The following is a 70821-nucleotide window of genomic DNA, read 5'->3' as shown; positions in this document are numbered from 1 at the left end:
ACTTTCCCAGGGGAGGCACTCTGGTGTTACACACACAGTTGACAGGGCATACATTTATCTTGACAGACCAACACTGAGTCGTTCAAAAGCAGCACCTACAAGTTGCTTACATATCCTTCATCTTTTATTGACATAGCACATGAGGTAAATCTTGCATTGGTTTTATACTGTTAGCTAAATCCATAATTGCTCTCTTTATTACCTTACATGTGGGGCACTGTCATATTTCTGGAAATAAATAGTCTATGGATGTGTCAGTACTTTATCTCTCACCTCTCAATGTGCTCTGGGAAATGCTCTGGATCTCAGTCTGCTCTGAAGACGCAGTACTGTTTACTTTGCTGCTTTTAAGGTACTCTGTGTTAAGCTTGCAACTTGTCTAGGAAATCTCATCGGTCCTGCAGGCAAGACCCCAGCAGAGAAGGATCCTTAATCACCATCTGATGATAATAGAAATGTCATCTGATGATAATAGAAATGTGCCCTTCGGACAAATGCAGTCTGTGCTGTCTATCTGTGCCTATCTTTGTGGTTCCTCTTCATGCTGTGTATTTGGGTGAAAGTGCCAGGTCAGCTGTTTACCACAATTGCCTTGCGGAAATACCCTTTCTTGTGCAGGGCTCCAGGGAACAGCACTCTGTGTCAGTAAGCTGGTGGAATGCCTCAGTTTCACAAAGCTCACTGGAACATGATTTAATGGTTCTTTTCCATCTGACATACATACTGCCTCTCTACGGAGCAGTAGCACACTTAGGGCCTTGCAGATCCATTTTCCCATATAGATGTCACAGAAAAGGAGGAGAAAGGCAGCTTGAGGTTGGCAAAAACACCAGTCCTGGAACAAGCAGCCATCTTCTTTAGGCCCTCCCAAAGTTCATGCTTCTGAACATTATCGTTAGTAATAAGAATCCCCAGGTTCCGTGTTCTGGAGATGTCAACATCTATATCATTACTGATGTAGCATTCTAACCAGGAGTCTAATGTCTGGTTTAGCAATCATGGGTTTCTCCTAGCTAGTCACAGTTTCTTTCCACACAGCATTTCATTCACTACACATAAATTTAAGCACAGCCAATGCAAAACCCACAGTCTGGTTCAGCATGCCCCTATCTATTGTGAAACGTAAAATAATTTGGGTCTGTGTATAAATGCTTGCTTTCGTGGATATACATAAAACGCACGGACTAGTCATTAAGATGGGAAAAGACTAGACAGGTAAGTGCAGTGTACCAGTTGTACTGCAGATTTCTCTTGGTATAAGACATATTTGTATTTTACACTATAGTTACAGGTATCATCACCTGCATTTCTGCTCAGAATTCCCAAGTTCAACACAAGATTCCTCAGAATTTTATTTGCATGATAAGCAATGTTTCCCCTAACACTTTTTAGAAAGACTTCACTGTGGCCTCACTTGTCTTCTCCTTTTTCTTTCCCCTGCCCCCTTCCAACGTGGTCTCTTTAGCATGCCCAAATGCTCACAACATTGGAGGCTGAAGGATAGATTCATAGGTACTGTATATCCACAGGGTCTTCAACTTCCCTGCTAAGACCTCTGGAAAATATGATGGCATTTTTCTAAGAATAATGACAGAGAAACGGTACCATCTATTGCTTGGCAGGATCTGAGACAGTTAAGGTATTTAATTCATTATGATAATACAGAATTTATCATCCTACCAATGGAGCCCCACCCAAGGAAGTATCTTACGAAGATGCATTCTAGATGTGTGAGAGATTAGCAAGTGCTAAGCAAGAACATATTCACATGTTCTTTGGTGTTTCTGCTGAAACTTCCAGCAAATATGATTGTGCTTTTCTGAGTGAGCATCTATCCATTGGTAACTGGACTGATGGTGGCAAGTATTTTCTTGACTACAGAAAGCTATCAGTCCCTGCTAATCCAAGTAGGTTTCAGGCCAGTAAGGCATTTTCTGTTCTCTCTTTGCTGAACCATCATTTCCCTGTTACTGTATTTGAATTCAAATGTAATTTTCAGGACAGAATTCAAGAAAGTTCTTAGAAATAGGAAACTTTTTTTGTTTCCTATAGTGAGCTCATGTAGTAAAAACAACTTGAAGGGACAGTTCCCTGTCTCAACTGCTAATTTCTGTAATTTGGGAGTCTCTGGATGTCTTCCTGTGTGTCACAGTGGATCGTAAGGCAGCCTTCCATGCCTGGAAAGAAGACTTTTAAAGGAGTGAGTTTCCATTTTCAAATGAGGTTTTAAAAATCCTCCATGTACAATTGCTAATACAGCCTAGTAACCATGATAAAATCTTTGGATGCCATCCAGATTCTTGAAAGCCACCTAGGTTTTGACGTGAGCACACACACACAAATATGCATACACCCTTTCTCTCCCCCCCTTAGAGTATTAGACTTCATACATTTCATCTTCACTGAAAAAAACACCTTATTATCAGGACTGGTGAGCCCTATGACATTTGGGGGTGAGAAGGGTCTTTCCAAGCATTTTGAATATTTTTTCCAACAGTTTTGATTTTCAGAAGAACGTAGAAAGCATTTTAAGACATCGACCCCAGATATCCACCCTTCCCTTACTTCAGTCTCTACATCCAAGGTACGGGGAATTACAGGGATGGAAAACAGGATTACTGATGTTCAGCCACCTGCCCTCTCCGTTCCGGCCCCCTATAACACTAGGAACAAGGAAATGAGCTTCCTTCTTCCAAGGGTACACTTCGGAGAAGGGTCAGTTCAGAAACGTGGGCCTGATCTTCATATCCATTGCGGGAACCTCATGACTGCTGTAAGAAATCAGACCAAAAAAAAATTAGAAGGGTGCTGAAAAGACAGAGAGAAATGGAGATCATGGTGTCTGGTGGCCAGAGAGAGGCCTGACACAGATTCCCCTGGGGACAAAGGAAAGAGACAATTATCTTTCTCTCTCAGTCTAGTGATGTGTCCTCTACGCTTCCTTTGTGTAGGTGAGAGGAGGCGAGGAGTAAAAAGAGAGTATTCTACCATCTAAAAGAATGCTAAGCTACGAGATTGCAGCAAGCTGTGATTGGTTTCTCTCATAGCAAAACAAACAGGGGAAGGAAGGTATCTGAATGAGAGACCTCTTCTAAAAAAACTGACTTTGTTGTGCCATTAGATTGACGTTGTTACATGGAATGAAGCTAATCAGTTTGAAAACAAATTCTGGAGATCCCAAACACTTGAGATTTGTCTCAGCTGCTCTTAAGCTATTTAATCTTTGTCCCTGGTTTCTTTCTTTGTTTTATACCCTTTTGATCTCTATCTTGGAACAAGAAAAAAAAATAGTAGTTGTACAGTAATGCCTTACAGTCTATGGCATATTCCATTTCAGGATCCTAACAAAGGGTAAATAATAAGATATATAGGAATAGTTTCAGCTCCGGGTTGCAATGGAAAAACTTTTCAGTTTCCTGTGGCAAAACTGAACAGAATAGTTCAGAAAAGAAAGAATAACAAAACATAGAGTGCTTGAGGGATCTAAGTAGGCAGTCAGCAAGATCCTTCAGTTTCCTCAGTCTGCCATGTAACTCACCCACAGAAAGAGTTTTAGGGGTTTTACAGTGACCAATAGACTCTCTACTGATGTGTTGTCCTAGACGGCAGGGTATGGCAGATAAGCTCCGGGGAACCTTGCTGTGGTGTGTGAGGGACTAAAAGAGTTGACGTATGTCAATGTCTCAAACACTGTAGCAAACTCAGGTACTGTCAGCATAGCAAGGAGTGGGTGGGCATGAGGCAGGGGGCATGCCGGAGGGCCCGCAGTCCCCTGTTCTGACAGACCCAGCCTGGTAACACACCACCTGCGGCCAGAGGTCACACAGAGTTTAGTTGAGGAGGGGGCTTGTAGCTCCTTGGAAAGCCCCTAAGAGCACCGCCCCAATAAGCCGCACATGCTCAGTAGGTGAAGAACCATCTGGAATGCCACCATATATGTCCAGAACTGTCTAGAAGGAACCCATATAAGTCTTCAGGAGGCATGGCTGTGGATGGTGATTAGACTATAAAAGACACAACTGCAAAGAGCCAGGTTGTGTGCCCGCCACCGGAGGACCCTAACCCAGAGCAGAGACTCTCGCTGGATCCAAGGGGGGTGATAGCTCTCCTTTTCTCTCACCTTGTCTCTTTTTCTCTCTGTTTTCTGATCTCATTCTGCGCACATAAGGGTAATATCGTTGTGAACGTACTGTGGTAATGTTGTTGCGAGTCTGTCGTGGTTATACAGCTACAAGTTTTGCCAAGCCACTGTCCTGCTGTTTTCTGCGAAGTTTTAAGCAAGTTTCAAGTAAATTTGTGATCTGATTGAACCTCTCCAGTAATTGTCGTTGCTCCGGATTACAGCAGAGAATCAAAAGGTTAACCTCACCCAGCCAGTGGGACAGGACATGGTGTTTCAACCCACAGCCACCTCACGGAGTTTCTCTAGATCTTTTGTGATCACCACTGCTCCAGCAGGGAATGGCAAGGGCTGCGTCCTGGCACTTCAGCTGCTCCAGTTCTTAGCCCAGCACATAATTTTGAATGTGTCTTTGTCAGCAGTTTCCACTAAGAAATTTATCTGAAGCTTGAGCACACCTTCCTTTTGGTCAGCTCCACTACAGCCATGACACCTTCAAGCAACAGAGCAAGCTTGCCCAGAGGTTTGAGGCATTTGCTTTGTTTCAAGGCTGAAACAGATCACATAGCTGACTAACCTCATCTCCTTCTGTGACAAGGTGACCCACTTAGTGGATGAGGGAAAGGCTGTAGGTGTTGTTTACCTGGACTTCCTTTGACACCATTTCCCATAGCATTCTCCTGGTGAAACTGGCTGCTCACGGCTTGGATGGGTGTACTCTTCACTGGGTAAAAAACTGTTTGGATAGCCAGGCCCATAGGGTTGTGGTGAATGGAGTTCAATCCAGTTGGCGGCCAGTCACAAGTGGTGTTCCCCAGGGCTCAGTATTGGGGCCAGTTGTGTTTAATATCTTTATCAATGATCTGGACGAGGGGATCGAGTGCACCCTCAGTAAGTTTGCAGATGACGCCGAGTTGGACGGGAGTGTTGATCTGCTTGAAGGTAGGAAGGCTCTACAGAGGGAGCTGGACAGGCTGGATCGATGGGCCAGGCCAATTGTATGAGGTTCAACAAGGCTCAGTGCAGGGTCCTGCACTTGGGTCACAACAACCCCATGCAGCGCTACAGGCCTGGGGAAGAGTGGCTGGAAAGCTGCCTGGTGGAAAAGGACCTGGGGGTGTTGGTCAACAGCCAACTGAATACGAGCCAGCAGTGTGGCCAATAGCATCCTGGCTTGTATCAGAAATAGTGTGGCCAGCAGGGCTAGGGAAGGGATTGTGCTCCTGTACTCGGCACTGGTGAGGCCACACCTCAGATGCTGTGTTCAGTTTTGGGCCCCTCAGTACAAGACAGACACTGGGGTGCTGGACCGCATCCAAAGAAGAGCAACGAAGCCGGTGAAGGGTCTAGAGCACAAGTCTTATGAGGAGCAGCTGAGGGAACTGGGGTTGTTTAGTCTGGAGAAAAGGAGGCTGAGGGGAGACCTTATCGCTCTCTACAACTACCTGAAAGGAGGTTGTAGCGAGGTGGGGGTCGGTCTCTTTTCACAAGTAACAAGCGATAGGACAAGACGAAAAGGCCTCAGGTTGTGCCAGGGGAGGTTTAGATTGCATATTAGGAAAAATTCCTTCACCGAAAGGGTTGTCAAGCATTGGACCAGGCTGTCCAGGGAAGTGGTTGAGTCACCATCCCTGGAGGTATTCAAAAGATGTGTAGACGTGGCACTTAGGGACATGGTTTAGTGGTGGACTTGGCAGTGTTAGGTTTACAGTTGGACTCAATGATCTTAAGGATCTTTTCCAACCTAAATGATTCTGTGATGATTCTATGATGGAATATTTCTGTTTTGTAAAACATGCAACTATGGTTCACTGCCGGCTTCAAGTCAATAGCAAAAATTCCACGGATTTTAGTGGAAGCGTGCTCTGATCCATGGTAATTTTTTATGTTGCTGCTAAGTATTGATGTTGGAAAGTTGTTGGGAGCTTTCCATCCAAAAGTAAGTAGGTTAATCCTGTAATTAATGTTAAGAACTACATTTTGCTAGTTGTTAATCATAAGAACTCTTTTCCTCTGAGTTTTAAGGAGTCTGCTAGCGATCTAACTGAAGCATAAGGATGTGCAAGCCACAGATTGCAAGAGCACTATCCTGTTTAGCTAGGAAGAGAGAATGTAAATGATTATTTACATGGTAGAGAGGAAAGACCACGTCCCTCGACCTGCTAGTGATGCTGTTCCTAATACTGCCCTGGATGCTGTTGGACACCTTTGCCGCGAGGGTGCAATTGCTGTTTCATGTCCAACGTGTTGTCCACCAGGACCCCAAGGTCCTTCTCTGCAGAGCTGCTTTCCATCTGGTCACACCCCAGACTCTCCTGCTACCTGTGGTTATTCCTCACCAGGTGCAGGACTTTGCACTTCTCTTTGTTGAACTTCACGAGATTCCTGGCGGCCCGTTTCTCCAGCCTGTCCAGGTTCCTCTAGAAACAGACCCACTGTTGCAACCCAGGCCTGGGAAACAGGTCCTCTTTCTTCTAGGTGCAATAGGGCTAAGAATGAAAATGGGAGTGTGTATGGGGTAAGTAGTGAAACTTTGGTTGTTCATGACATGCCATATTCTGAATATTTAAAGCCTTAACTGTACTGAGTGTTGCCTTTTTCACTGTGTAATCCATAGAGGTTTGTTTCTGTTCTTGGATTGGATAGACAAAAACTTTTAATCAGGAGAAAAGCCTGAAAAAGCTATGAGAATAAAACTTATAGAAAAAAAGCAGTCTGTGATTTTCCTTTTTCCAGAAAATTAAGTATTTTGAAGAATTCTGTTCTGCCTTTGGACAGCCACGCATAAAAAGCTTGTCAGGACCACTGATTTATTATTTTCAAGCATTACCATAGCCACTGACATAGAGGAACTGAAAAACGTGCACGTTTTCTTTGCAAAGTCTTCAAATACTTGCACCTCCAAATCAAAAATTCCCTTTTGGAAAGCTGGTATGTGATTAAAGCCTGGCTGTTGGAGTGTCCGTGGCTGCCTGGAAGTGAACTGAGGGCTCATCTAATGGATAAAACAAATTCTTTTTGTGTTTGAACAAATACAGGTAATGCTGACAAGTACTTTCCTTACTGTGGGTCTAGACTGTAACAAGCAGGAAACTCTGCAGAGAGCAACAGGTGATGTTGCTGAAGGATGGTGAGAAAAGGAGAGGAGGGCGAACAACTACCAAGCCATTCGATGCAAGATTCATCTTAAATGAAGGTATGTGTGGTAGAGATGTCTGCTTCAGACCTCGCTTGCTCTACCACTGATACGAGGAAACCAGTACTTCTGCGGTAGTCTGTTCAATGCCTTTTAGGCATCCATTTAAGATGAGCTGACCCTTGCTCTTTTTAGTACTCACTTCTCTGTCCTAGCTATACAAGGAGCCCAGGATGGTCATAGCAGAGGTACATGCCTGTCCTGCAGATGTAGCTGTCTAAAAAGTGAAGTGAGGTTAATCTGTGTAACCATAGACAAGCCACTTACTTAGTACCTACCTTAGGTTACGACCACACTCCAAAACTGTGACACGCGATGGGGGTCATGTCCTCAACTAACGCTTATACTGGCCCACCTTCCCATGTATGTGCAATTTTAACCTGCAAAACCCTCTTTTGCTAAGTTTACTGGTAGTTTATGCTGTTGAAGAAGATGGCTTACATGCATTGGTAAGAGTCCTTTGTGCTGGTATAAATTGTGCATAGTATTGTGCATTCTATAGAAAAACTGGAAGTGCAATACCTTTGCAGACTTGGTACGATGATAAATAGGTCCACGTTAACAGAACATTATACAAACTGCAATGTATACTTGTAGACCTAGCCTGCTGAGAGTCGTCTCTGGCACAGATAATATTTTCTGAGATGACAGAAGTTATCTCAGTGAGACCACAGTGATCTTAACAGTAGGCATTGCAACCAACATGGGCTTTAATGAAGACTTTTCATGCAGTTTGCACTGATGGAGGGCTTCCCAGAATAGCTACATGGTTACACACATGTTCACATGTATGGGTCAAACTTCCCTGGCATTGATCAAGCCTCCTTGGCACCAAGAGGGATGAGAGTTTAACAGTGTAAGTACGTGCAAGGGCCACAAAGGGAAGAGATGAAGAAAACTGGTCATTCGCTGTCTTTTTAAATCAAATATTTTGAAGTTTGATATCCCTAGACTTTCTGCCACTTAGCCAATGTATGTTTAAAATATATATTTATACATTTGCAAGTTTGTATGTGCGCATATACATATGGACATACAGTTTGATTACATCATTTTCTTCTTCAACTGAGGGAAATGAGTAGCTGAACTGAGATAGTTATTGCAGTGTAGAGGAGCCATTCAGTACAGAGTGATTATACAAACTAAGTGGAGTTTTCCTTTTTCACAGTATGGTAATTAAGAAATAACCATATGGTGATCTGGGAGATCCTGTTCCTTGACTATGGACTGCTGTCAAGTACTCTGGAGTTTTGCATGCTCTGTGACAATTATGAAACAACTATGAAGTATTATATAAAACAAAGGGGCACAATCAGTCAAATGACAGAAGAGTTGATAGCAAGTCTGATATATGCAAAAGTAGCTGCATAATGTTCTATTTTACCTACTAATAAGTTGAGACAATTTAATGTAACATCATAAAGTTATGCAGTACAGTGTCTGTTCTCTTAAATCACGTATTGCTTCTATGCTAGTGCCTCTAAGTGGCAGAATTTCAGACCTGCTTATGTGTGTGGGTGAGTGGGTAAGAGAGAAATTTGTTTCAAGGCTAGTGCTTTTGGTTTTCTAGTCTCTTTCAGTGTGGTTCAGTTATTTTATTGGCATGGTAAGCTCCAAGATTGCTGCCAAATGTATGAAGTAGACAGGATAGAGCTTCATGCTGTTCTGTTTAGACCTCTGACGCATACACCATTTTATCCTCCTGAAGTAATTGCAGCATACTGTATTGCTCCAGTGTTGTAGAATTTTACCTGAAAAATTGCTTTCTAAATCTTTAAAGAACAGAAAAACAGCTGACTCTTGTGTGTCTAGTTAGCTGCCAAGAAAAGATTCCCAATTCCCTTGACATCTCCCACGGATGTACTCTAAAAAAACAAAATATATTCTTAAATTATTTAGAGGTATTTTAGAATATAGTTGGATGGAAGACACTATACAAAACAAAACATCAAGTACTTCTTTATATTAACAAGTATTAACTTACCAAGAATACTCAAGATACATATAAGTTCTTCTAAAATTTATCTCAGAAATACTTTGCTCGCATGTCTCATCCAATCAGTATATTTGCTTAATCCTTCGTGTAACTGAGAATGTACCTTTCCCAGTGAACATGTATGGTTTTACTTTCATCCATGCTGAAGGAGATGTGTGCCATTTTAAGAAAAGAACTTAATCTCTCCTGAATGACTCCCAAGATCATCCTCTTCTTTAGCAGGCTCTGAACCTACTTACTGACTCTTAAATTGCTCATACTCACAGATTAGGTAAAAGAAGGGATGTCAGAAACAAATGGGTATGAAAAAGGTAGAACAAAACACAAGGGTGGAAGGAAACTGAAAAAACCCACGCCTGATAATTATTTTCTTCTGGAATAAAGCTGTAAGACAGAGCGATAGATGGTATTTAAGAATGAAAAAGGAAGTTCTAACTGTTGGTTCAGTCATCGATTTAACAGGGGCACACTCTGGTCAGGTGGACTGCCACTCCAGTGAAACAAAGCTGACACGTGCCCCTGCTCTGTGACGCTGCACGCTGACAAACACACACCCGTATTTCTCACCTTTATAAATCTGACCCTCTCTGAAGCAGCGTCCAAATCACTAACCAACTTTCACCACTGTCAGCTCGCATAATCGAGGGCATGTCACCAAAGGTTTGCTTTGCTCACTTCCATGGAAGAAGGCTGGTCTCATACGTTGTGAGAAACGGTATTGTTTTTTCTGCAGGATTTCCGACTATTCTAAAAACGAACAGATAGAGCCAGTGTAAGTGGGATCTTTGCTAAGGAAGTAATATTGAGGGAGAAGAACAGATTATTTACCCTTCGAACACTCTGCGGACTGTTAATCGCATGCAGCCGTGCAAGAGGCCGCAGTACAAGAGAGAACGCACGACGGCCGGCGCGTCCGCTGAAGCCCCAGCTGCCCGCGGAGCAGAATGCCGCCGGCCCGTACGGCCTTCCCACCGCCGCGGCTCCGAGGGGACCGGGAGCGGCCTCGGCAGCGCCGCTGCCCCGGCGGCTCACACGCAGCCGCGGCTGCTCGGAACCGCTAGCAGCCCCGCTGCCTCCCAGACGCCGAGTCTCGGGCTCTCCGGGACCCCTCCGTTCCCACGGAAGAGCCATCCCCCGTGACCTCTGCAGCGTGTGACACCCCCCCGCCTGGAGAGCGGAGGCCTCGGCGGACCGCGGGAGGGGGAGGAGGCGGAGGCCCGGCCCGGCCCGCTCCACCCAGAACCGGCGCCGTCCCACCGCCCCTCAGAAGCGCCACGGCCAGCCCCCGCCACCCCGGGCTCGCCTCTCCGCCCCGCGGGCCCCCGCCGGCGGGGCGGGAGGTGCTGGCCCCCCCCCCCGGGCGCTGGGCTGGGGGCGAGGCCCAGCTGCTGCCGCCGCGGAGCCGCCTCAGCCCGGCCCGCCCCCCCCCGGCCGCCGCGCCGCCGCCTTGCCCTTTGCCCGCCCCCCCGCGCTCGGCCAATCGGGCGGCGCCCTGTTGGCTGTACCCGGCGTCCCGCAGCACGGGCCAAGATGGCGGCGCGCGCGCAGCGGGGTGGCCTGGCGGCGGCCCTCGTCGCCGGTGTCCTGCTCGCCGTCGGCCGCCTGCCGCTCGCCCTCGGGCAGGCGGCGGAAGGCTCGGCGGCCGCTGTGCCGCACCGCCGCTTTGAGTACAAGTACAGCTTCAAGGGGCCGCACCTGGTGCAGGCGGATGGGACGGTGCCGTTCTGGGTGCATACGGGCAGTAAGTGCCGGGCGGGGAGCGGCGGAGTGCGAGCGGGGCCGGGCCGCGCAGTGTTCCTGCCGTGCAGGTGTCCCCCCGCCACCCCCGCGGGGGGCACGTAATCCTCGTTACTTGAGGAAAAGGTGCGGGAAGGAGCCGCCGCAGGCCGTGGCCATGGCCGGGGAGCTGAGGGGCACGGCGAAGATGGCCGGGGCCGGCGGGACCGGTCAGCCTCGGTTGGGTTCCGGAGGCCGCCAAGGCACCGGGTGAAAGCGGCGGGGGCTCTTGTGGCCTGCAGCTGCCAAAGGGGAGAAGAGCCGGACTCACCGCGCCCGTCGCGCCCTGTCCCCCGCCTTCTGCCGCCCTCGGCAGAGCCCTGCCGCGGGCAGGGGCGGGCCGAGCGCGCCGTTAGGCTCCAGCGCCGTCCGCGGCCCTCCCCCGGGCTCCGGGCCCTGTCCCGCTGATTTCCACGTAGCTCCAGAGGGACGGAGGAGATGCTGCGATAGCGGTAAAATGTCTGCAGGTGCTCCCCAGGCTTCCTCGAGGTGCGGTTCGAAGTCACCTGTGCCCGTTCTGGTGATGTGGTAGCTCCGTTGCTGTGAGGAGTTGGCTCGAGGCGGCACGAAACTTGTGAAGTGATGATGTGTCACTGTTGGTCAAAATGAAAGTCGGCCTCGTGCCTGCGTGGTGCACCTGAGACAAGCCGCTGATACTTCTGTGCGGCTAGAAATCCTGTTGAATTTCGTAATATAAAAGCTTGAAGTGGAAATTGTGCCTTGGCAAATACGACTCTATTGAACGTAGTTTATGCAATTTATGTATCGTCTGCAGTATGGGTTAAGGATTTGATTGTACTCAAAAAGGCATGCAGTCTTCCGTAAGTCCCCTCCCTTGTAAAATGTGTTGATGTTTACTGTACGTGAGGTTCTACCTTAGTATAGTTTCCCTGCAGTAACTTCTCCTGTGTTTTTATTTTTTGACAGACGCTAATTTAGTTTATATTGGTTAATTCATGAGTGTTAACTTTTGACTCTTATTTGACATTATGCTACAAGTGACGTGAAGGAAACTGTCTACAGATGAGGTTTTTTCCCCTGCTTTTTTAAGTAGATAATCACAAAAATAAATGTTATTTAATACAAGTGAATGAATGTCTCTCTAGATGTATGCCTATTATTCTTTTAAACTATTAAACAGAAAATTAGAACATCTGTTCTTAAAAAGAACAGAAATCTGTGACTTGTGAAGAGTCTTGTGGGATACAGCAGAAAGCTAAACCTGATTTTTTTTTTTAATTAATTTAATATGTATCTTAACAGAAAGACCAATGTTCTATTTAAGTTGTACGTTGTGGTCCCAAATGGAAGGTGATTAAGTCTTCTGTAAAACAGTGATAATCAACTTGTTGAAAGTAAAGGTGTGGGGGTTTGGGGTTTTTTCCCCCTCAAGTGGTTGAGTACTCCATTAAAAAGTTATTTTGAAAACTGTCCTCTAGTTGAAGAGACCAGAAAATTTTGTGAGTTTAGAAGATTTGTTAATTGGCTAGTTAAGCACTTGCAATAGTTTCTCTTTCATGTATTCGGTGTTGGTTCCTTTCCTTTCTAGATGCCATACCAAGTGCTGATCAGATTCGTATAACAACATCTTTGAAAAGCCAAAGAGGGTCAGTGTGGACAAAAAACAAGTCAATATTTGAGTATTGGGAAGTTGAAGTGACCTTTCGAGTTACAGGAAGAGGCCGCATTGGAGCTGATGGATTGGTATTAAGAATTTGATCTAACTGAAAAAAAATAGACATGCTTTAAAAAGTGAATCTTGACTGATGACTCTTAATTGCTTTCTGTAATAGGCAATCTGGTTTACAGAAGAGCAAGGCTTGGAAGGTCCTGTTTTCGGGGCAGCTGATAAGTGGAATGGTGTTGGAATTTTCTTTGATTCCTTTGACAATGATGGAAAGGTTAGTCAGAAGCAAACTCTTCTACCAAAGATTATAAATTAATTTCCTGCCTGTTTCATACATATTGCTTTGTGGAAGAAAATAGGATGTTATTTTCCTGTTCTCCCCCTCTTCATTTCAAAGGGATAAATTAAAATAGTCAAGTTTCCCTTATAGAATTTTTACTAGACTTTTTCACACTTTTTTTTTTTTAAAGCTTGAAAGTTGCAATATAACACATAGTGACTCTCCCCTGAACATTGGTTCATGTGTTAGGTTTGGAGGGAAAATACCATGCACATACATACAAGCTGAAATTTGGAATGTGCATGTGCAATTTGAAATGTTGATACATCTGAAGGTGTGTGCTTTGGAAGAAGAATGTTGTACCAAAATATGACACTGTGGAAGCACAAATTTCTATGTCTGTCTTCAGAGATGCTCTTTTTCTTGGAACAAATCTGCCTTGAGTAGTTCAGCAGCAAAAATTCTGTAGCAGATGGGGGTGACAGTTGCTGTTTTGAATTTCCGGTTTTCCAGTCCAGAATGATCCTGTGAAACTTTAACAATACATAGTAGGTCTGCTTTGCTTTTTTTTTTTTGCTTTTCCTGCACTACTTTGGCTTGATTTTAGATCTTTTAGATATATTTTTGTAGGTGTTCAAGCTTTTTTCTTACAGATGGCTTTTGATATACAGCGAACTTCATCACATAAAAAAGTTGAAAGACTGAAGGTGACGTTTATGTTTCTGATCTTCAAAGACATAGAATTAGAGTATTGTTCAACTTATCAAGAATTTTTAAATCCTTTTTTTTTTTCTTTTTTTTTTCCTGACTTCTGGCATCAGTATGGACACTGGCATAGTTTAGCTGGCTGAAGATGCCATCTAACAAAAATTGCATGTGGACAACACTGTTTGCCAGAACTTTGATAGCACTGGGACTCTGATCATGACAAATTTAGTCAGTGTGGTGTGAAACTTTTTTAGAAAGTGATCATGTGTCACTTCCAGTCAAAACAAAAGGCTTCGTCATGCCTGTATTGGTCTGACATGTCTTAAATACTGGATTTTGTCAGACTTTTTTTAATGACAAGCTGTTACTTTCTTCAGTCCCAGTACGGAGAAATTCTTCTTGTTGCTGTTTCAGTGTGTTCACTAGAAGATGTTTGGTGCTGTAACTGGTCCTCAGCCTAATATGCTAGCATCCAGAAGCAGTCTTCATCTAGTACTGCCACCTCAAAGCAGTGCTTATGATGCTGATTTAAAAACTGCAAAGCCTTTTTTCTCTTCCTTCTAAGACTGTAGGTTATACTAGAGTTGAATTTTTATTTCTCTGTAGAAGTAGTGACAAGAGCTTTTTAAAAAGAGAAATACAATTTCGTGGCTCTGAACACCTGAAATTGTAAGAACCACACTAAATGTCACAAGAGTGTATAGCACATCTTTCCTGTGACCTTTGGAGGCAAAAAAATGAGATGTTATTTTTTGGATTCTTTTGGATTTCGACTTTGGATTCTCTGCTCTCTTTCAAGTTCTTGTATGTGCTTGCATCCAGACATGATCTCCAGCAGAAATTGGACTGCCCATCGACCATTAGAATTCATTACTTTTGTTAGTAGCTGTCTACTGTGCTGTAAGGTAGATTAGACTTGTGTTGCATTCATGGATGCTTTGAAAATGGAACTGTTTGTACATGCTTTGTGCAGGATATATGCAAGTATGCTCTGAACTAATTCAATATTACTGTTGTTAAACTGAAATAACCAGTAAGAAGATGATGTTAAAGTATTCCAGTGGTACTGAGCGGGTAATACTGATGTCAGAGCAATTAAGCTAACCAAACTCCATTGCTGAGAAGTAGAAACACTGGTGTATTTCTGCATACTGGTGTACTGTTCTGTTGTTGTCACAATCTATGTGATGAAGGAAAAGAAACAGATAGTTTGGTTGTGCTCTTTTTTTTTTTTTTTCCTTTTGTTTGAAGACAAAGGACCATCCTACCCCACCACTGTGAATTGTGAAGGATGTTATTTCTTGAATTCTTGAAGTCTGAGTCTTGTTCTCTTTTCTTAAGAGCTGGCAATCTGTCTAGTGGGACTGTATATTCCCTTATGTTGTGGTTTAACCCTGGTAGGCAACTAAGCACCACACAGCTGTTTGCTCACTCCCCCGTGATGGGATGGGGGAGAAAATCAAAAGGGTAAAAGTGAGAAAACTTGTGGGTTGAGATAAACACAGTTTAATAGGTGAAGCAAAAGCTGTGTGCTCAAGCAAAGCAAAACAAGGAATTCATTCACTACTTCCCATTGTCAGGCAGGTGTTCAGCCACCTCCAGGACAGCAGGGCTCCATCATGCGTAACGATGACTTGGGAAGACAAATGCCATACCTCTGAAAGTTTCCCCCCTTCCTCCTTCTTCCCCCAGCTTTTATTGCTGAGCGTGATGCCGTATGGTCTGGGATATCCCTTGGTCAGTGGGGTCAGCTGTCCCGGCTGTGTCCCCTCCCAACTTCTTGTGCACCCCCAGCCTACTTGCTGGTGGGGAACTGTGAGAAGCAGAAAAGGCCTTGAGGCTGTGTAAGCAGTAACTAAAACATAGCTGTGTTATCAACACTGCTTTCATCATAAATCCAAAACATAGCCCATACAATCTTCTATGAAGAAGTTTAACTCTATCCCAGCCAAATCCAGTACACTGGATGGTGAATTGAAATGTTGAAGGGGGAAGGGAGATTAACTCTGAAAACCTGTGCTCTTGTAAAAACTGGAGTTCACTTCATAAACTCCTGGAGGCAACCAGAATAGCACTGTAAATCTGTTCTGCCATTATCTTTTTAGCTTGTTCTCATCCTCTAGCAATTTAAATGACTGGGGATGTTTTTCAGCAGACTTTGTTTAGTCTCTGACAGATAGCTCCTGAGATTTTTCTAATGACTGTGACAAGGTCAGTAGGATGTCAACATAGTGTCTGTTTGGATGTTTTTCCCAGTGTTACGTAGCCAAAATTGGATGTATTAACTCATCTATTAGCTTCAAGATTTGTATCTTCACTACATACAAATTTCTCCTATCTGTGGCTTTTATATTTCTGTATTTGTCAAATTATAGTAATTGGTAGTATATCCAGGAACTTAATTTGTGTGGTTTTTTTTCACCCCTAACTATGCAAAGAATGTAGCGGTCTCTTGCAAAGCATGCAGCATGACACAGTGCTACTCAGTCATTTTGCTTATGTAATCCTGAAGTACAGAAAGAATAAAAACATCTGTGGTGTATATGTAGTGTAATGACTTCAGGTGCTTTATTGCAGAAGGGCTATAAGTGATGTTACTTATGTTTCACTTCAAACTAAACTATTCTATTTGTTTGCTATTTCTTTTTCTAGAAAAACAATCCTGGAGTGATTGTTGTAGGCAACAATGGAGAACTTCTGTATGACCATCAGAAGTAAGTTTATTTTCAATGTTAATGATGAATGTTTGCTTTTGAATGATGAAATGTTGCATGAAACTCTTTGAGAAACATTATAAAGGTTTCTTTCATGTGAAACTTTGTTTCCTTTACATTTGAGTTTTTCTATTTGTTAAAACACTGTTTTGGCAGTAACAGCACAGAAATTGGCAACTGATGGACATTTAAATGGCATATGTCCTTTGGGATGGGTGAACTCAGATGAATGGAGGTACAGACTTTTTACCTCTTCATTGCTTATGGGTATCTTCCACACAGCTAATAACTCACAAAAGTGACTAACTGAAAGCTAATTGCCTGTTACTAAAATTAATTGGTTTAATTTTGATTTCTGATTGTTTATTGTCAACAGCACAATTGACATATTTTTGGATTCTCTGAGAAGAGAGGTGTCTAGCTTAGTTGGTGCAGTTCGGACTATAGCTTATTTCCATCTCAGTTCACAGGTGTGAGAATGTATCTTAGAAGCAGACAGACTTCCCCATTACTGCATTCTGTCTATATTGTATCCAGTGTAAAGCATCTAGTACTGTTGATCCCAAACTTCAGAAAAGCTCAGTGCAGTTGTGGGACAGCTTTTGAAAAACTTGCATATTGAAAAACTATCATGATGTTGCTTAGTGATACATTGATGCTTTTTTGTCTTAGCTGATAAATGATAAGATATAGTTTTATGCAAGTTGTCTTCTTGCATAGTGATGGTTCCACGCAAGCATTGGCATCCTGTCAGAGGGACTTCCGTAACAAGCCCTATCCTGTTCGAGTAAAGATAACATACTACCAAAAAACATTGACTGTAAGTACTCTGAAATAATAGTTACTCATGTTTCTGAGCTTCTTGAGTGTGAGATTGTTGCAACAATGTGAAAACCCAAAGACCCCATATGTTAATTCCAGTATTCTTGAAAATGTTGAGCTCAGTAGCAGATGTTGGAAGGAGGTGCAGTATGTTCAAATGCTAGGCAAGTTCTTTTAGCTACATTAGTGCCATCTGTAGTTTCCGGAGCTGACTCAGCAGGTATTGCTGGTTTTTCTGATGTTACTTAGGAGTCAGTCGTGCTAACGTACTTGTGTGTGCTGAGACCCTTCTGTTGCTGTTGACTTTGCTGTAGAGGTGTCCCAAAGCCAGCATCTGTTCCTCAGCTTCCAAGTGGTTGAGCAGCTCCTTAACTTGAATGGTATTTCTCAAGCTGATCTGAGAGCTGCATAGGGTTTTGTAGCTGATTGTAAGAGGTTCTTGAAATGTGACTGAAAAAATGAAGCTCGCTCTGTGACAGTAGATTTAAATTTGCTACTTGAGGCTTCCCACCTCCAAGAAATAGTAGGGCTTTGAAGATTAAAGATAGAAAACCACTGGTATAAGGGAGTCTTCAAGACTACTATTCAGATGATTGCGAATTCCTTCTAGATAAGGAGAGAAAAATATTAATGTGGTGCTGGGTTGCGACAGCTATGAAGTGTGTGTTTCTTGGCTTCTGATTTCTTCTGAAAAGGTGCTATTCATAGGTATTTGCCATAAAACACACAGCTGTCATTTTGTAGTAAAAGTTTCTCTAAAAGTAAACATGAATGCACCTAAAAGAGGGTGGACCTTGTACTGTGTTGTAATGGTAAAAGCTATCTGTTACTCTTCAATGGAAATTTAATTTCAGACTTAAAGGCTGCTTTCTTTTTGAATGCTCCTGGTCCCTGATGCATTATCTAGAAACTCCTCTGGCCCAAATGTTGCTGCTAACCTTAGCAGTTCTGCAAATGCATCTGTGGAGGAAGAGAGAATCTCTCTAAGCTTAGAATCAACCTAAGAACAGTAAGGGATGACTCTTCTAGATAAGACCAAAAATTTGTGTTGCCCAGAACCTTATTGGGATGTATACTTTTGATAGACTGGCCTTTAATGATCCCTGAGTCAGGGATTTCTTGAACCAGAGTTGATATTATTATGCCATGATCAGTTTTAGAATAGAACAATTCCATTTGGAAGGGACCTACAATGATCATCTCATGCAACTGCCTGACCACTTCAGGGCTGACCAAAAGTTAAAACGTATTATTAAGGGCATTGTCCAAATGCCTCTTCAACACTGACAGGCTTGGGGCATCGACCACCTCTCCAGGAAGCCTCTTCCAGGGTTTGACCACCCTCTCGGTAAAGAAATGCTTCCTAATGTCCAGTCTGAACCTCCCCTGGCGCTGCTTTGAGCCATTCCCAGGCGTCCTGTCCCTGGACCCCAGGGAGAAGAGATCAGCACCTCCCTCTCCACGTCCCCTCCTCAGGAAGCTGCAGAGAGCAATGAGGTTGCCCCTCAGCCTCCTTCTCTCCAAACTAGACGAACCCAGAGTCCTCAGCTGCACCTCACAGGACATGCCTTCCAGTCCTGTCACCACCTTTGTTGCCCTTCTCTGCATTCAAGTACACATTCAAGTACCTTAACATCCTTTTTAAAATGGTGGGGCCCACAGTACTCAAGGTGAGGCCGCACCAATGCTAAATACAGTGGGATAATCACCTCTCTTGACCGGCTGGTTATACGATGTTTAATGCACCCCAGGATGTGGTTTGCCCTCTTGGCTGCCAGGGCACACTGCTGACTTGTATCGAGCCTACTGCCGACCAGCACCCCCGGATCCCTTTCTGCAGGGCTGCTCCCCAGCCACTCCTCTCCCAATTTATACTTGTGTCCAGTGTTACTCTGTCCCAGGTGCACAATCCAACATTTGTTCTTGTTAAATTTCATGCCATTGACAATTGCCCAATGCTCCAGTCTATTTAGGTTGCTCTGCAAGGCCTCTTGTCCCTTGAGTCAACAGCATGTCCCAGTTTAGTATCATCAGCAAACTTACTAAGGGTGCATTCAACTCCTGCATCCAGGTCATTGATAAAAATGAACAGCGCTGGCCCTAAAATTGAGCCCTGAGGAACACCACTGGTGACCGCTTGCCAGCCAGATGTAGCCCCATTCACTACAACCCTTTGAGCCCTGCCGTTCAGCCCGTTCATCATCCAGCGCACTGTGAACCTGCTCATCTCACAGCCAGACAGCTTGTCCAGAAGGATACTGTGAGGGACAGTATCAAAAGCCTTACTGAAATCCAGAACTACATCCACCACCTTCCCTTCATCCACTAGGTAAATGACCTTATTGTAGGATATCAAATTAGTTAGACAGGACTTTCCCTTTGTGAACCCATGTTGACTGTGGCTGATGATTGCGTTGTTCTTTAGATGCATTTCAGTAGTATGATCCTCTCCATAACTTTTCTAGGCACTGAGGTTAGACTAACAGGTCTGTAGTTTCCTGGGTCTTCCCTCATGCCCTTCTCATAAATTGAAATAACATTGGCTAGCTTCCAGTCAACGGGGACCTCCCCAGACTCCCAAGACCTTTGGTGGATGATTGAGAGGGTCCTGCTGTAACATCTGCTAGCTCCTTCAGTACTCTGGGATGAATCCCATCCAGCCCCATGGACTTATGAACATTCAGCTGATAGAAGTGGTCCCTTACAATTACAGTGTCCACAAATGGTAAGTCATTGCTCCCGCAGCCGTGGTCCTCCAACTCGGAGGACCGGGCAGCCCAAAGTCTACCAGTATTAGTACAGACTAAGGCAAAAAAAGAATTGAATGCCTCTGTCTTTTCTTCATTCCTATTTGTCAGGTGACCATCTTCAACAGGTATTGGTCCAATGTTTCCCTTGGACCTCCTCTTGCTATTAACATACTTAAAAAAGCCTTTCTTGTTGTCTGACGCAACACTGGCCGACTTCAACCCTTGTTGAGCTTTGGCCTTTTGTGTCTTCTCCCTGCATATGCGAACCATGGCTCTGTAATCTTCCTGCAAAGCCTGACCTTGCTTCCAGAGATCATACAATTTCTTTTTCCTCTTGAGTTCCAAGAGGATTCCCTGTTCAGCCAAGCTGGTTGTCTGCCCCGCTTGCTTGACTTTCAACGCAATGAGATTGCCTGCTTCTGTGCAAGGTTCTTAAAAAGGTCGTTCTTAAAAACTGACCAACACTCATGGACCCCTAAGCCTTCTAAAGCAGTTTCTCAGGGGACACTGCTAACTAGCTCACTGGGTAGCTTAAAGTTTGCTCTCTTGAAATCCAGGGTAGCAACTCTGCTGACCTTTTTTCTCATTACACCAAAAATTTTAAACTCTACCGTTTCATGATCACTGTGGCCAAGACAGCCACCTATCATCACACCTCCCATGAGTCCTCCTTTATTCACAATCAAGTGTAGGAGGGCATCTTTCCTAGTTGGCTCACTGAATACTTGTGATGAGAAATTATCTTCAACAAACTTCAGAAATTTCCCAGACTCTGTTGTCACAGCAATATGGTATTCCCAGTTGATGTCTGGGAAGTTGAAATCTCCTGTGAAGACAAGGACTACTGATGCAGAGATTTCTCCTAATTGCCTATAGAATAACTCATCAGCGCTATCATCCTGGCTGGGTGGTCAATAGTGGATGCCCGCAACGACATCTGCTTTGTTTTCCATCCCCCTAATCCTCACCCAAAGGCTCTCAAGCACATGATCTCTAACTGTAAGGGCTGTACAGCCAACCTCTCTATTACATACATGGCAACACCTCCACCTCGCCTGACCTGCCTGTCCATCCTGAACAGCCGATAGCCTTCCATCCCAGCACTCTGGTTGTGGGACTCATTTCACCAAGTCTCACTAATACCAATGACATTGTAGCTCTGGGAATGGACCAACGCTTCCAGTTTGTCCTGTTTGTTTCTTATACTGCATGTGTTGGTGTACTAGCATTTCAGATGTTCTCCTAAACCCTCAGTGCTCCCTGGAACAGCATAAATGCTCCCATTAGCACCCTCAGGTGGTGCTGTGCCATCCCTTGACTTACCTTCACCTCTCCTGATGGTGTTCCTTTCCACGCAGTAATTTGTCTTGCTGCTTCTTATAACTGAAATGAATACATTTTTATATGTGTCTGAATTCTATGCGGTATGTCCTCATAGGTGATGAATAGAAAATGTTGAATTTTGTTCGTGCTGAACTTTGAATCAGGCCTTTTTTTCCTTTTTAAAATAGAAAGCTTATGCATTTTCTTTGTAAAAAGTGTCTTTCAGGAAAGAGATAGTTTTTGGTTTCTAGTATCAGCTGCTGAATTACCCAATAAGTTGTGTTTGCGACCATTACTGTAAACTGACAAAGCAATTAACACAAATAGATTTATGTGGTAAAAATTGTAAGTGTTTATCCTTTTAGGTATTAATTAACAATGGCTTTACTCCGGATAAAGAAGACTATGAATTTTGTGCGAAAGTGGATGACATGGTGTTGCCATCACAAGGATATTTTGGAATATCTGCAGCAACAGGGGGACTTGCAGGTAGCAAATGTTAACAGTTGTGACAAATGGTGTGGGGACATGCAGGGCCTGCAAGAGAGTTTGGGTTTTTTTTGGTTTTTTGTTTGTTTGTTTTTTTTTTTTACTGGTAGTGTTGATCTGTTATACCGATTTTTGACCATGGTGATGTAATTAATCCTCTCCTATTCCCAAATTACTGATACGCTTAGGCCTTTTCCTGGCTGGAGCAGAAGGACTTTGAATTTGTCTGACAAAGATGTTGTGCAGTCTCATTCTCCACTGCATAAACTCTTGGGAGGACTTTGGGAGGATGCTGTTGCCTGGAGATCCTTTGCAAGTGCAAGGTTGACTTGGGAAGTACCAGGATTTGTAAAGTGTAGCAGTAGCAATTAACAGTGGGTTTTTGTTTTGTTTGTTGAATACAGATGATCATGATGTCCTGTCTTTTCTGACCTTCCAGTTGACTGAGCCTGGGAAGGAAGTAGTAAGCATCTTTATGCATAATTAGTAAAATATGTTCTTGTATGTTTTATGTGTAGCACCAGATTATGGCATTTCCTCTGAAGTCATACTTGGCATCCCTGTTTCAGGATTTTGGCATGTAGCTGTGCTGTCACTTATTTTAGAAAAATGAAACTAATACTGTACTGTTTCGGTAATATTTTAATTGACGTTTTCAAGACCAGAATTCTTGAAGCAACACTGAATCAACAAAAATCCTGATGTTAAATCAAAACATGCAGAGAAAACAAACTAAAAAATACACTTTGTTTGGAAAGTGGACAAATAATCTATTCTTGCTTTCAACTTCCCATACCTCTAGAACAGTTCTGTACTGCTAAATAGCATCTACCCTTGTAAAAGTTGATGTCTTTTTAATTGCAGAAAGTATGCATGTATCAGGAAAAAACTATGGGTTTCCATAGGAATGTCTGGTTTCTCACTTCCAACTTAATATATTAATGTGCTCCACTAATTGTGTTATGTCTTCAAATCTGAAATCTGAACAGCCTTGCTGGAGAATAAGTTATATAGGAGTGGTGGAGAACATGAAAAAATCTCTCCTCTCCCCGCCTTTCATAATGTTTTAAAGCCAACACCGGATGCAGAAATTCCTCAGAAAGATAAAGAGAAGTATCAAGAAGAGTTTGAACACTTTCAACAAGAATTGGATAAAAAGAAAGAAGAATTTCAAAAGGAACATCCTGATGTGCAAGGACAGCCAGGCAAGTTATTTGAGCGATTTTTCAGTTGTCAAGGAAAACGTTTGCTTTCCGGGATATTCAGAACTAGGGCCTGATACTCTGACTGATCTTACTAAGCTCCTGCTGATGTTATTTACTTTATTTAAGAATCTTTGGTCTTTTGTTTGTAAAGTGTTTTCTGAAATATAAAGTCTTGCCTGGATTGAGAACAAAACAAGCGAACAGAAACATGATGGGAACGATGAGAATCTGTATTGGAACAGTAGAAGGGAGAGAAGGTCATGCATCCCTCTGTGAAGTGATAATTAAGGAAGCATGGCCTTTTTGGTTATTTGAAAATGTATTTGGAAGGTCATCTTTTTGGTCTGTTTCTGCACATTCATAACACTTTTTTTTCCATCTTGTTTTATGGATGGTTATTAAAGATGGACTAGTGGATATGCTAGAACATGTGCTTACTTGGAAAAGCTTTTTAATGCTTGCCTAATATTGGACATGTATTGAGTTCTGTCAATTTCAGCACCACAGCATTAGCTAGAGTTCAGTGTTGGTATTCGGGTTGGCTAATAACCAAATTTCCAGCTTGATGTTGTTAAAAACTGTGGCCTTTATTTTTACATTTTCAGCTATTGGTAAGAAATTTAAGTTTGACTGAGTAAGGCAGAATTGCCCTTTCCACTATTGATACCACGCATCTGCAGCTGTCAGCAAGTATTGCTTTAAAGATATTTCAGACTGAACAGCATTTTTCCACTGGTTTCAAATGATATTTAATTTAGGAAAATTTTAATAATGACTCTTACCCGCTTTTTTGAGTGTTTAGCCAAAGTGCTTTGACTTTGATTGTTCTGCTGTGGAACATGGTGGGGGTTTTGTTTGTTTGCTTGGATTGGAGGTTTTGGTTTGGTTTTCTTTTTTTCTTCTTTTTGTAGAGCTGGGCAAAAAAGAATCTGCTTATTTGAAAATATAATGGAAGCCAGTCTATTTCTTACTTCTGTGGATTGAATTAGCTGTATTTGAACGCATACATATGAGGAATGTACTTTAGGCATCTAGACCTGAAATTTCAGGTTATCATCTGTTTTTGCAGAGTGATAAGTCATGACTGTTCTAAAGGTCCTACACCATTTTATGTTCATCTGTGTGTTTGAAATATTGTCCAGCCTTCCATCGATAAGAAATAATAATCTTTTTGCCACAGAGTCTTTTGGACTTCTTTCTGATCTTGTTGAAGCTGCAAAGAAACTCACTCAAAATGTGCAGTCGCTTCTCTATTTCAAGCTACTTTTTAAAGCTTACTTTTTCTAAAAAGTAGCTGTTACTTAATACCTGCAAATCTCTTCTGAAGGATAGTTGGTAATACAATGCTAGCTTATGCAAAGATAGCTGCCTCCTAATAATAACAGCATCCTGTTTCCATTTTATATTGCACATTATCCAAGTATTGAAATAGAAACTCTAAGGTGGAGTCTGGGTTTGAATGTGTGATTATCTCTGTTCAGTTGTTGTGATCCCATTTGGGTATCCTTTGCCATGGCAATGGTGATAAATAAACACCAAATACATCAAATTATGGGAAAAAAGTATATCAATGTGGAAACTTTAAGGGTGCAAGAAAAATGATACAATGTAACCTATGAGGAATACATATATGTAAGAACTACCTGTGCTTTTTTCATATCAGCGGATGATCTTTTTGAAACTGTAAGTGATCGTGAACTGAGGCAAATCTTTGAGGGGCAGAATCGAATTCATCTTGAAATCAAACAGCTTAATAGGCAATTGGACATGATTCTGGATGAGCAGAGGAGATACGTCTCTGCAGTCACAGATGAGATTGCTAAAAGAGGAGCTGGTTTTCCGGGTCAACAAGGACAGGTAAATAATAAAAAAAATACACCGTGATTGATAGCTCAGCCTAATTTGAGCAGCACAATCGATTTGCTTTTTCCAAGATATGTTGATCTTTTTCTCCCCCCCCACCCCCAGGTTTCCCAGCAAGAGATCGAGACGGTTGTGAAAACTCAAGAAGAGGTCATTAGACAAGTAAATGAAATAAGGTAAATGCTTTCTAAATATTAAGGCTGTGTTTTGAATTTTATATTATTTTCCACCTTTTAAATCCTATTTATTATTTCAGTAAGAGAATATTGACAAACTTGAAATTTCTGTGTCACTTCCTTAGTGAAAACTCTCTGCATATATTTAATTTCTATAATAAAGTAAGTTCATGTCCCTAGGGTGGCTAAGCCCCCTAATTTGCCTCTTTTTTTTTTTTTTTAAATCATGAGATTCCACTTCAACAGGTAAGTCCAGTCCCTCTAAAAACAATTTATTTCTGCTAATGTGATAACCTGCTACCTCATGGAAATTTGTTGCTCTGATTTTGGAATATTGATAACAACATGAGCGTAAATCCCTTCAATTTATAGCTAGTGAACCTAAAAAAAAAAGGTGTATTGGAGTATCTTGTTGATACACTCAGTCTACTCCTGATATAATGGTTATGAGTTTATGATTGTATAATAATATGAATAAAATCTATAATACTATATTTAGATAATAATATATGAGATATATTTGAGGTTTTGTTTAGTGTAAACAACCTGTAAAGGCATGTAAGTAATTCTGAGAAGTAGTTCTGTACAAATGAAAATGTCTGTGCATGTAATAAGAGTTGTTGAGATTTATTGCTTATTCTTCTAATTATTATTTTTGGGTTTTTTAAGTAGTTCACTTCTTTCTTCAATATAGACATATATTTTGTCTTTGGGTTTTTTCCCTAATTTTGCTATGACTGCCTAAAGCTCATATATTGATTATTGCTCCACAGTGGTCTGTTAGTGTTACTAATTTGTATATCACAAAAAATGTTTACAGTTTTATGTCAAGTCTCTCAGAATTCCAGTGTGTACAAGCCTTGGAGAGGACTTCTCCCCCCCCCCCCCATTTCCATTGTAATTAACCTTTTTTATCAGTAGGAGTAGGGCTAGGCCTTGAGAGAGCATTGCTTCTTGATGGCAGTTGAAACAAGGGCCAGATCTGGAAAATATTTAATGTCCTCTCTTGGCCTGAACTTTGAAAAATAAGGGGACAAAAAGTGCGGTTTCCACAGTCCTGCACCTGTGAAGGAGTAACTCCATCCATCAGTACGGCCAGGGGACTGATCAGCTGGAAAGCAGTTTTGCAGAAAAGAACTTGGGAATCCTGGTGGACAAGAAGTTGGACATTGGACAGCAATGCACCCTTACAGGAAAGCCCACCAGCAGCATCTTAGGCTGTGTTATGCAGAGCATTGCCAGTGGGTCGAGGGAAGTGATTCTTCCTCTCTATTCAGCACTGGTGACACCACATCTGGAGTCCTGTGTCCAGTCCTGGGCACCCCAGTACAAGAGAGACATGGAGATACTGGAGGGAGTCGAGTGATGGATCATGAAAATGATTAAAGGGTTGGAGCATTTGTTGTACAAGGAGAGGCTGAGGGAGCTGGGATTGTATAGCCTGGAGAAAAGGCTTGGGGGGTATCTTATCAATGGGTATAAATACCTGATTTTGGAGGTGATGAGGGCGATAGAGACAGAGACAGACTATTCTCACTGATACCCAGTGACAGAATGAATGGCAACGGTCACAAACTGAAATACAGGAAATTCTATGTAGACATAAGAAAAGGAACTTGTGAGGGTAGTTGAACGCTGGAATAGGTTGGTTGCCCAGGAAGGTTTTGCAGTGCCCATCCTTGGAGATACTGGAAACCCAACTGTGACTAAACATTCCTTGATTTGATAGGTGCTAAGACATATTGTCATACAGCACTTAAGGGGAGAAGGAAAAAAAAAAGGGGGGGGGGAAGCACTCTAATATTAAATTACTGTCACTTACATTGCATACTGAAGACAGAAATGTGTTGGGTTTTTTTATGTGTCAATGTATTGTGTAGACCATTTTAGTAATCTTGTCCCCATTTCTTGTAGGTTAGAGAAAAATGGGGTGTGTTGTTGGTTCGTTGGTTTGCTCTTTTGTCGGAGAACTTTCTGCCAGTGAACTTCCTCAGGAAACTTCTGTATCTGCAGGGACACTTGCAAGTTCCCAAGTGATTAATAATTTTGCTTTTTAAGATGCAGTTTTTAAAATCGATTGAGAGATATGCTGTACTTTTTCAAACTACGTTACCAAATGAAGTAAAAATCTTATCTTAAAGTGCTATACTGCTAAAATGGATTTGAGAAAATTCCTATGTTTGATAGGGTGGTCTGTGTACTGCTTCTAAGATGTTTTACAATTGCTGTCTTTAGCAGGAATGGCTTTAAGTTGGTTTAACCCTTCATTTATAGTAGTTAAAACATTCCTTACCTTGGGCTTAAAAAAAGGAGAAAAACAATTCCTACAGTTGTGCGTTTTTTCCTGTATTAGTTCAAGGGCAGCTTTTGTGATTTATCTAAGTAGGTCAGTTTTTTGTAGAATGAAGATTAGAGGGCTTCCATTTTTGCACTTGTTCTTCCACGAAAGCTTTTATGTTAATATTCTTGACAAATCTTTATACCTTGCAAGCAAATTAGATTTTCTTGTTAACATTGGCAGTGTGCCCTTTTAGTGACTACTTCTAGGTATGAGTTTGCGTAACCTCATCTTAATATTTTTCTTAGATTAAAGAAATGTCTTATTTATAGATAGAAATGAACAGCCCGCTGTTGCATTGCTGGTCATCCCAGAGGAAAAGGACTTACTGTCTAAGTAATTTTCTTGCCAAGATTTGTGGATTTCTTAATCATCTGATTACAGAAGAATCTTGCATGTTCGTACAATAGAAACTATCAGCATGATATTGTTCATGCAAAAGTACATGTAAATTAAATTTGATACAGACCACGTGTATTTAGGGAAGTTATTTTGCTTTTAACAAACAGTGGATCAGTCTGGGGGAAGGTGGGTGTGCAGATTTCTGTTAATTACATAGGGATGGTGGTATTAGGAGGGAGAGGAACAAAATGAGTGTCACACTTGAGTTCTAGCACTGAAAATAGTGGAGCAAGATAAACAATGTGATGCATGTGGATAGACAGAATTACTGTCAGCATTTATTAGGCACTGGTCATGATGGTGGTTGCATGGGTTTGCATAGGTTATTTAAGAAAAAAATCTTCCAGTGAAAAACTTACTTCTAAAATAGGTTATTATAACACTAATTCAAAGTACAGGTAAATATTAATCAATTTACTTTAAATAATCTATACAATGACAATACAAAAATATAAAATTTCTGGATAACACACATGCTAATTTAAGTTAGCATTAATTAAGGACAGATGAGGGGGTTTTTGCATTCATTTTGTGTGTATAAGTTCCAACCCAGAAATGTAGAATGAGAGAAGGTGAGAGCTGCTTTGATTAGTTTTGTTTGCAGTGGCTTACAGAAGCAAACAGCTGGGTTTTGGTAACTCCTTTTGATAACTTTGCAATTTAAAAAATGAGCTTATTGAGGTAAACATTGAGAGTTTTGCAGAAATCCATGGCTAACTCCGTCTGGCCTAGGGTGCAGTACATTATCTGGAATAACTGGAAATGTAGCTGTGGAAAGTGATTGATCTTCTAATGTGCTGGAAGTGGGATTGAGCTTTTACAAAGATGACAGGAAAGGGTGAATTCTTGGATCTTTTTGTTAATGAAAGTGAGAAGAATTTTTTTGTGGTTATGTGGAAAGTATGCAGAATACTGGTAGTCTAGTATGTTAAGTTGATTGGTGTGTTAAAGTGGTATTTTTAAGAAAAACTGGTAGTCTTTAGTTTGAAGAAAAGTATATCGTTAATCCAGCATTTAGTAGGGGCCGTAATTACTAAATGCCTCTTTGTTATCTGCAACTTGATATAATTGTGTAGATTAATTCAGTGTGTGGCTTTGACTTAGTACGTAGCTGCTTCAAGTGGTTTAAACATGCTAAATAGTTCTTACAATGGAGTGAAAGCTGCTGTAACACAACTATAGTGTATCTATGCTTGCAATTTTTACTTCTGGAGAGTTGTCATAGTGCCTTTGAATAGATATGTACCTTACTAGTTTTTTCTTTTCTCCTGTATTTTTTTATTTTATTCGTAGTTCTGTGTCTTTTGAATTTTAATGGCGTGAAGAGCAACTGATGCAAAGCTAAAAGATGGGCAACATCTTTACGAAGATTATTTGTAAACATTTAAGTTTTGATGCTTAACTTGCTGTTTCACAATGAATATGAGCCATTCAAAATCAGTAATATAATACTGTATAACACTTGCAAATACGATTTTGTGTTGTTGTTGCCAGTTTACTCAATGAATAGTATTCAAGCCAGGGTTTTGTTGTTGGTTTTTTCTTATGTGAAAGTTAAAATTGAACGTATTCAAGGTCGGGTTGGATGGGGCTTTGGGCAACTGGCCTAGTGGAAGACGTCCCTGCCCATGGCAGGGGGGTTGGACCAGATGATCTGTAAATGTCCCTTCCAACCCAACCCATTCTATGATACTATAAATTGCTGACCACTGTACAAAGAGTTAGGACTGCACCTTGAAGGCATCGAAGTAAGCTCTCATCTGAACAAAATATAAAGTTTTAAGTAAATTAAAAAGAAATCCAAAGACATACATTTTGATTATTCTGTTAATAATAGAGATTAACATTCACATGATAAATATTTTAGCTGTAGAATAATCCTCTTTGCAACTGAAAAGAAACATCACAGTAGGGGGAAAATTATATAAACATATTGATTAGAGATTAATGTGTGGTTTTTTTCTCTCATTGACTAGTTTACCTCAAACAATATTAGTTATGGAACCTCAACTTTTTACAGATTTAATTTGATTTGTTGTAGAAGCAAAATGAATTCACATGAAGACAATATTAAGTATTATGACAATGCATATGGGAAATGAGTTTCTCATATAAATGATAATCATGAAACAAGGATGTATCTAAATCTTTTCTTATCCCTAAAGCCTCTTCTTTATTTTTATTTCTTACATGACTGCTTTTATTTATTTATTTTTCAAACAGCTTTTGGTTTTCTTCAAAGATTGCATTAAACTATGCTTATCCTAAAGCCTTGGCAAGAGCCTCAGATAAAACACTTGTTTTAGTCTTCATCAGTCAGGCAAAGCAGATGTCTAGCAATAGAATATTTGCCAGATCTTGTTTTCAGCGTGACTTTGGGAGATGGTGCACTGTACAAATTGAAATTGTCTGTGGAATTAAATATTTTAAAAGTCATAGTTTGGTTAAGGAATTATTTCTTGATAGGTATTCTTGGAAGCTAGAAAAAAATGTTTTCTGCCTTTTGGGGCAACTATGTATTTCAGACTAACTTTAATGGACTAAAAGGTGCCCAGAATAACTGCTGTTTGTAGAAAAGCTGTTCTGTACTGAAAGATGTTTTGTTGTTTCTCTTGTTTCAGAAATTCCATGGCTGATACTCTGAGGTTGATCAGTGGAGCTCAACATCCTGGCTCTGCTGCAGGAGTCTATGAAACAACTCAGCACTTCAATGACATCAAGGAACACCTTCATGTAGTAAAGAGGGACATTGAGCATTTAGTGCAACGAAATATGGTAATTTATGTGCTGGTAGTGTAAAGCATGACTGTAATACTTCTTTATTTGGCTGTTAGTGAAAAGCTAGGACGAGCCAGCATGCAATTTACGGAGCAATTAATCCTTCATTAAGCTGCTTCACTAAAACTGCACTGCCTTGACCTAACTGCATGATCTGTGTCTTGATGAGAAGTTTTGCACAAAGAGCATGATTTTTAGTGTAATTTCCTGTGGAAACAAGGTCAAGCAATTAGGTTTTCTGGGTGCTTTTTTTGTGTTTGTCCCCCTACTTAACAGCTCTGTACAGAGGAGATTCTCTTACTGCTTCTGCACAGAAGGGAGAGCTTTAATCAGGAGAAACGCGGGCAGGCTGTGCTTAAGGTCTCTAAGTGTGAAAGATGACTGCGTTCACATTCAGGAGCACCTTAGTCTAGCCAAGGTAGCAATTAAGCTGAATTAGCTTATGATCCCATAGAACATTCTTGATTTCTGGGTTAATTTACTGAAGATTTATTCTTTCCCCTATAATCCTCAAATTAACATCAATGAGTTTATCTGAGAAACATAAAGGTGAAAGGGAAAAGCGAGATGGGGAGTAAGATTATGATTTTTCAGAGTAGTGTCATTTCTGCTTGTGTTCCAATTTTTAGATCATGTTGCAAAGACCTTGTTTTGTTTCTTACATATAACAGTCTTTTGATGGCATGTCTCGTTTGCTCTTTTCTCAAATATTGTTTTTATTGTTTCTTAGCCATCTAGTGAGAAATCAAAGTGTCCAGACTTGCCACCGTTCCCATCGTGCTTATCTACAGTCCACTTCTTCATATTTGTAGCGGTGCAAACAGTGTTATTCATTGGTTATATCATGTATAAGTAAGTATGTTTTTGTTTAAAGATGACAGGGCAAATGTTTTTAGAACTCCTGACTGGAAATGCAATTGCAATGGTATGATTATGTTAATCTTCTTTAAAACAAGCAATCATTCAGATTGGAAGAGACCTTGGGAGGTCTCTAGTTCAACCTTCTGCTCAAAGCAGGGTCAACAATGAATTCAGACCAGGTTGCTTAGTGTTTAGACTGGTCAGGTCTTAAAAACCTCCAAAATGGAAATGTTACCACTGTTACAGACCCCATTGGCAATGTTTAATTATCATAATGAAGTTTGTTTTATTCTCCTCCTACCCCCATGGCATCTCTAGTGGGAACTTGCCCTGTTTCAGTTTGACTGTTGTGTCTCTTTCTTATAATGTGCATCTCTGTAAAGAAACTGTCCCTGTCTCCTCAATTAACATCTTGTGGGTATTAGAAAGCTGCTGTTTGACCCCTTGAAGCCTTCTTTTGTCCAGGATGAACAAGCCCAGTTCCCTCCCTCTCTTCTCTTGAGGCATGTGCTTCAGCTCTTGACCACCATCCTTGTGGTCCTCTGCTGGACTTACTGAAGTTTATTAATATCTTAGTAAAATCTGATGTGATTTTTTTGCTATGTGTACCTACAAGCTACTTATCCCATCTTATAAATTCCTCAGTGAACTTTTTTTACGATACATATCCCTTCATCCCTCTCTTACATATGATATTGATAGTGTATGGACTTTTTTTTTTACCTTTTTTTCCCCTAAACTAATTGGGCTGTTTTCTCTGTTCTCTTCCTCTTCCTTGTAATGTCATAATGTTAAAATTAAATTTGCGTTGATGGAAAGGAAAACCTATTGAGAGTAAGGACTGACTTGCTTGGTAGTCTTCCCTCCTGCTTCTCGCACACACTAATCAGGATAAGGAGTAGGGACCAAAATAGCTGCATTGCCCGTCAAAGAGAAAATGCTGTTTGCTGATTCTATGGAAGGATAGCTAGTATTAATATAAGACCAATGCTGCTGATAGCACTAACTTTTATTGTGTGTCTGCCTCTCTACAAAGTGGAGAGAGTACATGTCTTATGTATGTCATGTTATGCCATCAACTGGAAAGATGACTTCCAAGACAAATGAGGAGCTGGTCCCCTCCAGTTCTTTTTTGATGCCCTTGTAATTGTAGCATCTGTGTGTGGTTGATCCACAGTATCTGTATCCACTCAGAAAATATGTTCTGTGCCAGAGGGAAAAGGAAATCCCATTTCAAGTAAATTCTTTCACTGCTTAGTTGCATGTGTTTACTTTTCTATGATGATCTTTAGGCCAATCAGATACTGAGAAGCTTTAGAAAATTTTAGTTAAAGTATTTTAAAAATCAGTTCATATTTTCTTTCACAGTTTCTGGCTTCTGTCCAGAATGTTTTGTTTCCCTCTGTGTCTGATGCAAAATTGGAACCATAGCGATGCTACCAATGTCTTTGTAAATAGAAAAAATGATACCCTATTTTTGTGATATGACTTACTTGATTTCCCTAAGTCTCTGTTGACAAGGAATGGAATCTTTTAATCCCCAAATAAATGAAATATTTATTTATTTAAACCAGTTAGCTAGTTTTATACTGTAAGTACTTAATTAATTCTCTTCTGCTTTTTCTTTCAGGAGTCAACAAGAAGCAGCAGCCAAAAAGTTCTTTTGATGACCTGTTCCTTTTGTGTGTACATAGCAGCAGTATGTATGCACAGAAAATTATACACTTCTGTAAATGAGGGAAATTTTAGTGTTTGATATACTTCAATATTGTAAATTATTGACCTTTGTTAAACAAAATGAGATCTCATTTAAACTGTTAATGCTAAAGTTAAAAACAGACTGGGGAGCAGTGGAGCAAATGCTAGATAGGGGAAGACTGTGGACCCTATCTAGGTCTCTGTTTTCAGCTAACTTTCTCATAAATATAGGAAGGCAAATGCCATATTCCTCTTCTTTTGTTAAGATTCCCGAGGAGGGAATTGAAACACCCAGGTTTGGTGGTTGTTCATAATGAGAATCAAAAAGCTTGCCACTAAGTGTCCTGACATATCAGTTTAAAAAAACAAAAGCAAACAACCACCAAAACACCAAACCCCAAACAACTGTTGTTCTCTATTTTTTGGGGGGGGTAAAAATTTGTTATAAACATTTCATTTGTTTGCCACTTGGATTTAACAGTTTAAGAATTATTTAGTTAATTCTAACTCTTCGTGAAATATAGATTTAAACATATTTTAATATGTGGACACAAAGACAGGCCTTTAACAGTGACTGTTGATACCTGATATAGAAAACAAACTATACAGAACAAGCAAATAAAGGCTTATCTCCTTATTTTGGGTTTTGGTTTTAGGCAGTGAGAGAAAACATGATAAAGTAGTTTCTTCAAGTATATTGTGGGACTGATTTCTTTTTTGCAGTTTCAAGTCTGTCTCTAATTTTGTTTGGAGATTTGTGGAACTTTTTCAGCACAGATATCATTGCTTTATACATCTTCAGATCTGATTTTATTAAGGATATGTTTAGTGTATGGATATGTCTTTACTTTTATAAAGCTGTCTTGTGTCTTTCATGTATCAAATACAGATGTTTTGATTTAAATCTTGACATGGCAAGTATTCTAAACTACCGGTATTGAGTGTTAACCCATTTCTACACAAGCTGTTGCTTCAGACACGTTTGTTAATCCAGCAGCTATTGTAGAACCAGTATTGTGTGTCAATTCCTGCTTTAATATCAAAAACATAAGACTGAACATGTGTTTTTGATACTGCTTATCAGGTGAACATTTGCTTCAGGAAAGAAACAAAGCAGATAGCCCAAATTAGGAATGTGAAATGAATTCATTTTGCCTTGTTTACATATCTGTGGTAACTTTGTCCTTGAGTTGTTTGTGTATAGAGTTAGAATAGGGGTTTTGGGTTTTTTAAAATTCTATAAAATACACAAATGCATCAGGATATTTCGCTCTTAATTATTAATCTGTTTGTCTGAATCTGCAAAAATTATCTGGAATCTAGTATACTACTACTGCATTCCTACAATCTACTCCCTTGGAGTGCAACACATGCTGCCAAATTTGCTGTAATGAAGAACACTTCAGTATTGTGCCTGTCAGTTTGGAGAAGTGATAAATCTATGCAATATATTTTGTTACTTAAAATACAGTGTCCAAAAAGTGGATGTCTGTGCTATACCAATAAAACAACACTACCTACACGCCTATTTACATAGCTACAGTATGTAGTATACTGTAAGTGGTATAGCTTTATAGATTCATTTCTAAATTTGAGAAGATTTTGCTGTACTAATTGGAGAAACTACTGCCTCAAGCTAATCTTGCTGGATAAATAGGGTAAATCAATGAAAAAAACTTTTCAGATAAGCCAGAATAACACATAGGAATTTATCCATTCAGTTCTTTCAACACCAGCAAATTTTTACAGGTGCCTTGAGTCTAAGCTATTACAACCCTGACTCTTCTAACTAAACTTAATATATTTTCTTAAATTGTTCTGAAAATGTACAGTGGTGTTCCTTTCGATTGCAAGCCTTCCTGCATCAGTGCAACACCTAAACAGAACTCCCTCTCTCACAGCAGGCTTTGCAAGACCCTTTATACAGAAAGGCTAGCAATTGTATTTTGATAAGTAGGTGCATATATCTGGCATAATGAGGAACAGCTCTAACGTATCCATTGGAGGAAGCCTGTATTTTTTGTTACTGTGAATTTATCCAACCATAACTTCGTTTTAAAGCTGGAGCAGCCCATACTTTTGTGTCTTTCATTAGAAGGAAGAGAAGGCTGGGAATGGTGTCTAGGGGAAAACTTGAACCTACAATTGTATCTTCAGTATGAGGCTCAGCTTGTGTGTTTATGCTGCTGATTGATCTGACATATCTCCTGTGTGCAACTAGGAAACTTTTGTATTAGGGAGCAGAAGGTCTAAAGCGTAACATCCAAAAAGTGATAACGTTGCTTCGTGCTTCATTTCACAGTCGTCTCTCCTTGGAACTTCCATAATCACCTCGTCATTCACTGGATCAAAGGAAAGCTCCCAATTGCCCAGCTCAAATTTTGTCCTGTCGGTTCTTGAAGTGATAGCAACAAATTTGGACTTTAAGAATATTTGTCAGTCAATGTAGCCTCCTGTTATGGCTGGCCACTAGAAGTTTCTTTCAACACTGATAGTGTGTTTGATTCTTATCAAGTAAGATTTCAGGACTAGGAAGAGAAGACACCTTGGAATCCAGTTTGACAATATGGGGGAGAACAAGTCTAATAATTGTATTTGAAGTGTGGCTGATAAGTAGCAAATATTTGGCAGTGACAAGAGAATTTTGTTGTACTGGTCAGGGTATATTAAATACATGGTCACACCTGAATCTTTCAAAAGTAAAATTCACAATATGGTTTGTAAGTTACCTAACTTCCTGTTTGAAGAAAATTTGACATTTATCAATGCATCAGTTACTGTAACACCGAAGACTGTCTACTGGTTTTTTTAAATTCAAACAGCTGACATTTTCATATGTTTGTTTCTGACTAATGTAAATTGACACTTGGAGTTCAGAGATAACCTTATTTGAATAAAGATGCATATTTTTAGTAAGCTTTTTTCTTTCAATTTGGTACATGTCCATGAAACCCAAGCAAGTGTATTTGAAGCATTCTTCACCCTCTGTTTTTCAGAGAGTTTGAACACTTTGAGATCTCTGTTCAGTCCTACCTGGTACTGGAGGTATACAAGAGACAGATGACTGCCATTGGTTAGAAAGAGATGGTGAATCCAGCCTCGGTTCGTTCCGTGTGAAGGGATTATATCCTCTGCATTGCAGTCTAATGCAAGAGTGACTAACCTAAAAGTAAGAGATTCGCTCAAAAGCTTGTGTTAAGACCATCAGACCTGCCTTGAGTATCAGACACTTAGGGTCAAATGTAAAGTAGTATGCCAACTTCTAAGTCTCTTAACAGCAAATCAAGTTGCTTGCTGGCTGCTTTGAGTATACAAAGTACCTCATTTTTCTGAGCTGAAGATTGCCTATATCTCTGAAGTTAGTTCTTCAGATTCCCCACACTGCTGTCACCTGGGTGCTCTGCTCCTGTTTGTTGGACTACAACATGCCTACCCAAAACAAGTCAGTCTGTGTCTCCTTGGGTTTTTTTGGTTTGGTTTGTTTTGTTTTTAACTGTTCTATCCAGTAAACTGTGTTTGTCTGTGGTAACCTCCCACAGGAAGAGTAAGAATTCCCTCATTGACCATCGTTTTCCCCCAGCCAGGAGCAATTTCTCTAATAGGTGGAGGAGAGGAATCTTCAGTTGAATCTATTCAAGCTGAGAAAGCCCTAAAATATTTATTTCTCTTTTTCTGTGCAAGTGATCTAATGTTCCAACTTATATAAAAGGCAACATGCTCTTGTAGAGGGATGAAGCAGGGGATGAGAGTCTTGGTCCTTTCAAAGAACACTTAGATACTTCTGAATTATGCGGTTGGAGTTGTCTGCTGTGACTCTTAGGAACATAGTCTCTAGAAAAGGCTGGGAGTTTGGATGCTTGCCTGCCTTATAGCATTTTTGTGCTGGCCTCCCTGTGAGGCTTTTAGATTTTGCTCTTTGTGATTTGCCTGTTTCGAGACTCTGAATTCTGTTCTGGGGTTGGAGATGCCTGCGTTCTTTGGGTATGGAACACAGGCTTTTTTCATATCGCCCAGTTCCATCAGATGAAACAGGAACTGAGCCTTTAATTTTGATTTCACTTAAGCTAGAGGGAAAGGACGTTGATTTAAAGCAAAGGAAGTGGCAACATGAGTACTTAATTAGCAGCTGTCTGTATGTTTTCATTAAGCCTGTGATCCCTGTAATCAACAAAAAGTAGTAAGTGGTTTGTAACTTCAATATAGGCAGTAGTTAAAGCACCTGCCAGGAACAGGAGTTATTCTGGAGGTACTGGTCCTTGTTGACACCCAAGATAGGTGCTTAAAACTTGATGCTTTAGGTACTCTGTAAGCAATTGGTTCCTTATCAGTCTGAGTGTTTGTTCATTATTTGTATACACAGAATTGTGATTAAACCCACAATTAAGTGAGCAATTCACTAGCTAGCTATGTAGTGTCTTCCCAAGTTTCGTCACTAGTCTCTTTTGTGTTTCTCAGCAGTTTTCAGTGCCAGTAGGGCCAGTAACTTTTAAAGCACTTTTTGTTGTCTTCGGTTTTGAATCTAACATTGGAAAGCCTTTTGCTGTTAGGAAGGTTCATGAGACCTCTCTCAAGACCTGGAGGGCAAGATCTCTCAGGTTCTCAGCAATCCCTTCCCAAACCAGTTTTCAGCTTTCTTGCCTTCTCAGTTGATTCTGTGAAAGCATCTGTTCTAGGCAGAAGGTGGTGTTAGCAACATTTCTATAGGGATCAAAGTCTGGAGCCAAGACTTACGCCCAAAGTTAGGGAAGCGTCTCTTCAGTAAAGACCAATAGCACAAAGTTTAACAGATACAGTTCCCATACACTTAGAGAAGACTATGAGACCTAATACTGGAAAAATCAGCACTGCATGTCATATTTGTGAAGTGCACAGTACAGACACACTGGTGCTCCCTGTTCCAGTTAGGAGAATTTTAAATAAAGATGAGCCAACTGCTGCAAGTGGACTCGAGAGGCATTTGGCACTAAGTAGTGATGTTGTGGGGCAGCATTCTAACGTTTAACCAAGTGGCTATCAAAGCACAGAGAAAATGCTAACAATCAAAAGGTATATTTATCTGATCTTAAACTTCTCTTCTAGCATGCTTTTCTGTGATGCCTGCTGTACTGTTACTGAACTCATGCATTTTAGGATCAGTGCATAAACAGTGCCGATGTATTACTTTAACCTATTCAATGGTTTTTGCAAGCTGCTGAAAACCTCTTTGTGATCTGTACGTGGTTCATGCAGTATTTCTTGGCCCCTTTTGTGCCACGTACTTGTGTAAGATACAGCTTGGCTATGGAGCTGAAGCAGATCGAGAAGATGATCTTCCAGCTTCTGATGTCCACGTTGCCAGTTTCTGTTGTTAGCTTTGTGTTGTAAGCAGTGGATGTGAAGGTCAGCAAGACCAAAACTTTTATCCAGAGTTGTGATGCCCTCTTTCTCTAGCCACCATCTATTTCTAGAGATGCCTGAATTGACCAAGTACCTTCTCCCCTCACTTAGGATTTTCTGTCTCCCACTCTTGAGAGCCACTGTGTTCTGAGCAGTGTGGGGCAAGTCACTTATGAGAGTCTGGCTGTAGTTCAGGAACTAAGGATTGTTTTTTTTCCAGGGGCTTGCTCTTGGAGCAGTATTTAACTCAAATAATTTTCTAGAAATAACCCTTTATTTTCATTTCTTCCTTTTAAAGTTGGCTGCATAACAGAGAGGGGCTCTTGTGGTCTTGTTCTGGGCCACTACTGCTCAGCAGTCAAAGTGCTCATCCAGAGACTGTCCTCCTCCCGAAAGGGATGCTAGAGTAGGCCCGTTTGCAGGACTTTCCAAACACCAGCAAAGTGAGCAAGGTCTTGGTTTTAGCAGAAGGCAAAAGGGTTGCAGGTTAGAACCATCCCTGTTTGTCCATATTGTCTCCAGGCTGGGAAAATGGTATAAAAGTACCCTTGAGCAGAGCCGGACAGCACTTAAAGGTGATACAGTTACACAATGATACGGCAATAGCGTAGGTCATGCCGCATTCCACTGAACTATCGCGCTTGCACAGCTACAGCTGACCTGCGGTGGGCCCACAGCACTAGCTAGTTGTCAGCTCTCTTGAACAAACACAGCCTTGTCTAAAATGCAAAACGATGGGAAATAAGGGATGCTGTCAGCTGTTCTGCCCTTTGAACGCCTCAGAGAGGCAGCAAACTGAATGAGGGAAGTCTTTGGGCGTAACAGAAAGTCAGACTGACTTTGCCAGGTCCACTTTGAAGTCACTCTCTGAGGTAGGAGCAGTGATACCTCATGTATAAACTTAATGCTGGATTTTTAGTTTTTAAATTTTGCTAGATGACAAATTTTATTCAATTTTATGCATTCAACTTCAGACTAATGCACGCTCAATTTCAGCATTCTCTGCTTAAATTGGGATTAGCTATCTAATGTCTATGATCTCAGTTCTGTTAGCCATTTGGGCAAGTACAATACAATTTTGGTAATCAAGGTCAGAGTTGGTCAGATGTAAAAAGTTGATTCTTCCCACAAATTCTTGCAATTTAAGCATAGTTCTGAAAGTGCACAGTGATTATAAAAATAAATTTTTATTTAAGAAAAATGCTTTGTAGGTATTTGTAGTATATCCAAGTGGTTTTGTTGTGATTTGGAATTCGTGCTTCTGAGTGATACTCTATTTCAAAAAGAAATTTAAAGTTTCTTGTTTAATCACTAATCCAGGATTACAGAGCGTCCTGCCTTTTTTTTTTTTTTTTTTTTTTAATAGTAACAGGTCTGCTTTAATTAGAAAGGCTCTAATACAGATTAAGGCATTAGGCAAACTGGAATCCTCCCATCTCTCAGTGAAATTATGAGAGTGCTGGGAGAACCATTTAGATAATCAAAATTACAGAATGTTTCATTAAGGCACGCACAGTCAGTTGTAGTAGGATAAATGCTCAAAACCCAAAATCATGAACTTTTGAGACCTAGCAGATTATTTTCTTTCCCAAAATAGTCTATGATCTAGGTAGCAGATCCTGCAAATCTTCACCTGAATAGACCTGGTGAGGCTAATGATGTGAATAAAAGTTTGAAAGATGAGGACCTACACAAGCAATCCACAAACAAAAGATATCAAGGCTGTATTACAGCATACAGAATCAGTCAAATTCATTTCTCCTTTACTGAGGGTTAAGATTAAAACCACTAGGTATTCTATGCAGCACCAGTCAAAGTGGTGATCTAGATGGGGACAGCCTGGGGAAGAGTTGAAATAAACCCTAAGGCATGAAAAGTAGGACGATGTGATTTGCTTTTTTTGTGATTACTTTCTTGGAAAAAAAGTAATGATAGCAGTAATGCCCCATTCATCTGTGAGACAAACCAACCATATAAAAAGTGGATGAAGAAAAATCATTCAATGTACTTTGTTCAATGTGATAAAATATTAATGGATTAAAAGGATTGGGTTTTTTGCCTACTGAAGAATTCCAGTTTTCAAATCTCATTTGATTGTGTAAATCCAAAAGGGTTTTCTGCTCAGTAGCCCGAATTTTATGATTTTACTATGGCCATTTAGTCAACCAGGTTTTTAATTCGGATCTGTTGTATTCCAGGGAATGTTTTCATCTCTGTGAAACTGAGAGTTTCAAGACTGAAGAAGTCAAAATGCTATTGCACACTGTAATTGATGTGTGTGTGTGTGTGTGTGTGTGTGTACAATTAGCTTAAGGTATTAATATAAAAAGTAGGTAGCTGCATCTAATGATTTTTTTGGAGTAATCTGAACCATCTGCCTCTAGATATTAAGGAGTTCACTCTTTAATCCAGATTATGGCTGACAAACTGGTTTTGGCATTCACGTTTCACTAGCATTGTACCCTTGAAGAGCTGATGTGGCTGTAGAAACTCTCTTGCCTACAATTGTTGGTTTTGAAAACATTTTTGGTTTGGTGTGGCTTTCTTGTAGTTGTTTGCTTATAGCTCCTTTTTTCTTGAGAAGATGGCCTTTCTAATGAAAAGTATGTTGAGCAACCAGGTAAAGAATTTGGGACTTGGAGGTGGAGGGGAAGAAAGCAAAGAAGAAAGCACTCCTTCTGATCCAGCAGCAGCTGCAGGAATGACCAGAGAGGAGTATGAGGAATATCAAAAGCAAATGGTTGAGGAGAAGTGAGTACCTGTTCCCTTATTATCAGTATGGGGCTGATTCTTGGTAACTTTGTGCAGATAAAAATAACCCAAGAAAAAGCCAAACATTCAGCTCTCCTCCCTTTTTTTAAAGCAGATGAATCTTTGCTAAAGAGACTTTCCAAAATAAAAGTTCACCAACTGGAAATGATAAAATATTATGCTCCCCCTTCCCCCCCCCATCCTGCAACTCTCTCCTACGCTTTCCTGCTATCTCCACACCTTGATTCACTGGGTTCATTCCTAGTTGATGTTACTTTAGCGGTCAAATTTTTCCATAGGTACAAAGCTGTTTGTAGTGCAGGAGTTAATTCTAAAATGCGTATGATTTGTTCTCCTAGAACTCCATGTGGAGTACACTTTCAATACATAATCTTTTCTTTGCCCACATTTATTATGGCAGACATGAAAAAGTAATGAGTGCTATGTTAAATGGATGATATTTATCTAGAGAAAAGTTTTAAGATGGTTATTTTTTGTAGTTGCATTTTCAGTTACTTTTTCTAAAATCTACTAAATAAAGCAGAACTTTTCAGCTGATTAAATCTCAGTTTTATTTTGTCTGTAATTATAATCTTTACCACTTGCTGTGTTTAAATATCAAAACAGAAGTAAAATAAAGGACTTAACATGTAGGAGTTCAAATCATGCATAATTATAAATAAAACGATTGACTTTTAAATCTCAAATGCATCTGTTCCTCTAATGGTCAATTACATAATGGTTGTGTAAATCCTTCATGTAAGATGATTATAGGTGAAAGGTTAATGACTGACGGAATTTGAGGTATCCAGGTCTGTATTCACCAGCAGCCATTTCTATCATAAAACCTTGAATAGGTATCATTTGGTTTTGAATAAAATACAGAACATTTTGCTATGCATTTTGTCAAGGGATATTTAAAAGAGGAATAACCACCTGCTGGCAGGAAGATGCTTTATTGAGACTGAGAAGAAAAATGGGATTCCTGGGATAGGGAAAATGCTTGGAAAAATAAATATTTCTATAATGTTTTCAAGTGTGGCATGTGTACATTACATGCTGAACTGTATTGAGGAATTGGTGCAGGAGTACTTCTGAAAGTACAGTTTGGAACTATAATAGGAACATGTGAAGGACTTTCAAAGTGAAAAAATTAGCTCAGGACAGTGCACACTGGTGTGGTTATGTAAATGTGTGTCAGAAATCTTTGTCACGGGCAGAGCATCTGTTTCAGGGCTCTCTGGATTTTACCCAGTTTTCAGCTGTACAAGAGTGGAGATCAGAGAGGTAGAGGTGCCTTGCTGGAGTCATACTCAGGCAGAGTCTGGCCTTTGATGCATGACCATCCTGGCTTTGGGTTCTTCTCAGGTTTTGGGTTTTGGGTTGGTTTTTTTGTGATTAAACACACAAAAATGCACAGATTGCTGTTTCTCAGGAAAATGCGTAATACGCAGGAACAAACAGGTGGCTTGTGCTGGCAAGTCTCCAGCACAGCCGCATAGAATTTGCTTCCAGCATCACAAGAGTTTAAGCAAGAGGGCACCACCAGTTTGTGCTGTACATCACAGGCTCTTAACCATCACGCAACTACTCTTATACCTGTTTCCTATTCCTACAAAGGTTCATGTTCCAGGGAATAATTAGATCATCCAGAACAAAAAGGTGTAAGATTAGGCCAGACACCAGGGCCCAGGCAATGGTGGGAGATTGGCTGCGTGAGTTTTGCCAGGTCTTCTCATGATGCCAGGGCAAGTGAAAAGCTCAAATCTACCTGAGCAGAAAATCCCCTCCAGCCCCTCAGCCTCAGAGGACACCTAAAGGGATGTGTAGTAATGCTGCGCGCGCTGCCCTGTGGGAACGTACCCCAATACTGGCTATGGCTGCTAACGGCTCCTCTGGAGAAGGAGTGGGCAACAGAAGAGGAAGGTTGCGAAAGAGAGGGAAAATATGCCAGAAGGGCTCAAAAAATCTCTTTCCAATCTTCCCATCAGTGACTAGCTGAAAGATGTTTAAGATGGCTTCCAGTTAATGTGAAACTTTTTTTTTGAGAGAGAGAGAGAGAGAGAGAGAGAGAGAAACCCAAAAACTCATTTGTGGAAGCAGAGGAAAAATAACATTTCATCTTGGAAGTAGCTTTTATGTGACAAAATACCTGTACTGGAACAAAATCAATTTTGCCATAGAATTTCCGTGACAATGCTTCCGGGAAAAAAAATTAAAGGGAGAGGGGGGAAGGTGAATGTTATCAAATGCTACCAAAAATCTTTGAGGAGACACATTTTGCAAATAAATACATAAGCAATCTAACAAAAAATTGTGCTGAACAGTTCTTAAATCTAATGAAAGCATTTTATAAAATCACAGATAAAGGAAGTACTTTTCCACACAGAGAAGCTGTGGAATTCATTGCCATAGGATGTTCTGAAACAACAAATGGATGCAGAAAAGACCAGGAAAATTCATAGGTGACAGAGGCCATCCAGGGCTATTGAAGACAATGATGTAGAGCCAACTTCCAGCGCCAGTACCCCACACTGCTGCTTTTTGGAAGCTGGGCAGTTTTGATACAGGATGCTTACCCTCTTCTTAAATTCTTTCTCTAAGTGTCCACTACTGTCTACTGTTGGAGAAGGGACTCTAGGATAGGTAAACTTTCGGTCTGACCCAGAAAGACCATTCTGCCATTGTGTGTGTGTGTTGTTATACTATGAGAATGTCGTGTTTGTAGAACAGGAGCATTGGCAGGCAGCTGCGTCTCTAAGTGCCCCAATGGAATAAGCAAGGAATAAGCGTAACTTTTCTGTTCTGCTTATTGGAATTGTTCATTGTTATAGTGAGCAATAGCAGCTAGTACAGGTACAAACTCCAGACAAGTAGTATTGGCTTATCCTTCATTCTTCACAGGACTAAAGGGAACTGTTCTGAGAACAAGCTTGGGGTACAGGAAGTATGGCCTCTTAGCATCATCACTTCATTGATACCGCTCCTTCTGTGCCTTCGGACAAGTTACAGCACTTTGGGAATAACTCCCGCACGTAGCTTTTTGCAGCCAAGCAACTGGTTCAGTGTAAAAGACCATATTTTATTAGTAACTTCAAAAACATTTTTTCTGATTTCCAGGATGGAAAGAGATGCAGCATTTGCACAGAAAAAAGCAGAGCGAGCCTGTCTGAGGGTTCATCTGAGAGAAAAGTACAGACTCCCTAAGGTAAGCCTGTAGTTCATGATCTCATCTAGTTCAGTGTCCAATTTTAAAACAAACTGACTACCAACACAGAATTCTGAAAATGGCAAATTGCCTTCATTAGTGGGATCCCCACTGCAGCTCAGTACAGAAATGGAGGAGGCCAGAGCCATGGTTTTCCCTAGTGACTGCTTCTTTTAGACCCTTTTTTCTCTGCTCAGTAGATGAATGTAATGGGAAGATTCTTGTAATCCCTCTCTATACTGTCAGATCTGAAACAGGTGACTAGGCAAGTTGAGTATCTGGTCTGATCGTGTCTCACAGTTAGTATACTTTCTTAACTTAGCAACATGCAACGGTTAAAAAAAAAAGCTATAAGCAAATAAGCAAAGTCCCTGAAAACTCCCCTACAAGCTGTACGTTTGAGTTCTGCTGAACTTCTGAAGGCTCATTTTTACTATCTTCTTCCAAGAAGTGCAACAAACTGTCTATTCTTTTTTCTTTAGTGCTCCTGACACTGTTTGTCAAATATTCCCAGGAAACCCAAAATATAGACAACAGAAGCTTCAAGCAACAGAGAAATCTGGAGGTTTGTTAAAAGCAGGCAGCAGCTGCAATAGCTTCTGGATCATGACAGAAAGCATAGTTAGCATTTAGGTTGACAGTATTTTCCTGACATAAAAACACGTGGATACAAACAAGGATAGCTCTCTACTGTATTTAAAGTGTTTTCCTGGTTTAGAGGGAAGACTTGCTCCTCTGTTTATTTTCTGATCGTCTTCCACGTTTTCAGGGATTTAACTGCAGAACTCTTGTTTATCAAAGGTTTATCAAAGTACAGGCTTTAGCACTAAGCTTATACTAAACATTCACAGACCTTGCCTATTAAAAAAAAAAAAAAGTAAAAAAAAAGGTTTTGAAACTTGAATATTCCAGAGATGATTTCCTGTTGCAAGATGGTGATGTTTCTATAATGAAGAAAGCTGGTATCTCTTCTAGGACTGTGGGCTGGAATTGAAGTGAGCTAAGGGAGCGAGAGCCAGAGAAGGATTCTGCTAAAGAATCAGGGAAGATTAGCCCACAGCAGAAACATTAAGTGAATTCTTTGCATTCATTTTAACTGCAGGATCACTATGAAGGTCCCTAGATAGGTTTCCCTATGACAGTCTCTTTTATGGGGGTGAGTCAGGGTAATTTTCTCAGCTCAGTGTTGTCGGAGGCGGTTGTTAAATGGTGTACAGTACACCAGGGCCAGCGGGTATTTACCCAAGAATTCTAAAGGATTTCAAATTATGAATTACCGAACTTACTGAGGCATGTAGTCTGTCATTTAACCTCAGAAGATGGGAACAGTGAAGACATTTTCAAGAAAAGGCTCCAAGACATATACAGGGAACAACAAATCAGTAACTGACTTCTGTAAGGGAAATGAAGGAAAACAACTAAAGATAGCTAGCAGATACATGGGCAAAAATGATATGATGGGAAGAAGAGAAATAACCCTTTTGTACCAGACAGCCCAGCCTTTCAAATCTATTAGCATGCTCTGAAGGGATGACAAATCATAAGGGTGAAAATGATTAGTTCTAGTTTTCAAAAAAAAAAAAAAAAAAAAAAAAAGTTGGACAAATTCCTTCCCCAAAGACTTGTTAAAGAAAACAAACTGTGGTAGGGTGTGAAGGAAGGTCCATTAAGTATTAAATATTATTTTCCATTCATTTTGAAGAAGTGACTGAAGACTTGTTTTTGCAAATTAGTATCGGGGCCTTTACCACTGTGCATTTAGGGGCTCCCTAAAATTTGAGATTCTGCTCTGGGCCACGGGATTGAAAGGCTTTGTGTCTGTCCATGACTTCCTGGCCCTTGGTTGTGGTGTGTGGCTGCGGCCCACTTGTGCTTTTCAGTTTTGTCCAGAATGGATTGCACTGTTAGCTCCAGCACAGAGCAAGTAACTCGGGGTTCTGTGCTTGGAAAAGTTGTTTTTGTGTTATTTTGTAAGCCTCTTCCACGGGCAGGAGAGAGGCAATATGGGACAGAGTAGTCTATGTAGGGGTTTGGATCATGCATCTGCTCTGAACTACTACTACTGTGAAGATGTTAGCGTTTTTGAAGATTTCGTTTATATCCCACAAGGAAGCATTTGGTGGTTCTTAGCAATTTGAGAGCTTGTTTATATTACTAGTACTCACCTGCCAGCTCTGAGTCATTACCATTTGTTTTCTGACCAGTACTTTCCAGTGCTTTTCTGATGAATTAAAATAGGGGAAGGTAAAGAATCCATCTCGTCTAAATTTAGCTGCTAAAAAATGTAGTACTTAACCCAAGCAAGTCATTTAGGGACTCTGTCATCAATGGAAAGAGACCAGCACTTCTAGCCTCATCTATCCAAACTTTCAAATTAGTGTTTAAGGTGGAGTTGGATCACCTTCCAGTGGCACGTGCCTCTCGCAGAGGGAGGCCAGGTTGCTACCTTAGACCAGACAGCTGAAGTCAGGTGAGACGTATTCCACTCCTAAGACCCTGGTTCTTCCAATGCTGCAGCTGGAATTAGGAGAACAACCCGAACTTTGATTCTGTGCTCACAAACTTGAGCTTGAATCTGTGTGGCTGTGGAGGGCCCTGGATTTCTGGATAGGGTCCCCGGTCATTGCCAGCTGGATGCCCTCAACTGGAGAAATGTAGGAAAGATGTGCAGGAAGCTGCTGGTGAGGGACAAAGGAAGAGGAGAGATCACAGTGTGATCTCAATCTTACTGATGAGAGAATGAACAGATGGGGATTTTGGTGGCCTTGCAACTTTTGACCTGGTTCACCAGGTGCTGTAGAGCCCTCCACCGATGAAATGAATGCACCAGAAGGCACTAAAGTCTCCTGGAGAGCAAGAAACTGCAGGTTGGAGGGTTGTCTTTGCTAGAATCAATGTTGTCTTAAGCAGAGTTATACATAGTTCCCAGAGATCCACATAGTTCCAGAGATTGTGTAATAGGGTTCAGACCCTTCTGAGAAGAGAGCAGGATCTTTGTGTCTTGGACATACTGAATTATTCTACTAGGTATGTGCGTAACATTTATTGACTTCATGTTCTGATCTCTCATGTTTCTTTGGTTTAGCCTAATATGCTGTGTTACTCTGCACTATTTGCACCATGACACGGGTTCTCCAGTTGCTGTTGTTGACTTGGTAGATTTACCGGGAAAGGGGGAAATTTTAAGAGCTGCTTCCTTCCACCCTGACACAGACAAGTAGACCATGTGTTCCCACAGCCTGTGATACCAATGAGGGCCTTCCCTCTGCTAAAACCTGGGTTGCATCCATCCCTGAACTTGAGTGTGTATGTAGGCAGTGAAAAAAAGCTTATTTCTGGAAAGTCTTTGGAGACTCAAGTTTGCGTAGGCTCCTTATTCATAGATTGTTAAAAGGTCATGTGAGTTCTCCCAGGAATAACTAATCTTAGAACGCTGGTGGTTTATATGCTATTAAACTGCTCTTAGCCTGGTCACTCCTTCATTGCTTATAAAATATTTCTAAAGAGATTTATTTTTCCAGCTTCATTAAGATGTCCTTCACATACTGTTACGTCAAATATGACTTCAGTGACTTGCTGAAAATTTATGATTTGAGCAAATGCCTCCTGGAAATAATGGCTGTTATCTGGAGTTCTCCGGTTGCTTTTCCCTTTGCAGACAGTGTTCTGACCGTCTGATCTGTGCTCTCTCTGTGTTTTTCGTTCCGTCTCCTGCAGTCAGCAGAGCTCGGGGCTTGCTGGTTCATCGGTCACAGGAAGATATGGACTTCTTTGTGTTTTGGTGGCCTTTTTCGTATCACCCAGCTTCCAAATAGGATGAACTGAGATATGTTTAACTAAAGGCCTGGGTCCCTGCTCTGTGGCGCAGAACTACAAAGGTAATCAGGTGCTGGACTCCAAGGGATTTCAAGGAAATTAAGAGCCTATATGCCCCTGTGAGTGTGAGCCCAGGTAGACAGAAGTCTGATTATTATATCAGAGTAATTAAAATATTCTAGCAGTATATGGCTCGCATTTCCCAGACCCTTCTATCCTGGGATGATGGCCCTAGTCAAGGTTGAGAACTACCCATGCCACCTTTTAGTCTATATTAATTAAGCAGCAGTAATGAAATTAACTATCAACAGGGAGTTCAACACATCCAAAATATGCCCAGCTAACAAATTAATAATGCTCTAGGGTACTTCATTCATAATTGCTCAGGGTTACTGTCACAGAGGTTACCTAACAGCAGGGAACCAAGAGTCAGCCCGAGGCCTGCAGGCACCTACCTTGTTAGGACCCAACTCAAAGAAGAGTTGAGGGAAAAGTCTTCCCAGGAGCTGTCAAGTCTTGTGATTTTAGCTTTGTAAAAGCACAAGCATTGTGAAAGGATTGTCCGAGTCTGAAATACCTGTCACATCTTCTAGCACCTACAGGAGGAATGTGTTATCCTAAAGTCAGGAAGAAAAATGCGAGGTTGCACAGCCGCACAGATAGGCCCAGTCATCTGAAGGCTGCCGTTATCCTGATCTAGGCTATGTCCTTCACTGGCCGTCAATTACCTGAAAACTTTCTGCAGTTTTTATCTGCTCAGCATTCACCTGAATGCTGGTTCTAGTTGGATGAAATAAGTTGTGCTGTAAAAGCCAGTCCATGGCCCAAAGTTACCAATGGAGTAGTTGAAGATGAGGAAAAGAGCTTTGCAAACATTTATTTTTATTGTACTATTTTGCAGGGTTTAAAAGGAGACACTTTTTCTCTTGGATTTTTTTGGGAAGTTATTCATAGTATTTTTAATGAAAAGTTTATAACAAGTCTGTTAAAAAAACCCCACCATTTTGTAAAGCTTTTCTTCTCTGGAAAAAATTTTCCAATAGTGAATGTAAAAAAAAAAAAAAAAAATTATAACTGTTATTTTTAAATAGTTGGAGCTTTTTGATGTTGTCAAAATTTTGATGTGGTAAAATATCACACTGATGTTTTTCTACAGAAACAGTTTTTTGTGTGTAAAATTTCTGTCAAACCTAACTAGCAATATTAGACCTCCTCATGCAAATGATTTGTTCTTGCCTTTTTGAACTGAGTGGGAAGGATTTAACCTGGCCAAAGGTATTAAAGATACCAAAGATATTTTGCATCCTTTCTTATCCTTGATCTGGAAGGAATTTGAGAAAATGAGTGGAAGTGTTGGTCAAGATTTCTTACAGATTTGGTTTCTGTGGCTTTGTGTTTGCTGTCCAAACTTACCTCATTAATGTCTGTCTGTGTTTTAGTGGAACTTAGGTCAATGGCATTCAGTTCAAAAGTATTTCCTTCACATTAAGATGATCTACCCTGTTTTCTTGTACCTAATTTGCATTTTAGATGAACCAAAATATATTATGCTGGTTGAGGTGGGGTTTTGAGACTGGGACCAAGAGCCCAATGCAACTCTTGAACTGAAGCAGAAATCCTAGGTTGACTTAAGATCAATGAAAGTTTCACTATGAAAAATGCTTCCGTAATGTTCACTAACAGGAGAGACCCTGAGAGCTGTTCAAGCAGTGTGATGGCACTGCTCAAATTCATCCAGCCTTGGTCTGAAAATAACATTTATCAGGTGTCCCGTCCTAGCTCTCTGGAGTCTCGCCCACAGATACCAAATTCAAGAGTCCACCAATAAACTGGGCTTTCCCAGCGGATTATTTAAACCCATCACATATTCCCACTATCTTCAAGGACTGATCTTTGACTTTATAGCCACCTCTACACACATCATCTCTGCTACCTTCTCCCACAGCACTGAACCTTTTCAGATAGCTCCTCCAGTTATCACTTTTCCTTCTCCTCAAAGTAAATTAATAAATTTATAGGGAATTAATTCAATCACTTTTGTCTACATCCAGATCTGTGGGGATGCTTCTGTTGTTTGGCTGTCTGTGAGCAGTAGGCTTAATGGTTCCACTTGTTCCCTTTCCTGTCAGGGGCTTTTGGTGGTGCTTCTGGCCCTAGGTTAGTACAATCCCTCCAGCTCGGCAGGAGGAACCAGATGTGACGCGTTCCTTGTGGAGGATGCATTTTAAGAAGGTCTACCATTTGCCAGTGAAGGGGGTTTTGTACAGTTTCCTCAGTACTCTGTGAATCTACTGCTAAATCTAAACTCCTAAATGAGTCAGTGCTGGGGCATGCTCTCTAGTGCTCGAGTACCATTACCCCTATCATTAAACTACTTGACAGTCCCTAACAGAGTTTTGGTCTGAGCCAACTAGCGCCTTAGATTCCATTACCTGGCATGACTTGGGAGCAAAGGCGAATATGACTGAGGAATTTTAAAACCTATCTTAGAACCTGCAAGCAATAGAATTGAATGTTTATGCGTTTTCTGTGGCAAGCACAACTAAATACTAAAACATTTGCAACCATCTCTGCTGAACTGTTTCAAGAATTTCCCACTGAAACATCAGAAATGCCAGAAGGAAAGGATGAAGCAGTCAAGCAATTACAAATTAACAAAGTCACCTAGGCTCAGAAAGTGGTTATATAATGTAAACACAAATTGTAAATCATGCATTTTTTCTACAGTGTTAGTTCGATGCTGTTTTTAACCCTGAGCCGTCAAAGGCCCTCTAGTGCCCTGTTCATAAAATTGCACCACTCTTAAAACAATCATTTGCTTGAACCCTGAAGGCAAATTACAATTTGGATGAAAAGTGAATCAACCTTGTGACTTAGATAAAATTATACCATCTGTATTTAACCAGTCGGGCAGGCCTCATTCATAATCAGGGATGAAAAATGTATTTTTGTTTTCTAACTTTGAAAACATGGTTTTTGCAACCAAAACCTTGCTAACTGACTTTCTTGGAAAGAGAAGTGCTGTCTTAAAAAAGTATGGCAGAATGTTTTGAGACAGGCACTGGGGGGGGGGGGGGTGGGGGGGTGGGTGGGAACAAGGGAAAAAATGCTGTGGAGAAACCTCTACTTGCCCTCCCAATGTGCCAGTGTTGAATAAAGCTTTCGTAAGCAAATTTGAAGTGAATACAGTTCTATACAACAACTCATTTCAGATCAGCAAACCCTCTGTAAGGACATTTGACTTTTAAAATTATCTGAAGGCACAGTTTGTCATCTTCAAAAATGAAGGCGTATTGCTACACCTATAGCTTCTCATTCAAATGACGCCTTTAAATGGAAGTATTATTAGCCCGTGAGTCTTTTGCAGATGGTTATCAAGGTCACATACTTACTTGTACTTGAATTTTGACCTCTTTTTCACTCCCTAGAGGTGTTACTATTATGGCTGCAGGTCCCTCTATAGAAACGCGTGTCTGCACTGTGTAGTCTAATGTTTCCAGGCGTTATAAAACCTGCGTATCTCCTGCAGACTGCACAGATCATCCGCAATGCATCCTGCTCGTCTGGGATGAATTGAAGGTGGTGAGCTCTTTCAGCTCGACAGTGCAGTCCCCGGTGATGCAGAGACTGTGCGTATTGCCTGCGCAAAGCATGAGGCCCGCGTGATCACAGGGCCTGGTGTAAGCATAGGATCTGCTCCGTGTGTGTATTTGTTCCGGCAGTAGGTGTGTTAGGGAATTGTTGGCACTCACTCACAGCTATAGCCTGGCACCAAAAAGACTAAAGAAATGCACCACGTCTTCAGATTCCCTCCAGACAGAATATCCATCTGGAAGAGAAAGGGATATGCCTGGAGAAGCATGCATGTATGTTAGTGCATGACTGGTGTCACATACAGGGGTAGAAGGAGCAAGGGCAGATTATCCACTATGCTCTTCTGTATTCATCAGTTGCAATATACCATTTGTTCTGGGCCACGGGTGCTCAGCATAGTGACAAGAAAGAGGAAAACACATCCTGAGGGCAAGTTTAATTACAGAAAGATTAATTATGCAAAAAAATGAAGTACAAGATTTTAAGTGGTTGATTGGATTGTAGGCCTAAATCTCTAAACACCAGCATTTTAATTAGCAGCTGAGTAGTAAAATATCATTAGGCTTTGTTTTCCTTTTGGAGGCATATGCTGAGCCAGCTACTGAACAGCATTTCCCCACGGCCTCACCATACTCTGTGAGGCCCCAGCTTTAAATCCCAGGAAGGGCTAGTTTCAAAGGCTTCAGGACACTTTTGTGCCCAGCTCTCAACTAAAAGTCAGTGGAGCTGTGTGTCTCTCTGTGATTTTGAAAGTCTCCCATCCATAGTGCTTTTTTCGGTTCTGAGATGGTGTTCGGGTCTCGACAGTCACCCTTGGCTGACCTCCGACGAGCGCACTGCCACCTCATAGCACCCAGGAGCATGCAATGGTCATCATCTGCCCCATCTCCAGCAGGATCTCGACTTTGGTATACACTAAGTGCTCTTTGGGGCTAAATTTCAGTAATAACAGTAGAAGGCTTGCCTCCAAGGTAGGACAGGAGCTCTAAGCCAGCAAAGAAGATATTACGGATATACTTAGCTTTGCTGATTTGCGGCAGTTGCAAGTAAATTTTGCAGGCTATGCTTTTCTGGATTTGTGTCTACCTATATAGCATTTCTTGGTTGAAGGTCTGCTTTCTTTTCATCAGCTCTTACGAAAACATATATCAGGAAGAAAATGAAATTTTAACATGCATGCTATATGTCCCTGAAAAAAAATTCAACTCCATAATACAACATTATGGCAGCAAAATGCTCTCAGTTCTGTGATAATGCATTAATTATTTTGAAAAAAGAAACTAACTTCAGGTAGCCTAGTATGGGATAGAAACCCTGAATATTACCAGTATCAATCACTAGCACACACTGTAAATTAAAGCATGAAATTCAGGACTAAGCAGGGCCCCCTTTTCAGTGCAAAATCTAAAGCTCCATGCTATCTGGGCCAGATTTATAAGAGAAAGCAGTCCCTTAATGAACCTAATCCTATTAACAGAATTGTCAACTTAGGTTTGTCATCAGAAAGATGTTTTTAGCCATGAGACATTTGATCTACGGACAACTTTTTCATCTTTGGAGTATTCAATGCATCACCTCCATACAAAATATTTTTTAAAAATTGTATGAATATATAAATAAATATTTTAATTAAAAAAAACCACACCAAACTCTTTTATTCACTTACTGCCTTTTTCCTGAGCTGGGATCCAGTAACCAGTTAACTTCTGCAAGGTCTAAACACAGGGGCTTGAGGTGATGGTGCCTGTGATGCAGGAGAGGAACATCTGACCACAGGCCCATCCAACCTGTCCAAAGACCTCGTCTGCAGCATGGCAACCTTTCCCCATGGGCCCCACCACCCCTTTCACATCACTGATCTGCACATATATCCACCATGTCACCTCAAATGCCACCAGCCTCTGTCAGAGTATTGTTACATCAGTGCCGTTCTTCTGTCCAAGTGTTGGGGGTTGTGTTGTTATCTATGAATTTCTAGCACCTCAGGAAGGGACTATGTCATCTGCTCCAGGCAGGTGGATCCCTTCCCCTAGTCAAAGCACTTCTGTGGGCAGTGCTCTACAAGATACTCAGTTACTGAACAGCAGGATGTTTTTTGTTCACTGATATTTAGAGGGAAAGAGTATTCAGATGCAATCAGGTGTCTTTTCAATAACAAGTGCTGCTAAAGACATTAAAAAGGAAAGCTTCTCACCATGAAAGGGACATGTAGTCATGTAATCTCAAACAGCTCTTGCTCTATTGTGCTGTGATGGGAATATTGTTAAGACTTGATTTAATGAATAGCGCCATTCCAGAATTAAAGGATTTTTTTTACTTGTATACAGCCATTACATAACCTCTAGCTGTGCCGCGGGGGATGCACATTGACCAGGCAGAAAAAGAAACTTGTCTCAGGAGAAGCTCGTCAGTGCATACAGGCTCTAGATAAGTATCTGAAAACAAGTATTTGCTAAGCTTGAAGAATTCTTTTGCTGATCTAAATGTTTTCTTAATAAGCCAGAGTGAAACAGCTGTGGATCCACTGTGGAAAAACGGAGTCACAATGTGGATGTCAGGAGGCAGCGGGATCAGGATTGCTCCCCGAGAAGGTCCAGGCTGGGGCGATGGGGGACCCCAGCACAAGCAGTGCCCTCACCCACAGGCACAGTCCCGCAGGCTCTGAACCCAGCGGGAAGAGCTGGGGCTGCCAGCAGGGTCCAGCGACAGCCCAGTGATCGTCAGGGAAGGCAAAGCATGGTCCCTCCTGGAAAACCAGTCAACAAGCCAGGCTCAGCAGGGGACCACCTTGGCACAGGCACAGCTGTGATGTAGCTTAGGGCAGGACTGGGGGCCTGGCATGAGCTGAAATGGGGTTTCTGGGCTCTGGGCGTAAGGGGGTTCTCATTGAAGCCAGTTTGGGCAATGGCATGAGGGTGCCTACGAGGCCCTGACAGCTGGGGTGTCAAGCAGCCTCCGCACACCTTCCCGTGCTCCAAACTGTGATCCCTGTGTAGGGATGGCACAAGAGGGTGTTTGTGGGGGAGAAGGCTGATGGTTCCAACCTGTGGCTCCTCGTACCTACTTGTGAGGTACCTGCAGCCCTTGGATGGCATAGGTCAGTATGGGGTTGCTGTATTGCTTACCAAAAATCCCACTTGCAGGTCAAGGCAAGATGAACTCTGACTTTGTATGTAAAACTGGTGCATTATAGGTGATGAATCACAGGATCAGGTCTGGATTCACCTGTCTACGGATATCTGCGCATAGGCATAGGTAAATTTTATGACAGGATAAGTTAGACATAAGGAAAGCAGTACATCACACAGTGATGCTGGAAAACAGTTTGGCTCCCCTGTGGATTAGTCTGTGAGCTTTGATCTCTTTTGTTTACAATCAGACTTCATATAAACAGATGTTTAGACTGTCTGTTTTCTGCTTACACCTGTGTATCATGTATGTATAAAGAACTCTGTATTATATTGCACCTGTAACAAAATGGATCTGAGACTGACTACATCAGATGCGTGATCAGGGTCAAAGAATATTACCAGGCACTAGGACTCTATCACCTATGCTGTTGAATTGTCAGAATAGTGTCTGACCCAGTTTTGGCCTTGGCACTCTCCCAAGCAGTTCCCAGGGCCAGTTTGGGAGTTAGGACAGGCATTCCCAATAGGCAGTTAGATGGGACCACCCTGTTTGGTAGGGCGAGAGAGTTCAATAGCATCGCAGTGGGTTGTTCCAGGCCAGCTGGCCTTGGGGCAAGAGACCAGTGCCAGGCATATTTAATTTACTAGAATAGATGTTGCTTCTGTATTCTCAGAGATCCTAAAAGGGTGGCTGAACACTTGCAGAGACCTGGAGACTATGCAGATTAAAGTCATCAGGAGAGAGGCCATCCAGTCCAGTGCAGGTTTGCCAGGGTCCAGAGGGGCTTTCTGTATGAGTTTGTTAGAGCCGACGGCCCCAGCTGTCCTGTCCATGAGGTCTGGCTGTTTTGGGTGCTCTCTGTAATCCAAGCTGAGTGTATTCTGATGCGGGGTAGCGCCTCTGTCACCATCAGAGCCATGTCTGGCCTTGGGCAAGTAACAGTCCCCACGTGTGTGCATGCTGGGACAGTAGGGATCTGCACACCCTGCTCACACTCTGATTGCAAGCTGCTGTCTGAAACTAACAGACACGATGCATTTCCAGCACCGCATTTCTGATCCTGACTTTCAGAAGTGAGTGCTTGGAGCTGCAGGCTCACTGTGGTTTTGGACACTTGCAGCATTAGCCTGACTTTAAGAACATCCTGTGGGAAAATCTTCTGGTCTTTCCTTGTGAGAAAACAAGCTTTAACTTATTTCCACCAGACTTAAAAAAAACACCCAACACGTAAAATCAGAAACTTAATCCTACATTTCCATTTCAAATCAAAGTAACAGAACCAGATCTGTCAAATTTTAGAAGAAAGAGAAGAGGCCATACACATGTGCTTCTTGGCTTGTTGTTGAGCGACCCTACCCTGTTGAAGCTCATGCTAGGTCTATTCAAGGACAGGCTAAATGCCGAGTGGGTAGAGGCAGGTGACTTGGGCAGAATTGTACTGCTTTAGACTACATCTGAATACGTTCTTCTTTGGTCAGAGAACACTTTGAACCCCCAAACTGCATTGTGCATCACATCTCAGACTTCAGTAGGACAGGGAGCTTTGGTGCAAGAACGTGCCAAACAAGTGTTCATATCACCAAAGTGGCCTTTGTGTGTGCTATATGGGCGTCTCTCCACATAATATACAGTAGTGTGCAGTGATGATGTCTTAAATTATAAATAGTTCTAAAGAAAACAACATGTGTGATTGTCTGCTTAGGGGAACTTTTTCAGTAATTAACCCAGTATCTTTTTTTATCATCCTCTACTGCTACTTGGGAGAGTTTCAAAAGGGCTAACTCCTCCGATAGCCAGCACTTGCTGATTAAAAGCTTAACACATTTTTTCCTGCTACACAACCAATAAAGAATACTTCTGCTGATTGGGATATTGTTTCTAGCTCCCACAGATCTGATAGCAGCAACCCTTACCCAAGGGGTCAAGAGATGTCCTCACCCATTTTAGCCACATAGTAGTAATGATCATGATACACCTCTCCGTATTTTCATAAGAGATATGGGGAGAAATCAGGTTAAAGGGAAGTACAGTTATTGCAAACATAAAGCTGTGCAAATATATATAACAGTAAATAATGGCTATGCAGTCAAGCATCCCAGTCTGCCTGTCCTTGCTAAGGCCTGAAACTACACAGACATTGCTCATATAGGTCCTTCCATTCATTCTTGCATTCATTCATTCATGCAAACCCAAGACCCCTCTCACTCTCAAAAACACCTCCTGCTGACAGCATTGCTGCTTATTCATATCAGGCCTTTGCTGCTGTCATGCTTCATTTTGGAGATGTAATGAGGCATTAATGCTTATCTTTGATGTGTGAACTGTGTCAAAATACCCTGTTCTTCTGAGCTCTGGATCCATCAGAATCCACCATAAAATGTGAACAAAATCGCCATTGTTTGAAAAATTGACATAGCCCCACCGATAGAGTGTTTCAGCGGGCAGGCAGGAAGCAAGTGTGTGTACTGCTTACTGCATCTCAGCCCTTTTAATTGCTTAACCAGTTCCTTCTCCTGTCTCCTTTTGCTTTCTCAGACTCACACCCAACCTCCATCCTCTCTTTTGTTGTCTACGTCCTCCTATTACCCCACTTACCAGCACTGCAACACTGCTCTGATTATGTGCCAGGCAGCCCTTGCTCTTCATCACAACTTAGAGATGCCAACCAAAGACTTAGATATAGTTTAGACATGGTTTGGGGAAGATGGGGACCTTTTTTCCAGTAATTCTTTCCTAAGTTTAATGCATCTTTCTTCAGGAAGGCTTCAGTTTAGTGCCAATACCTAAAAATACCCACCAACAAATGAATAGGGGAATGGGAGCCACACAGTTTTTCTAAAGCTATTGCTTCATCGACCGAATCGCACTGCCTAGGCAGTATGTTGCAGCATGTCTTTGGTGGATACAAATCACTTGTAGTGGATTTCCTGCAGTATCAGCATGTTGCCACAGTTAACACATATGGCAAAGATTTCTAAAATGGCAAGTGACACTGAGGGCTTCACTTCTGACACTACTGAAACCCTTCAAAGAAGTATAATTGACATATTGTCTGAAAAATCTTAGCACTTGTATGGGGGCTGACTGAGACCCTGAATTCACAAGTTGCATCTAAAAACTTTGACTGAAAAAACTGTGCATATGTTTTGGTTCTCCCTAAAACAAACAGACGAACAAAAATGAGATTCATTGCTAGATCCTAGGGTAGCAGAAATACTCTCATGTACTGTTTTTATTTTCTGCTTTTTGTATCAGAGTGAATTGGATGAGAATCAAATACAGATGGCTGGAGATGATGTGGGTTTGCCAGAAGACCTCCAGAAGATGGTGGCAGAAGATCAGGTGGAGGAAGAAGACAAAGACTCTATCCTGGGACAGCTGCAGAACATCCAGAATATGGACATGGATGCCATCAAAGAAAAGGCACAAGCCACCTTCACCGAAATGAAACAGGCAGCTGAGCAGAAATGTTCTGTGATGTAGAAGAGACACCACTATCCAAGGGTTGTGAATTCAGTCTTGTCTCACAAGGGCTGCACAGTGAGAGCAGGCAGAGGAATGCACTTAGCTCTATAGCATTAAATGTAAATATAGAAAAGCGAGAGAGAGAGAGACTTTAAAACCCCAAGGGGGGGTCAAAATTTACGTGCTGTGACTGTTTAATGCAAAGTTAGAACTGATCCTCATTTTTTAACATAACATTTTTCCCCATGGAAAAAAATCGCTTTAAAAAAGCTAATATTGGGGAAAAAATGTGCCTTTTTCCATTTTTTCAAAGTGATCAAAATGCTATTAAATGTGTATTTTTTAGCAAAATTGTGCTTCTGATGCATAACATATAGGTAACCACTCATTTAATACTGCTTTCAGAAATAAATACATATATTTCTAATAAAAACATGTCTGTTTCAAGCACTTTGAAACAAACCCAGTATTCAAATGTTGACATTTTCTGCAAAAACTTAAAAAAAAGAATGGTTTTGACCATCTCTGTACTAAATATAGCAAAAGGCAAAAAGTGAAGCATGTAACTTTACAGCTTGGGAGAAAAATGTCATCATATATAGAACTGAGTGGGGACTTGTAGGAAACCAAGGCTTGGTAGCTATCAGCGAACCATGGTCAGTCAGCAACGCAGACTTCTCCAAGCTGCTTTAATTTCACAGCCTCTCAGTCTTCAAATGCTGTTCAAACACCAAGTGACAGCAGTGGCCCTCTGCTTGGCTGCTATGTGTGCCAAATTCTGGGGCTTGTGGTACCAGCAAATAACTTGCATAGGCTAAAATGAGCTCACCACATTTATTCTAGAAGTTATCTATCTCCATACAAGGCTAAACACAAATCTGGCCCACCTGGAAGATTATGCCAGGATAGGGCACCTAAACCCTGAGAAAAAGCGTGGCTTTCACTAGTGCTAAATCCGACTGAGTCTGTGGGACAGGCAGGATCCGGTTCAGTGGTTTTAGATTCAGGACCAAGCAAAATTTTCTTTGCTGTTGTTCAGAGTTTTTTTCTGGGGAAAACCTAAGTAGGTGCTGGCCTGATTGCCTCCCACTCCCCAACAAGCGGAGCTGATGCCGGCTAACAGCTGGAGGAGCGCGGCCCCATACAGAGCAGCTGGCTGGTTGAGGGATGGCTACTGGCTGCAGCCTGCAGCGCTGCCGGGGCTGCCAGCCCAGGAGCCCCAAGCAGCCTGGGCAGGCAACGATGGGGCCAGCAGAGCTCATCTCCCCCAGCCCTGTGGGGCAGGGTCCTGTGCTTAAGGCAGACTGGAGCATCAGTCTGTCTCTGCACTTGCATAGCCATAGCAGTTATCATGCATGATAACCCACACAAAAGCTGTACAGCCCTTGCACATGGATGATGTATACAATGCTAGTCCTGAGGGGCTCAGATATTCTATAAAATGAAGGACTTTGTAAGTTCTCCAAGAGCTAGCCTGTGAATGAAATTTGCAAATGAATACATGTAGCACCTTCCTACAGGTTTATAAGTCTCTCTTTCTCTCTCTCTCTGTCTCCACGCAATCAAGTAAAAATATTCATTTTAAATGAATAAATGCACTAAGTATCGTTTGTCTCTTTCTTTTTTTCCTGCCTTCCTGCCTTCCCGCCTCCCTCCTGCCTGCCTTCCTTTTCTCTTTCTCTTTCTCTTTCTCTTTCTCTTTTCACTCTTTTGTCTCTTTCTCTCCTTTCCTTTCCTTTCCTTTCCTTTCCTTTCCTTTCCTTTCCTTTCCTTTCCTTTCCTTTCCTTTCCTTTCCTTTCCTTTCCTTTCCTTTCCTTTCCTTTCCTTTCCTTTCCTTTCCTTTCCTTTCCTTTCCTTTCCTTTCCTTTCCTTTCCTTCCTTCCCTTCCCTTCCCTTCCTTCCCTTCCCTTCCCTTCCCTTCCCTTCCCTTCCCTTCCCTTCCCTTCCCTTCCCTTCCCTTCCCTTCCCTTCCCTTTCCCCTTCCCTTTCCCCTTCCCTTCCCTTCCCTTCCCTTCCCTTCCCTTCCCTTCCCTTCCCTTCCCTTCCCTTTCCCCTTCCCCTTCACTTTCCCCTTCCCTTTCCCCTTCCCCTTCCCTTTCCCCTTCCCTTTCCCCTTCCCTTTCCCCTTTCATTTTTCCTTTCCTTTCCCCTTCCCTTTCCCCTTTCATTTTTCCTTTCCTTTCCCCTTTCCTTTCCCCTTTCATTTTTCCTTTCCTCTCCCCTTTCCCCTCTCTGCTGGGTGCCAAGACTGCAAGGAGGGTCACCCCACCACCTTCCATTGCAGCACTGGCACAGACACTGTGACATGGGAACAGGCCAGAGAAAATTAGCTACTTTTAAAAAGCCCATTATCACTGATGGGTATAATGGTGCCCTCCTCCACAGCTGCGAAAGGACAGAGACGGCAGTGTGTAGCTTTATGTGTTCATCATATATGGATCATGTTTTATTAATCTGGGCAAATACATTTACTTGTATGTCTTTTATCTATTTTCTACTAGAATCCTTTATAGCATTTCAAGCTGATCACCATTTTTTCCCAAATGTACTGGTGAGCACACAGGCAAACACTTTTTAAAAACACTCCTCCCAGACATAAGTTGAAATGTTCTTGTTTGTTACAACATTTCGGGGTGGCAGGAGTGCGGATCCAAAGCATATCGTTATTGGAATCTTTGTATGTCTTGAGCATATGACTTTGTTTCTACCTTCATTCTGTGTGTGGGACCGTCTGCTGCTGAGCCAATGGGGGAAGAACTGTACATCTCCAGCTCCTCTCTAGCCAGAAGTCACTTGAAGGGAATCACTTCCAGACTTCTGGGGAATCAGCATCGTGAAAAATACTGGCCCAGGTCTGTAAAACATGCAGATCACTTACATCACTTGGGTGCATTGAGGAGGAGAGCTCTGGGCAAAACCCTGCTCTGGGCTGTCAGCAAGAGACAGAGGTAGATAGTTTCTAGTTTCCCTGAACGCAGCCAGTTTGCTAACGGGAGAAGGAAGTTGAGATTCCTTCCTACAAACAGAGCAAGATATAAAACCGAACTGGTGCCCGTATTTTGCTTGCCAGGGAGTGAATTTCTCTCATGCGACTGCGTGGGGCCAGTTCTGCTGCCTTCCTCCGTCCAGCAGCTCGTTGGCTGGGTGCCTTACCCTGCAGCTGCCCAGCTCCCCGTGCCGCTGCACAGAGGCTCAGCCCTGGCCCTAGCTCTGAGGTGCGTTCTCAGCACTGGGATGGGAAGGGCATCTGAGGAAGGGCGACTAGGAAAGAGGTGGGGAGATGTGTCAGTGTTGGTTGACAAAAGTGGACCTCTTGCTTCCTCCACTTGCTGTTTACTTGGAGGGGAGGACAGGAGATGCATCATGACTTTCTGGATGTCTAGCTTATTTAAAAAACCAGATGAAAAGTGAAAATATCATAAATTTTTAGGGCAAACCCATTGCAGATCACTCCAGCCCCTTTATTCCTGCTGCCCAAATGAGGAGCTGGGTGAGCCACTGGTGCAGTCTGTGAGGAGAGACCAGGTCATTCCTAGAGGAGCGTGTCCATTTCAACAACTGCTTGCCTTTTTCCCACGGTGTTGCTAATAGAAGAGTGTGCCTCTCCCTCTCTGGAAGGGAGAAGCGGAGGGAAGGCTGCCTTCTGCATGGGCCTGGGGGAGTCTATTTCTGCTTTGCTGTTCAACAGAAAAATCCTCCAGACAAGAAAGCAAGAAAGCCAGAAAGCTTAGATGGCAAGAAAGGTTAGAAGGGACCTTCAGAAGCTACAGAAAACATCCGATCTTTTTGTCTTGCTCTAGTTTTTAACATAAGCAGATTTTTTTTTTTTAATATCGCCCCTCCCTGCGCCAGGCTGCCGTGATGCCCACTGCCAGCAAGGGCCTGGTAGACCCAGGTGTCCCAGACAGCTCTGTGCCATGTTGAGCCACTGTATCAGCCCTGGCAAAGGGCAACCAGCCCTCGATGGCTGCTTTAACTCTTTTTGCCAGAAAGACTTCTTTCTCCTACAAGTCTGGTGGCCAAAGAACTTTTGTTTATTTTCTCAATGGCCCTTCAATCACACCCCCTGCCCACGGGCCCTGGGCCTCCAGTTAAGCTCAGGACTGGGCCCTCAGTCCCTGCCTGAACTGTGCTGTAACTGTGCCTGTCTCCAGCTCGGCCACAACCATGTCTGTGCCTGGCCACGGCACAGACCCTGACCCGCAAACTGACTTGCCAGCTGGACCTGGGACCTGCCTGGTGATCGCTGGGCCCGATCCTGACCTGTGGATGGAATTCCCAGCCTGGCCTTGGACCTGCCTCCCCACTGCGGTCCTGCTTGGCCATCTGGACCCTCCGGTGCACCCAGCCAGCATCCCTGGTCTGCCCCTGTGCCTCCCTGGGGCAGCGTGGGGCTCAGCCCTGCCCTGCCAGCTGCGTTCCGCACACAGTCCTGTCCCTTCGGGAGCTGCCGGCCGCGGCTCCCCGGCAGCGATGCTGGATTTACCAGCTCAGGGACAGGGAGAGGTGGCAGATGTTGGTCCTGTCTTCCGTGGGGCAGCTCTGTGTAGGGGGGTTCTTGGACGCAAGAGATCATCTTGGAAAAGCTCTTTCAGCAATCACTATTCAAATATAAGCTGCACAGACTTGTTTGAAAAGCTGTTATCAAATATTTTCCCCATTGTAGTCCCACGAAAATATGCCTTTTCTTCTTAAGAAACACAGAAGTTGTCAAGTTTACCTTCCTCACTTTTTCCAGAGGATGCCCTGGTCCATTCAGAGAAGGACATCAGTGGCTCTTGTATTGTAACAGGTCATTTCTTTAGTGGAGAAGACCTATCTTCAGCGCATTCATCAAGCATCAGAGCTAGCAAATGCTAACTCAGTCTCAAACGCTCTGCCTAAAACCACCAAGACTTCTGATCCGATTTCTGTCTCTTGGGATCCTTCTCTCACATGTCACCAGAGAATTTAATTATCTATGTGGAAAGACAAGTGGGCTTTTTTAGGAGGTCTTTACATAAAGTAGTTAAAATAGTCGCCAGCTCAGCTCAACCAGCCTTTCTTTGGTTTGTGAGGATCAGTCCATTTCCCTCTTTATTTGTATAAAGCTGGTAGGTGTCTCCATACTGTTCTGTTACTTTACAGACTGAATTGTCTTATCTATAAAACAGCAAAGTAAACAAGCCTTTGGCGTTTGACCTTTGAATTAAAATGTGCCTGGGACATCCTGAAAATCTTACTGAAAGCATCTGGTGGTTTAAAGGAGCTAATTAAATTCATCAGCACATATAGGATCAGCATTTTCACGGTTTAAAGGGTCAGAGAAGAAAGTACAGTCAGAATCACCAAACAAGCGATTAATGAGATTCCAAAAAAATGTCAGGGCTGGCAGAGGAGCGGGGCTGGGAGGCGGCTGCAGGCCGGTGCGGGATGGATGCCCTCCCCATCCACAGTGTGGGACGCTCCCCAGCCCTGGCGCTGGCCACAGCCACGCTGATCTGCTGCTGGGAGGGGAGTGGGCTGCCTTAGGCACCATTTTTAGAGCCAGAGACGTAAAAACTCTCAGTCTGGAGTGGCAGAGCTGGGCTACATCGCAGGAGGTGCTGGTTTCTGCCCTGAGCTCCCGCGCACAGACGGAGCTTCCCTGCGGTGCTGGGGCCAGGGCTTGCACCTGCCCTGGGGCTGGCATCGGGCTGCGCACTGGAGTGGTGGGGCACAGTGGGTCCCGGCCCCATGGGGGGCCAGCACCGTTGCCCCAAATCCTGCTGAGAGCCCCCGTGCAGGGCAGTGTGGTGGCCAGGGCACCGCTGCAAATCTGTCCTGCCCTGAGCAGGAGCCTGATCCTCACCACGCTGGAGGCGGCTGCCCTGCTCCCTGCCAGCACCTGCATGGCTCATCCCTCCAGCACCGGCTGTCCTTGTCCTCAGACACCAGCTGCAGGCCTGGGGAGGCACGCGGGTAGGAGGTGGCAGGGCCACACGGGGTACACGTCACCGGGCACGCAGCTCTCTAGCTGCTTAGCCCTGGGGACAGATCATGGGGGAGCCTGGAGCAGGGCGGGCAGGCAGACAGGCAGCACACTGACTCTGCTCCAACTCTTCAGAAAAAGGAAAGAAGGTCTTTCTTCAAGGTCTTTCTCCAACGTCTTGCACTACACAACCTTTCTCCTAAGGCTGCTGGAACCTTAAGAGGCAGCCACTGCATGTGTGTGCATGTGTGCTGGTGTGTGTGTACAGGGATGCACTTGTGTGTGTACAGGGATGCACTTGTGTGCATACGTGTGCACAAATGCACGTGTACATATGTGCATGCACCTATGCACATGTGTGCCTGTATGTCTGTATGTGTGTGTGTCTCTGTGTGTGTGTGTGTGCTGCACGGAAGAGGAGCAGATTAAAGCGTTAGGTCACATGGGAGCTACTGCTGGACGGACCCTACCTGGGATTTGGGTTCTTAGAGTTAATAGGATCGCTGGAGCTCAAGGCTGTCATCCCATCAAGATAAATGTCTCTAGTGCCCACTTTTAAGCAATCCGAATTCAATTAGGCTAATTGGAAAACAAGTAAAGAAGGATTGCATTAATATAGCCTTATAGCATGAACCTCCACTCCCTCCCTCCAGAAGGATGGCTGAGCATGGTGAGCCTAACTGTCGGAGCCCTCGCACCAGGCCCGTGCTGCTCACCACCCAGAAAGGGCTGCCCCGCTCCCAGAGCAGCCACGTCTGATTCCATACCCACAGCCAGGATGGCACCGGCGGCAGCACCAGGCCCATGGAGGCTCAGGCACTGTGCTGCACGGGAGCTTGCTCAGCACTCCCTGTGGGATTCCTGCACGCCACAGAGCACCTTGGAGTGCTGGAGAAAACACAACCAACTCTCCTAGGGGCAGATAAAGAAAAATCTCACCAGAAAAAAAGCAGGAGGTGACTGTCCAGGTATGAGTGATGCACTGATGGGAGGAGGCAGCAGCTTCCTCATACATCATGCTTTCAAGAAGGTGTGCACTGAGGAACTCCTGGGGAGAAAAAAAGCAAAGCCAGTTTTTTCAGTTTTTAACAATCTGTTGGATGATACAGAGTATACAAACTGCAGCAGGGTACAAGTTCCTGCTGGGTGAATATTTCCCCCTTTTCCTTGTGCCCCCCCCCCCATCGATTATTTGCTGTCTGACCATGAAAGTCCTGTTTATCTTTCAGGGAGGCACTCCCTGCTGCACATCACTGGTCGTGAGAGTGATGTCCCACCTGCAGAGTGACTTCAGCTTCAAATGTCTGCTCTGCAAGCCAGTAATTATTTCAGCTTGACATGAAGAAAAGACAGGAGGAAAGGAAGCAAGAATCTGTGGCATTTTATGGTACTGATTACATTGTGCAAAGCCACGTCCCATACATATGCCTCAACAGCACCAACAGGATCAAAACTATTCCCTTTTAGTCTTCACTACGCATGCACAGGAAGGAGGTTGTGCTTTAGAGGTTGTCCATCTTGAGAATTTTTGTTAGCTTCCAAAGATAATTTCAGCAGTAATTGTTGTAACAATACATTGCAAAAAAAATAAAAAAGGTGATGGAATGGGGGCTCCCTTTTGGAAAGGCAAGTAACAAATCCCACCTATTTCATTCCCTAATGAATACTCTCAAATTTGATCCTGATTGCCCCTGTAAATTTCCAAAGGTAAATGGTCTTTGCGAAGCTGTGATGTACCACAGGATCAATTTCTGAGGCTTCATACTAGTATGACATATGTCCCAGGGGACTCCGTGGCAGCAGGGGATTTGGCTAACAGCCAGTACCTTAGACCCAAAGGGAAATGTTCAGGCAGTTACCTACCTTTGCCATCCTAAACTCTCTGTGTTAGTCTCTGATTATCAGAGGAACTGTTAGATAACTGCTCCTCCCTCCCCAGAGCAGTGTGATGCCTCATGCGCGTGTCAGGGCACCACAGTCTGTGCCTGAAGCACGGCAAGAGAGAAAAGATCTGGAGCTGGAAGAGTCAGAGCTGCTCTCTGCTCTGCTACAGGGTTGTGGGTTTTTTTCAGATTTTTACAGATTGTGACCAAGGGAGTTGCTTCCTCTTTCGACAACTCCACTCCCCTGCAAGAAGGATGCTACAGTGAGAAATGCAGTTCCATACAGCAAATACAACTGTAATAATCTACTGCCGAGGAAAGAAGATCCTTCTCTATTAGGGAGGAAAGTCTCTCGTGTACTGTGTGGAATGTGTACCCTGCTTTGGGGGTGGAAATTTTTTTGCTGTACATTCACATTGTGATTAAGAGCAAAAAATTTGAGTCTTGTCCCTGTATTTGACAATTTTGACAGGTGCCCTAAAAGCAGCATCTGTGCCAGGACCCAGTGCCCTTTATGGCACTTTCTGCCAAATCAGAGTCTGGCTGAAGGGTTTCTGCTCCTTCGTCTCACCTTGCTATCTTTTTTTGCTACAACAAGGAAAAACGATTCCCAAGTTTGCCCAGGGCTTCTGGAGGGACAGGCGTGTTTTGTGCTGGTTGTGAGTGCCATAAAACCCCAGCTCCAAATTAGAAGAAATTAGGGACATTGCACAGTTCATTCATCTTCACTAATAGAGTTCTTGGGAAATACACATGTAGATTAAAGGAACACAATGGCCCCTGGCTGATTGCTTTGAGTACCCTCCAATGCCCCTACAATGGTATTGACTTGCTTTTCATATTGTGCACAAAAGCCACACTAACCTTTTCTTGTCTCTTCTGTTGGCCTCTTCCCTCTTTGCCAACGGATGGCTGAGTTCTTTCGGCCTCAATCCCCCCCCCCCCCCCCCCCCCCCCCCCCCCCGAGGCAGTCAGTGAAGGCAAACTTCACCTGGAGCTAGTAGGAAAAGCTGAGCACTTCTGAAAGGAATTAACTTTGGGACATCAGACCATAAACCTTAAAAAGGTGTGGGCATGGGCAGAGGCAAGCACTGCCAATCTTTGTTTTGAAGCAATTCCTCTGGAAAAATCTACACAAAATGCATCCTGTTGGGGCAGGGGGGGAAGCAAAAATGAAGATTTGTGGAGAGAGGTCATACCTTTTATTAGTCTACCTAATATATCTGGAAGAAGCAGCAGCAGTGGTGTTTTTCATTCACGTACACTCTCTTCAGGCTTGAAATGGAAGCATCTTCAAAGCTAAGTGCAGGCTGAAAACCACTCTGGATGTTACTGTGTTTGTCACTTCAACCAGCTGGGACAAAAGACAGCTGGTGCCTCAAAAGAACTGGCAAGTGCTAGCATAAAAAGTGATAAAGTGACGGAAAGAGAAAAGCAGGAAAAATATTGACGCAGGAAGGAGTATGTTGGAGGCCAGAGACACGATGCCGTTGCCTGGTTAGTACTGTGCTGAGTCCATGTCCTCCACCAAGCCAAGTACAAAGCAAGGTGTGGGATTTGGCTCTCTGCCTTACCTCCAAAAGCATTTTGTAGATCTCCCATGAAGCCATGGCCTGCCCTCTAGCCTCCCAGCCCCACTCACGCCGTGGAGGACAGGGTCACAGCATCAGCTCTTCTCACAGGTTCTGTCCTATACCAACATCTTGGAAAATTTCCTCACAAATATTGCCTAGCGCTTTCCCCAGACTTGTGAAGGCTGAAAGGCTGAGCCCCCTCCTTCAGATGTCCCCAGAGTCCGTTCTCCCCAAAAGCCCTCGTGCACTTTCACTTGGTCTGTAAACCGCGCTTTGAAGGCAGCCAGACGGAGGGCAAGCATCCCGACAGGGGACCAGAGCATCAGCTTTTACCCCCAATACTTTTTACCTGTGCATTTGACACAGAACAGTGCCACGGCATCCTCCTCTAAGTCATCTTTCGAGAGGCTACCTATGAAACCGATGCACTTAAAAAATGCCTGGGACGGACGCAGGCTGGAGCTGTCAAGCGAGAGAAATTCGGAGAGGCTTCGAGAGCCCGCAGCACAGCGCAGGGCACTCGGCCGGGCACCCACGGTCCTCTGGCCCGGGCCCCCCCCGGGGCTCCCGCCCCTCCCCAGCCCCTCCATGGAGCCCCCCTCCCGGGCCCGTCCGCCGCGCTCCCGGCAAGCGGCTCCCGCGGCTCCCGCCGTCCCGGGCACTGCCGTGCCGGCTCGCTCCCCCCGCGCCCGCCGCTCCGGCCGCCGCCGGTGCCACCACCATTTCCGACGGCGCTCGGCCCGGGCAGCGCGGCCCCGGCCCCGGCGCTCCACTTGCGGGGCTCGGCGGGGCGCCCGGCCTGGGCCAGCCCCCGGCAGCAGCCCGGGGCCGGCCCGCCCCGCCTCGAGGGCCCCGGATGGCATCGCCCGGCGCCGTCTGCGGCCGGGGCCGGCGGGGCGGGGCGGGGCGGCCGGCGGGCGGGGGGGGGAGAGCAGCGGGCGCTGCCGGCGGGGCCCTGGGGATGCCCTGCCTCCCCCGCCATGCCGGAGCGGCGCGGGGGCCTCGCCTTCCCTTTCGCCCGCCGCCCCCCGGCACTCCTCCCCCGCCCCAAGGAGGCCAGCCCGCCGGGCGGCGCCGTGCCAGAGCTGCCCGCGCCGCCCCGGGGCCGGGCGGGACCGCAGCGCCGCGCCGGGGCCCCGGGCCGGCCGCCCCATGCACCCGCCCGGCGCCCTGCTCGCCATGGCCGAGGGCGCCTTCTCGCTGTCCGCTCAGGCGGCGCGGAGCCCCGGGGGGAACCCGTCGAGGCTGCACAGCATCGAGGCCATCCTGGGGTTCACCAAGGAGGACGGCCTGCTGGGCCCCTTCCCGCCCGACGGCAGCGCCGGCAGCGCCAAGGAGGCGGACAGGCGCGGTCCCCGGCACTGCCTCCCCAAGATGCCCGGAGAGCCGCCGCCGGCCGAGCCCCAGGGCCGCGCCGAGCGTTTCCAAGGTGAGCGCGGCGGGCGAGAGGCGCCGGGGGGCGGGCGGGCGGGCGGGCGGGCGGGCGGCTCTCCTCCGCGCCCTCGGGCGGGCCCCGCGGGGAGATGGCCCTCCCGGTGACCCGCCTGTCTTCCCCTCCCAGAGCCGTACTGCCCCGGCAGCGCCAGCCCCGAGCTGCCCGCTGGCAGCAGCGGCGAGGGGAAGCCGTCGGACGAGGAGCAGCCCAAGAAGAAGCACCGGCGGAACCGCACCACCTTCACCACGTACCAGCTCCACGAGCTGGAGCGCGCCTTCGAGAAGTCCCACTACCCCGACGTGTACAGCCGCGAGGAGCTGGCCATGAAGGTCAACCTCCCCGAGGTCCGCGTGCAGGTAACGCCCGCCCCCGCCCCGCCGGCCGCCTTCCCGGCGCCGGGAACCCCCACGCAGCGCGGCCCGGCACGGCCCGGCCCGGCGCAGCCCCGCGTTCCCGGCGCCGGGAGCCCCCCGGCCCGGCGTGGACCCGCGCTCCCGGCGCCGGAGCAGCACCGCCCCGGCGGGCGGGCGGGCGGGCGGCCCCGCTGCCCCGGCCCGCGGGCCCGTGAACCCAGCCCGCCACCGGCACCGCTAGCCCCGGCCGGCGCGGCTGAGCGGCCCCACGGGGCACCGTTGGAGCGCCGGCCGCCTCTGCAGCTGGCGCCGTCTGCACGGCCCCGACCGGCGGGACACCGCGGAGCCCGGGGCCGTTTTCCGTTCGGCAGCCGCGGGGTCGGGCCGCGGCCCGGCCCCTCCGCCCGGCCCGGCCGCTGGCCGCGGCGTCAGCGCCGCTGCCCTTCGCCTGGCCTGTCCCGGTCCGGGGCAGCCGGAGCCGCCGTGCGCCGGGGCGGCGGCTAGCGGGCGGCCGAGCCGGGCGGGCGGGCAGGGCGGGCCGGGCTCCGCCGCGGGGCCCTGGCTGCGCTGCTTCCCCCGCGGCGCCGCTCGCCGCCGGGCGCGGGGCTGCGGGGCTGCCGAGCCCGCGGGGGAAGCGCGGCTGAACCCGCTCCTGCCCCGGCTCGGCACGGCGCGGCACGCCGTCTGCTGCTCCGTCGTGTTTCGCTCGCTCCATTTCATGTGCGCCGCTGCGCCCAGGGGAGAGCCTGTGCCCTCCGTGGGGGCAGCAGTGCTGCCGGGCCGCCTTGTGCCCCGGCTAACGCGGCTGTGCTTGCAGGTGTGGTTTCAGAACAGACGGGCCAAGTGGAGGCGGCAGGAGAAGCTGGAGGTGACCTCCATGAAGCTGCAGGACTCACCCATCCTCTCCTTCAACCGCTCACCGCAGGCAACACCCATGGGTCCTCTCAGCAGCAACCTGCCCCTGGAGACGTGGCTCAGCCCACCTGTGCCCAGCAGCACGGCCCTGCAGACCCTGCCCGGCTTCGTGGCCTCGCCGCAGAGCCTGCCCGGCAGCTACACGCCACCGCCCTTCCTGAACTCTCCGGCAGTGACCCATGCGCTGCAGCCCCTGGGGGCCATGGGGCCGCCGCCGCCTTACCAGTGCGGGGCCACCTTTGTGGA

The 70821-nt window shown here is 43.7% G+C and overlaps 3 protein-coding genes across 4 annotated transcripts in view; all 3 read left to right on the top strand.

Moving 5' to 3' along the window:
* Nucleotides 1-10842: 10842 nt before the first annotated feature.
* On the top strand, nt 10843-36032 carry LMAN1 (lectin, mannose binding 1). Its single transcript, XM_050913117.1, has 14 exons — nt 10843-11053; nt 12638-12792; nt 12882-12989; nt 16356-16417; nt 17138-17237; nt 21678-21801; nt 22206-22264; nt 22874-23006; nt 24670-24863; nt 24975-25045; nt 30407-30560; nt 31294-31415; nt 33055-33123; nt 35425-36032. The coding sequence occupies exons 1-13, from the start codon at nt 10843-10845 to the stop codon at nt 33089-33091; spliced, it is 1530 nt and encodes a 509-aa protein (XP_050769074.1). The 3' UTR covers nt 33092-33123; nt 35425-36032.
* Nucleotides 36033-40895: 4863 nt separating this feature from the next.
* CPLX4 (complexin 4) lies at nt 40896-58482 on the top strand. The gene is made up of 3 exons (XM_050913338.1): nt 40896-41249; nt 44370-44457; nt 58255-58482. The coding sequence occupies exons 1-3, from the start codon at nt 41083-41085 to the stop codon at nt 58480-58482; spliced, it is 483 nt and encodes a 160-aa protein (XP_050769295.1). The 5' UTR covers nt 40896-41082.
* Nucleotides 58483-69024: 10542 nt separating this feature from the next.
* The window catches only part of RAX (retina and anterior neural fold homeobox), a 2278-nt gene continuing 481 nt past the window's right edge, over nt 69025-70821 (top strand). Inside the window, exons 1-3 of one of the 2 annotated variants that reach the window (XM_050913359.1) lie at nt 69025-69292; nt 69434-69663; nt 70478-70821. The exon at nt 70478-70821 is cut by the window's right edge and continues 481 nt beyond it. In XM_050913359.1, the coding sequence (XP_050769316.1) occupies nt 69025-69292; nt 69434-69663; nt 70478-70821 (842 nt within the window). Of the gene's footprint in view, nt 69302-69433; nt 69664-70477 lie in introns of both variants that reach the window. The other variant, XM_050913358.1, reaches the window with a different exon arrangement.

Source organism: Gymnogyps californianus, chromosome Z, assembly GCF_018139145.2.
Source record: "Gymnogyps californianus isolate 813 chromosome Z, ASM1813914v2, whole genome shotgun sequence".
Lineage (NCBI taxonomy): Eukaryota > Metazoa > Chordata > Aves > Accipitriformes > Cathartidae > Gymnogyps > Gymnogyps californianus.
The sequence above is the reverse complement of the archived record's forward strand: the minus strand, read 5'-3'. Positions and strand labels throughout refer to the sequence as shown.

Excerpts from the sequence above, each read along its gene's own strand:
- LMAN1 (XM_050913117.1), top strand. The coding sequence starts at position 10,843 with ATGGCGGCGCGCGCGCAGCGGGGTGGCCTGGCGGCGGCCCTCGTCGCC. Across the intron at positions 12,793-12,881 it reads GCATTGGAGCTGATGGATTG|GCAATCTGGTTTACAGAAGA; the intron begins GTATTAAGAATT and ends TTTCTGTAATAG. Across the intron at positions 23,007-24,669 it reads TGATGTGCAAGGACAGCCAG|CGGATGATCTTTTTGAAACT; the intron begins GCAAGTTATTTG and ends TTTTCATATCAG.
- CPLX4 (XM_050913338.1), top strand. The coding sequence starts at position 41,083 with ATGGCCTTTCTAATGAAAAGTATGTTGAGCAACCAGGTAAAGAATTTG. Across the intron at positions 41,250-44,369 it reads AAGCAAATGGTTGAGGAGAA|GATGGAAAGAGATGCAGCAT; the intron begins GTGAGTACCTGT and ends TCTGATTTCCAG. Across the intron at positions 44,458-58,254 it reads AAAAGTACAGACTCCCTAAG|AGTGAATTGGATGAGAATCA; the intron begins GTAAGCCTGTAG and ends TTTTTGTATCAG.